This window comes from Salmo salar, unplaced genomic scaffold, assembly GCF_965601325.2.
Source record: "Salmo salar unplaced genomic scaffold, fSalSal1 ptg000691l, whole genome shotgun sequence".
Lineage (NCBI taxonomy): Eukaryota > Metazoa > Chordata > Actinopteri > Salmoniformes > Salmonidae > Salmo > Salmo salar.
This window is the reverse complement of record NW_027675466.1, coordinates 243165-315253: the sequence shown is the minus strand read 5'-3', so window position 1 is coordinate 315253 and position 72089 is coordinate 243165. Positions and strand designations below refer to the sequence as shown.

The 72089-nt window shown below is 40.6% G+C and overlaps 1 protein-coding gene and 2 long non-coding RNA genes across 4 annotated transcripts; 2 read left to right on the top strand and 1 right to left on the bottom strand.

Moving 5' to 3' along the window:
- Positions 1-12017: 12017 nt before the first annotated feature.
- Positions 12018-32540, top strand: LOC145877167 (NLR family CARD domain-containing protein 3-like). The gene is made up of 3 exons (XM_082972458.1): positions 12018-13771; positions 26716-26767; positions 28580-32540. The coding sequence occupies exons 1-3, from the start codon at positions 12422-12424 to the stop codon at positions 29101-29103; spliced, it is 1926 nt and encodes a 641-aa protein (XP_082828584.1). The 5' UTR covers positions 12018-12421; the 3' UTR covers positions 29104-32540.
- LOC145877153 (uncharacterized) lies at positions 18791-26572 on the top strand. The gene is made up of 3 exons (XR_014391584.1): positions 18791-18985; positions 24591-24764; positions 26238-26572. It is a non-coding gene; the product is annotated as an uncharacterized LOC145877153 (long non-coding RNA).
- Positions 32541-36180: 3640 nt separating the features above from the next.
- LOC145877178 (uncharacterized) lies at positions 36181-45394 on the bottom strand. 2 transcript variants are annotated; one of them, XR_014391600.1, is made up of 4 exons: positions 44927-45394; positions 36746-36864; positions 36435-36576; positions 36181-36298 (listed from the first exon to the last, which is right to left on the bottom strand). It is a non-coding gene; the product is annotated as an uncharacterized LOC145877178 (long non-coding RNA). The 2 variants fall into 2 exon arrangements; XR_014391599.1 differs by having other exon boundaries at positions 36435-36864.
- Between the last annotated feature and the right edge of the window lie 26695 nt (positions 45395-72089).

Below are 72089 nucleotides of genomic sequence, written 5' to 3'. Positions count from 1 at the left end.
AGATATATATTATTACTGTGTTAAACCTAGCAGTACTACTGATTTCTCTGAGAGTGAGACAGATATATATTATTACTGTATTAAACCTAGCAGTACTACTGATTTCTCTGAGAGGCAGATATATATTATTACTGTATTAAACCTAGCAGTACTACTGATTTCTCTGAGAGGCAGATATATATTATTACTGTATTAAACCTAGCAGTACTACTGATTTCTCTGAGAATGAGGCAGATATATATTATTACTGTGTTAAACCTAGCAGTACTACTGATTTCTCTGAGAGGCAGATATATATTATTACTTTGTTAAACCTAGCAGTACTACTGATTTCTCTGAGAGACAGATATATATTATTACTGTATTAAACCTAGCAGTGCTACTGATTTCTCTGAGAGTGAGGCAGATATATATTATTACTGTGTTAAACCTAGCAGTTCTACTGATTTCTCTGAGAGGCAGATATATATTATTACTGTGTTAAACCTAGCAGTACTACTGATTTCTCTGAGAGGCAGATATATATTATTACTGTGTTAAACCTAGCAGTACTACTGATTTCTCTTAGAGGCAGATATATATTATTACTGTGTTAAACCTAGCAGTACTACTGATTTCTCTGAGAGGCAGATATATATTATTACTGTGTTAAACCTAGCAGTACTACTGATTTCTCTGAGAGGCAGATATATATTATTACTGTGTTAAACCTAGCAGTACTACTGATTTCTCTGAGAGGCAGATATATATTATTACTGTGTTAAACCTAGCAGTACTACTGATTTCTCTGAGAGGCAGATATATATTATTACTGTATTAAACCTAGCAGTACTACTGATTTCTCTGAGAGTGAGACAGATATATATTATTACTGTATTAAACCTAGCAGTACTACTGATTTCTCTGAGAGTGAGGCAGATATATATTATTACTGTATTAAACCTAGCAGTACTACTGATTTCTCTGAGAGGCAGATATATATTATTACTGTGTTAAACCTAGCAGTACTACTGATTTCTCTGAGAGGCAGATATATATTATTACTGTATTAAACCTAGCAGTACTACTGATTTCTCTGAGAGTGAGACAGATATATATTATTACTGTATTAAACCTAGCAGTACTGCTGATTTCACTGAGAGTCAGATATATATTATTACTGTGTTAAACCTAGCAGTACTACTGATTTCTCTGAGAGGCAGATATATATTATTACTGTGTTAAACCTAGCAGTACTACTGATTTCTCTGAGAGGCAGATATATATTATTACTGTGTTAAACCTAGCAGTACTACTGATTTCTCTGAGAGGCAGATATATATTATTACTGTGTTAAACCTAGCAGTACTACTGATTTCTCTGAGAGGCAGATATATATTATTACTGTATTAAACCTAGCAGTACTACTGATTTATCTGAGAGTTAGACAGATATATATTATTACTGTATTAAACCTAGCAGTACTACTGATTTCTCTGAGAGGCAGATATATATTATTACTGTGTTAAACCTAGCAGTACTACTGATTTCTCTGAGAGGCAGATATATATTATTACTGTATTAAACCTAGCAGTACTGCTGATTTCTCTGAGAGTGAGGCAGATATATATTATTACTGTATTAAACCTAGCAGTACTAATGATTTCTCTGAGAGTGAGACAGATATATATTATTACTGTATAAAACCTAGCAGTACTACTGATTTCTCTGAGAGTGAGGCAGATATATATTATTACTGTGTTAAACCTAGCAGTACTACTGATTTCTCTGAGAGTGAGGCAGATATATATTATTACTGTGTTAAACCTAGCAGTACTACTGATTTCTCTGAGAGGCAGATATATATTATTACTGTGTTAAACCTAGCAGTACTACTGATTTCTCTGAGAGTGAGGCAGATATATATTATTACTGTGTTAAACCTAGCAGTACTACTGATTTCTCTGAGAGTGAGGCAGATATATATTATTACTGTATTAAACCTAGCAGTACTACTGATTTCTCTGAGAGGCAGATATATATTATTACTGTGTTAAACCTAGCAGTACTACTGATTTCTCTGAGAGGCAGATATATATTATTACTGTGTTAAACCTAGCAGTACTACTGATTTCTCTGAGAGGCAGATATATATTATTACTTTGTTAAACCTAGCAGTACTACTGATTTCTCTGAGAGGCAGATATATATTATTACTGTGTTAAACCTAGCAGTACTACTGATTTCTCTGAGAGTGAGGCAGATATATATTATTACTGTGTTAAACCTAGCAGTACTACTGATTTCTCTGAGAGTGAGGCAGATATATATTATTACTGTGTTAAACCTAGCAGTACTACTGATTTCTCTGAGAGTGAGGCAGATATATATTATTACTGTATTAAACCTAGCAGTACTACTGATTTCTCTGAGAGGCAGATATATATTATTACTGTGTTAAACCTAGCAGTACTACTGATTTCTCTGAGAGGCAGATATATATTATTACTGTGTTAAACCTAGCAGTACTACTGATTTCTCTGAGAGGCAGATATATATTATTACTGTGTTAAACCTAGCAGTACTACTGATTTCTCTGAGAGGCAGATATATATTATTACTGTGTTAAACCTAGCAGTACTACTGATTTCTCTGAGAGTGAGGCAGATATATATTATTACTGTGTTAAACCTAGCAGTACTACTGATTTCTCTGAGAGGCAGATATATATTATTACTGTGTTAAACCTAGCAGTACTACTGATTTCTCTGAGAGTGAGGCAGATATATATTATTACTGTGTTAAACCTAGCAGTACTACTGATTTCTCTGAGAGGCAGATATATATTATTACTGTGTTAAACCTAGCAGTACTACTGATTTCTCTGAGAGTGAGGCAGATATATATTATTACTGTATTAAACCTAGCAGTACTACTGATTTCTCTGAGAGGCAGATATATATTATTACTGTGTTAAACCTAGCAGTACTACTGATTTCTCTGAGAGGCAGATATATATTATTACTGTGTTAAACCTAGCAGTACTACTGATTTCTCTGAGAGGCAGATATATATTATTACTGTGTTAAACCTAGCAGTACTACTGATTTCTCTGAGAGGCAGATATATATTATTACTGTGTTAAACCTAGCAGTACTACTGATTTCTCTGAGAGGCAGATATATATTATTACTGTGTTAAACCTAGCAGTACTACTGATTTCTCTGAGAGGCAGATATATATTATTACTGTATTAAACCTAGCAGTACTACTGATTTCTCTGAGAGTGAGACAGATATATATTATTACTGTATTAAACCTAGCAGTACTGCTGATTTCACTGAGAGTCAGATATATATTATTACTGTGTTAAACCTAGCAGTACTACTGATTTCTCTGAGAGGCAGATATATATTATTACTGTGTTAAACCTAGCAGTACTACTGATTTCTCTGAGAGGCAGATATATATTATTACTGTGTTAAACCTAGCAGTACTACTGATTTCTCTGAGAGGCAGATATATATTATTACTGTGTTAAACCTAGCAGTACTACTGATTTCTCTGAGAGGCAGATATATATTATTACTGTATTAAACCTAGCAGTACTACTGATTTATCTGAGAGTTAGACAGATATATATTATTACTGTATTAAACCTAGCAGTACTACTGATTTCTCTGAGAGGCAGATATATATTATTACTGTGTTAAACCTAGCAGTACTACTGATTTCTCTGAGAGGCAGATATATATTATTACTGTATTAAACCTAGCAGTACTGCTGATTTCTCTGAGAGTGAGGCAGATATATATATTATTACTGTATTAAACCTAGCAGTACTACTGATTTCTCTGAGAGTGAGACAGATATATATTATTACTGTATAAAACCTAGCAGTACTACTGATTTCTCTGAGAGTGAGGCAGATATATATTATTACTGTGTTAAACCTAGCAGTACTACTGATTTCTCTGAGAGTGAGGCAGATATATATTATTACTGTGTTAAACCTAGCAGTACTACTGATTTCTCTGAGAGGCAGATATATATTATTACTGTGTTAAACCTAGCAGTACTACTGATTTCTCTGAGAGTGAGGCAGATATATATTATTACTGTGTTAAACCTAGCAGTACTACTGATTTCTCTGAGAGTGAGGCAGATATATATTATTACTGTATTAAACCTAGCAGTACTACTGATTTCTCTGAGAGGCAGATATATATTATTACTGTGTTAAACCTAGCAGTACTACTGATTTCTCTGAGAGGCAGATATATATTATTACTGTGTTAAACCTAGCAGTACTACTGATTTCTCTGAGAGGCAGATATATATTATTACTGTGTTAAACCTAGCAGTACTACTGATTTCTCTGAGAGGCAGATATATATTATTACTGTGTTAAACCTAGCAGTACTACTGATTTCTCTGAGAGTGAGGCAGATATATATTATTACTGTGTTAAACCTAGCAGTACTACTGATTTCTCTGAGAGTGAGGCAGATATATATTATTACTGTGTTAAACCTAGCAGTACTACTGATTTCTCTGAGAGTGAGGCAGATATATATTATTACTGTATTAAACCTAGCAGTACTACTGATTTCTCTGAGAGGCAGATATATATTATTACTGTGTTAAACCTAGCAGTACTACTGATTTCTCTGAGAGGCAGATATATATTATTACTGTGTTAAACCTAGCAGTACTACTGATTTCTCTGAGAGGCAGATATATATTATTACTGTGTTAAACCTAGCAGTACTACTGATTTCTCTGAGAGGCAGATATATATTATTACTGTGTTAAACCTAGCAGTACTACTGATTTCTCTGAGAGGCAGATATATATTATTACTGTGTTAAACCTAGCAGTACTACTGATTTCTCTGAGAGGCAGATATATATTATTACTGTGTTAAACCTAGCAGTACTACTGATTTCTCTGAGAGGCAGATATATATTATTACTGTATTAAACCTAGCAGTACTACTGATTTCTCTGAGAGTGAGACAGATATATATTATTACTGTATTAAACCTAGCAGTACTACTGATTTCTCTGAGAGTGAGGCAGATATATATTATTACTGTATTAAACCTAGCAGTACTACTGATTTCTCTGAGAGGCAGATATATATTATTACTGTGTTAAACCTAGCAGTACTACTGATTTCTCTGAGAGGCAGATATATATTATTACTGTATTAAACCTAGCAGTACTACTGATTTCTCTGAGAGTGAGACAGATATATATTATTACTGTATTAAACCTAGCAGTACTGCTGATTTCACTGAGAGTCAGATATATATTATTACTGTGTTAAACCTAGCAGTACTACTGATTTCTCTGAGAGGCAGATATATATTATTACTGTGTTAAACCTAGCAGTACTACTGATTTCTCTGAGAGGCAGATATATATTATTACTGTGTTAAACCTAGCAGTACTACTGATTTCTCTGAGAGGCAGATATATATTATTACTGTGTTAAACCTAGCAGTACTACTGATTTCTCTGAGAGGCAGATATATATTATTACTGTATTAAACCTAGCAGTACTACTGATTTATCTGAGAGTTAGACAGATATATATTATTACTGTGTTAAACCTAGCAGTACTACTGATTTCTCTGAGAGGCAGATATATATTATTACTGTATTAAACCTAGCAGTACTGCTGATTTCTCTGAGAGTGAGGCAGATATATATTATTACTGTATTAAACCTAGCAGTACTACTGATTTCTCTGAGAGTGAGACAGATATATATTATTACTGTATAAAACCTAGCAGTACTACTGATTTCTCTGAGAGTGAGGCAGATATATATTATTACTGTGTTAAACCTAGCAGTACTACTGATTTCTCTGAGAGTGAGGCAGATATATATTATTACTGTGTTAAACCTAGCAGTACTACTGATTTCTCTGAGAGGCAGATATATATTATTACTGTGTTAAACCTAGCAGTACTACTGATTTCTCTGAGAGTGAGGCAGATATATATTATTACTGTGTTAAACCTAGCAGTACTACTGATTTCTCTGAGAGTGAGGCAGATATATATTATTACTGTATTAAACCTAGCAGTACTACTGATTTCTCTGAGAGGCAGATATATATTATTACTGTGTTAAACCTAGCAGTACTACTGATTTCTCTGAGAGGCAGATATATATTATTACTGTGTTAAACCTAGCAGTACTTCTGATTTCTCTGAGAGGCAGATATATATTATTACTGTGTTAAACCTAGCAGTACTACTGATTTCTCTGAGAGTGAGGCAGATATATATTATTACTGTGTTAAACCTAGCAGTACTACTGATTTCTCTGAGAGTGAGGCAGATATATATTATTACTGTGTTAAACCTAGCAGTACTACTGATTTCTCTGAGAGTGAGGCAGATATATATTATTACTGTGTTAAACCTAGCAGTACTACTGATTTCTCTGAGAGTGAGGCAGATATATATTATTACTGTATTAAACCTAGCAGTACTACTGATTTCTCTGAGAGGCAGATATATATTATTACTGTGTTAAACCTAGCAGTACTACTGATTTCTCTGAGAGGCAGATATATATTATTACTGTGTTAAACCTAGCAGTACTACTGATTTCTCTGAGAGGCAGATATATATTATTACTGTGTTAAACCTAGCAGTACTACTGATTTCTCTGAGAGTGAGGCAGATATATATTATTACTGTGTTAAACCTAGCAGTACTACTGATTTCTCTGAGAGTGAGGCAGATATATATTATTACTGTGTTAAACCTAGCAGTACTACTGATTTCTCTGAGAGTGAGGCAGATATATATTATTACTGTGTTAAACCTAGCAGTACTACTGATTTCTCTGAGAGTGAGGCAGATATATATTATTACTGTATTAAACCTAGCAGTACTACTGATTTCTCTGAGAGGCAGATATATATTATTACTGTGTTAAACCTAGCAGTACTACTGATTTCTCTGAGAGGCAGATATATATTATTACTGTGTTAAACCTAGCAGTACTACTGATTTCTCTGAGAGGCAGATATATATTATTACTGTGTTAAACCTAGCAGTACTACTGATTTCTCTGAGAGGCAGATATATATTATTACTGTGTTAAACCTAGCAGTACTACTGATTTCTCTGAGAGGCAGATATATATTATTACTGTGTTAAACATAGCAGTACTACTGATTTCTCTGAGAGTGAGGCAGATATATATTATTACTGTATATAACCTAGTAGTACTACTGATTTCTCTGAGAGTGAGGCAGATATATATTATTACTGTATTAAACCTAGCAGTACTACTGATTTCTCTGAGAGGCAGATATATATTATTACTGTGTTAAACCTAGCAGTAATACTGATTTCTCTGAGAGTGAGGCAGATATATATTATTACTGTGTTAAACCTAGCAGTACTACTGATTTCTCTGAGAGTGAGGCAGATATACGTAAAGCATTTTGAAAAAAAAAACATTTGACTCTGAAATGAAAACATCAAATGATACATTATAAACATATACATGTCGGTCATTGAATTAGGGAGTTAAAAAACACCTATCTCATTTATAATTTCTTTAAACAATAAAAGTTAACTTATGAACGTTTCTGAAAGTGATATATAGCGTTTTGTAATGTAAGTCTTCTTATGTTTCCCCATCTGAGATCAGAGTAGATGAGAGATGTAATGTTTGTCTCTGTTGTGTTGAAGACCAATCAAGCAGGAGAGACCTGCCTCCCCTGTTCCCAGCTGTGTGTCCATGAAGAGTGACCAGTCTATTGATCGTCCTATAGTGTTTAGAGAGGGAGACTTTTCTACTGAACAAAGGTAAGAAGAACTCATGGGTCATGGTCAGTGAGTTAAACAACACTGTCTCTAGTCATTTCTCCTCTCCCATTTTCACATTTCTTTTTGTTGTTTTCATAATCCACAGACTAATCCTTTAGTCCATTTTCATAGTCCTAAAACAATATTAAACAAACACAACGTTCCCTCCACGTGTGTGTGTGTGTGTGTGTGTGTGTGTGTGTGTGTGTGTGTGTGTGTGTGTGTGTGTGTGTGTGTGTGTGTGTGTGTGTGTGTGTGTGTGTGTGTGTGTGTGTGTCCAGAGGTCTTAACCTAGAAGGACTATAGTATGTTTAGTCCCAGAGGTCTTAACCTATAGAAGGACTATAGTATGTTTAGTCCCCAGAGATCTTAACCTACAGAAGGACTATAGTATGTTTAGTCCCAGAGGTCTTAACCTACAGAAGAACTATAGTATGTTTAGTCCCCAGAGATCTTAACCTACAGAAGGACTATAGTATGTTTAGTCCCAGAGGTCTTAACCTATAGAATGACTATAGTATGTTATAGATACTTCAGTCCCCAGAGGTCTTAACCTATAGAAGGGCTATAGTATGTTTAGTCCCAGAGGTCTTAACCTATAGAAGGACTATAGTATGTTTAGTCCCAGAGGTCTTAACCTATAGAAGGACTATAGTATGTTTAGTCCCCAGAGGTCTTAACCTATAGAAGGACTATAGTATGTTTAGTCCCAGAGGTCTTAACCTATAGTAGGACTATAGTATGTTTAGTCCCAGAGGTCTTAACCTACAGAAGGACTATAGTGTGTTTAGTCACAGAGGTCTTAACCTATAGAAGGACTATAGTATGTTTATGTTATAGACATACTATATGACCTGAGTGTGTTAACTCCTGAGAGTCTAGGGGGGAACCATAAACCTGCCTCTCCATCTCTCCCTGACCTGAGTGTTTTAACTCCTGAGAGTCTAGGGGGGAACCATAAACCTGCCTCTCCAACTCTCCCTGACCTGAGTGTGTTAACTCCTGAGAGTCTAGGGGGGGAACCATAAACCTGCCTCTCCAACTCTCCCTGACCTGAGTGTGTTAACTCCTGAGAGTCTAGGGGGAACCATAAACCTGCCTCTCCATCTCTCCCTGACCTGAGTGTGTTAACTCCTGAGAGTCTAGGGGGGAACCATAAACCTGCCTCTCCAACTCTCCCTGACCTGAGTGTTTTAACTCCTGAGAGTCTAGGGGGGAACCATAAACCTGCCTCTCCAACTCTCCCTGACCTGAGTGTGTTAACTCCTGAGAGTCTAGGGGGGAACCATAAACCTGCCTCTCCAACTCTCCCTGACCTGAGTGTGTTAACTCCTGAGAGTCTAGGGGGGGAACCATAAACCTGCCTCTCCATCTCTCCCTGACCTGAGTGTGTTAACTCCTGAGAGTCTAGGGGGGAACCATAAACCTGCCTCTCCAACTCTCCCTGACCTGAGTGTGTTAACTCCTGAGAGTCTAGGGGGGGAACCATAAACCTGCCTCTCCATCTCTCCCTGACCTGAGTGTTTTAACTCCTGAGAGTCTAGGGGGGTGAACCATAAACCTGCCTCTCCAACTCTCCCTGACCTGAGTGTGTTAACTCCTGAGAGTCTAGGGGGGGAACCATAAACCTGCCTCTCCATCTCTCCCTGACCTGAGTGTTTTTACTCCTGAGAGTCTAGGGGGGTGAACCATAAACCTGCCTCTCCATCTCTCCCTGACCTGAGTGTGTTAACTCCTGAGAGTCTAGGGGGGGAACCATAAACCTGCCTCTCCATCTCTCCCTGACCTGAGTGTTTTAACTCCTGAGAGTCTAGGGGGGGAACCATAAACCTGCCTCTCCATCTCTCCCTGACCTGAGTGTTTTAACTCCTGAGAGTCTAGGGGGGAACCATAAACCTGCCTCTCCAACTCTCCCTGACCTGAGTGTGTTAACTCCTGAGAGTCTAGGGGGGGAACCATAAACCTGCCTCTCCATCTCTCCCTGACCTGAGTGTTTTTACTCCTGAGAGTCTAGGGGGGTGAACCATAAACCTGCCTCTCCATCTCTCCCTGACCTGAGTGTGTTAACTCCTGAGAGTCTAGGGGGGAACCATAAACCTGCCTCTCCAACTCTCCCTGACCTGAGTGTGTTAACTCCTGAGAGTCTAGGGGGGGAACCATAAACCTGCCTCTCCAACTCTCCCTGACCTGAGTGTGTTAACTCCTGAGAGTCTAGGGGGGGAACCATAAACCTGCCTCTCCATCTCTCCCTGACCTGAGTGTTTTAACTCCTGAGAGTCTAGGGGAACCATAAACCTGCCTCTCCAACTCTCCCTGACCTGAGTGTGTTAACTCCTGAGAGTCTAGGGGGGGAACCATAAACCTGCCTCTCCATCTCTCCCTGACCTGAGTGTGTTAACTCCTGAGAGTCTAGGGGGGAACCATAAACCTGCCTCTCCATCTCTCCCTGACCTGAGTGTGTTAACTCCTGAGAGTCTAGGGGGGGAACCATAAACCTGCCTCTCCAACTCTCCCTGACCTGAGTGTGTTAACTCCTGAGAGTCTAGGGGGGAACCATAAACCTGCCTCTCCAACTCTCCCTGACCTGAGTGTGTTAACTCCTGAGAGTCTAGGGGGGAACCATAAACCTGCCTCTCCAACTCTCCCTGACCTGAGTGTGTTAACTCCTGAGAGTCTAGGGGGGGAACCATAAACCTGCCTCTCCATCTCTCCCTGACCTGAGTGTTTTAACTCCTGAGAGACACCTTGCCATGATTAGATAGTGAAACAACACACCAATCTCTTTCATAATTTCTTTAAACAATAAAAGCTAATTTCTGTAAAGTGATATGTTGCGTTTTGGAACTCTTCTTATGTTTCCCATCTGAGCTCAGAGTAGATGAGAGATGTAATGTTTGTCTCTGTTGTGTTGAAGACCAATCAAGCAGGAGAGACCAGCCTCCTCTGTACCCAGCTGTGTGTCCATGAAGAGTGACCAGTCTATTGATCCTCTTATAGACTTTAGAGAGGGAGACTTTTCTACTGAACAAAGGTAAGAAGAACTCATGGGTCATGGTCAGTGAGTTAAACAACACTGTCTCTAGTCATTTCTCCTCTCCCATTTTCCCATATCTTTTTGTTGTTTTCATAATCCATAGGCTAATCCTTTAGTCCATTTTCATAGTCCTAAAACAGTGTGTGTGTGTGTGTGTGTGTGTGTGTGTGTGTGTGTGTGTGTGTGTGTGTGTGTGTGTGTGTGTGTGTGTGTGTGTGTGTGTGTGTGTGTGTGTGTGTGTGTGTGTGTGTGTGTGTGTGTGTGTGTGTGTGTGTGTGTGTACTCCCTGGATGAGGAGATGTAATCTCATGTTTTGTCCACAGAAACCAACAGGAGAGATCAGAGTCAGAGATTCTCAGTGGTCAGTCTTCCCAGAGTCATCAAACAGACCTGGACTCTATATTCAGTGTATGTGGTCCTGTTATGAACATTTTTTTTTTTGTTTACCTCAAGTAAAGTTGATCTGTCAATCATTCATTAATGTGTTAATGAGAAAGCATTTCTTCTCTTGATTAACTTATTTACTTGATTTATTTTAGTTGCTTGAAGAGAAAATTATGACATTTCTGAAGAACGAGCTGAAGATGTTCAAGAGGATTCTTAGTCCAGAACTCCCAGAAGGCTTTGAGAGTCAGAAGCAGGATGAGGAAGTGGTGGATGCTGAAGATGAGAAGCAGGAGAGCAGTGCCAGAGAGGGAGCTCTGAAGATCACACTGCACGTCCTGAGGAAAATGAACCAGAAGGAGCTTGCTGACACACTGGAGAAATGTAAGATCTGTCTGCCTCATGCTGAATGCTGTTTTATAACATTTAAAAGCTGTAGCTAAAGTACAGCTAAAGTAGCTGTGTAACTCAATGATATTGTAGCAGCCTTAACACAACACCTAGTGGCCTCATCAAGTAGCAGCAGGGATGTGTTGTGGTGATTCATTTAGAGAGAGAGACAGAGAGAGACAACATTAATAATACCATCAATAACACCAATAATAATATAATCAGTCACACCAGTCTGTAATGCATTATGAAAACATTTACACATTTATACAGTCAGATAAGAGAATAAATTATTATAATTTAAAATGTTATAACAGTCCTACAATACTGTAGGCATTAAATCAGACGTAATATTAATATCCTCTGTGTTATTTCTTCATTCAGATGAACTTGCTGTGATTTGCCAACGTGAACTCAAATCTAATCTAAAGAAGAAGTTTCAATGTGTATTTGAGGGGATCGCTAAACAAGGAAACCCAACACTTCTCAATAAGATCTACACAGAGCTCTACATCACAGAGGGTGGAACAGGACAGGTCAATAATGAACATGAGCTGAGACAGATTGAGACAACAACCAGGAAACAAGCAAGACCAGAGACTGCAATCAAATGTAACGACATCTTCAAACCCTTAACTGGACAAGACAAACTCATCAGAACTGTGCTGACAAAGGGAGTCGCTGGCATTGGAAAAACAGTCTCTGTGCAGAAGTTCATTCTGGACTGGGCTGAAGGAAAAGCCAATCAGGATGTTCAATTTGTGTTTTCATTCCCTTTTCGGGAGCTGAATTTGATGAAAGGGGACAAACACACTTTGATTGAACTTGTCAATCACTTCTCAATGGAAACCAAACAATCAAGAATCTCCAACTACGACAAGTACAAAGTTCTGTTCATCTTTGATGGTCTGGATGAGTGCCGACTGCCCCTAGACTTCCAGAAGAACAAGATCTGTTGGGACGTCACAGAGTCAACCTCAGTGGATGTTCTGCTGACAAATCTCATCAAGGGAAATCTGCTTCCCTCTGCTCTCATCTGGATAACTACCCGACCTGCAGCAGCCAATAAGATCCCTTCAGGGTGTGTTGACCAGGTGACAGAGGTACGAGGGTTCAATGACCCACAGAAGGAGGAGTACTTCAGAAAGAGATTCAGTGATGAGGAGCTGGGCAGCAGAATCATCTCACACATAAAGACATCAAGGAGCCTCCACATCATGTGCCACATTCCAGTCTTCTGTTGGATTTCTGCAACAGTCCTCGAACACATGCTGAAACATAAGAGAGAAGAGATGCCCAAGACTCTGACTGAGATGTACACACACCTTGTGGAGTTTTATACCAAACAGAAGGATGAAAAGTATCTTGGGGAAGAAGAGACAGGTCCACACTGGAATAAAGAGAGCATTCTGTCACTGGGAAAACTGGCTTTTCAACAGCTTGTGAATGGCAATCTGATTTTCTATGAAGAAGACCTGAAAGAGGCTGGCATTGATGTCAATGAAGCCTCGGTGTACTCAGGATTGTGCACACAGCTCTTTAAAGAGGAATGTGTTCTGTACCAAGACAAGGTGTACTGCTTTGTTCATCTGAGCATTCAGGAGTTTCTGGCTGCTGTATATGTGTTCCTCTCATTCATCAACAACAATGAGAATCTAATGGACAAACTGAAAACAAAAGACGAGCCTGAAGTTACTTTCTACAAGAGTGCTGTGGATAAAGCCTTACAAAGTGAGACAGGAAACCTGGACCTGTTCCTCCGCATCCTTCTGGGCCTCTCACTGGAGTCCAATCAGAAGCACTTACGAGGTCTACTGACAAAGACAAGAAGCACCTCACAGAGCCATGAAGAAACAGTCAAGTACATCAAGGAGAAGATCAGGGAGAATCCATCTCCAGAGAGGAGCATCAATCTGTTCCACTGTCTGAATGAACTGAATGACCATTCTCTAGTGGAGGAGATCCAAAGCTACCTGAGCTCAGGAAGTCTCTCAAAACCCAACCTGTCACCTGCACAGTGGTCAGCTCTGGTCTTTGTGTTGCTGACTTCAGAAAAGGAGCTGGATGTGTTTGACCTGAAGAAATACTCCAGATCAGAGGAAGGTCTTCTGAGGCTGCTGCCAGTGGTCAAAGCCTCCAGAGCTGCTCTGTGAGTAGATGAAATTACACATAATATCTAATCATCAGGAAGAAATATTCAGTTTAGAGAAAAATATGTATTATAATATGTATATCATTTTATATTGAATAACATATTGAATAAATGCGTTGATTTTCACATTCGTATAATTACAAAATGACCATACAATTCTAGGAGACGGAAGATGAATCTATATGTTGTTTGAGACAATAAACCAAATGCCATTGTCCTTCTACACTACTCGTTAAATGAACAGTGTGTTTGTGAAGTCATGATGATCTCTTTGCAGGCTGTCAGGCTGTGGAGTCACAGAGGAAGGCTGTGCTTCTCTGGTCTCAGCTCTGAGGTCAAACCCCTCACACCTGAGAGAGCTGGATCTGAGTAACAATGACCTGAAGGATTCAGGAGTGAAGCTGCTCTCTGCTGGACTGGAGGATCCCCACTGTAAACTGGAGACTCTGAGGTCAGTATTCCTGTAGTTGGTCAACAAGTGATAACTGTTCACTAGATTCACATGTGTTTACCAGGCACACATAGTACACACCATATGTGTTTGGACAGTGAAGCTTACAGTTTTAAATGTGGTGCTATGCTCCAGCATTTTGGATTTGAGATAGAATGTTTCATATTAGGTGACCTTACAGAATGTCACTTTTATTTGAGGGTATTTTCATACATAGCTGTGTTACTGTTAAGAAAGGAAAGCACTTTATGTATTTAGTTCTCCCATTTGAAAAAGTTGTACATATTCGGACAAATTCACTTATATTGTATTAAAGTAGTCATAAGTTTAGTATTTGGTCCCATATTCCATGCCTGCAGTGATTACATCAAGCTTGTGATTCTACAAACTTGTTGAATTCATTTGCAGTTTGTCTTGGTTGTGTTTTGGATGATGTTTTTCCTAATGGAAACTGATTGGTGAATAATGTCCTGTCATTTTGGAGTCACTTTACTTGTATTGTCAGTAAGAATAAGAATGAATCGAGAATGATGATGAATGAGAAAGTTACAGAGGCACAAGGATCATACCCCCACTGGTATTGGTAATGGTGAGAGGTTAGCATGTTTTGTTGTAGCCTCTGTTATTGGTAATGGTGAGAGGTTAGCATGTTTTGTTGTAGCCTCTGTTATTGGTAATGGTGAGAGGTTAGCATGTTTTGTTGTAGCCTCTGTTATTGGTAATGGTGAGAGGTTAGCATGTTTTGTTGTAGCCTCTGTTATTGGTAATGGTGAGAGGTTAGCATGTTTTGTTGTAGCCTCTCTTATTGGTAATGGTGAGAGGTTAGCATGTTTTGTTGTGGCCTCCGTAACTTTCTCACTCATTCTGATTCATTATTCATTCATGATTTTTCTTAATCATGGCATCATCAGAATTTAATTTTTAATCGTGAAACACATACAGTTGAAGTCGGAAGTGTACATACACTTAGGTTGGAGTCATTAAAACGTATTTTTGAACCTCTCCACAAATTTCTTGTTAACAAACTATAGTTTTGGCAAGTCGGTTAGGACATCTACTTTGTGCATGACAGATGTAATTTTTGAAACAATTGTTTACAGACAGATTATTTCACTTATAATTCACTGTATCACAATTCCAGTGGGTCAGAAGTTTACATACACTAAGTTGACTGTGCCTTTAAACAGCATGGAAAATTCCAGAAAATTATGTTATGGCTTTAGAAGCATCTGGTAGGCTAATTGACATCATTTGGATGTATTTCAAGGTCTACCTTCAAACTCAGTGCCTCTTTGCTTGACATCATGGGAAAATGAAAAGAAATCAGCCAAGATCTCAGAAAAAAAATTGTAGACCTCCACAAGTATGGTTCATCCTTGGGAACAATTTCCAAACGCCTGAATGTAACATGTTCATCTGTTCAAACAATAGTACGCAAGTCTAAACACCACGGGACCACACAGCCGCCATTCCGCTCAGGAAGGAGACGCGTTCTGTCTCCTAGAGATGAACTTACTTTGGTGCAAATCAATCCCAGAACAACAGCAAAGGACCTTGTGAAGATGTTGGAGGAAACAGGTACAAAAGTATCTATATCCACAGTAAAACGAGTCCTATATCGACATAATCTGAAAGGTTGCTCAGCAAGGAAGAAGCCACTGCTCCAAAACCACCATAAAAAAAGCCAGGCTACAGTTTGCAACTGCACATGGGGACAAAGATCGTACTTTTTGGAGAAATGTCCTCTGGTCAGATGAAACAATACAAGAACTGTTTGGCCATAATGACCATCGTTATGTTTGGAGGAAAACGGGGGAGGCTTGCATGCCAAAGAACACCATCCCAACCGTGAAGCCCGGGAGTGGCAGCATCATGTTGTGGGGGTGTTTTGCTGCAGGAGGGACTGGTGCACTTCACAAAATAGATGGCATCATGAGGGAGGAAAAGTAGGTGGATATATTGATGCAACATCTCAAGACATCAGTCAGGAAGTTAAAGCTTGGTCACAAATGGGTCTTCCAAATGGACAATGACCCCAACGATACTTCCAAAGTTGTGGCAAAATGGCTTAAGGACAACAAAGTCAAGGTATTGGAATGGCCATCACAAAGCCCTGACCTCAATCCTATAGAAAATTTGTGGGCAGAACTGAAAAAGCGTGTTTGAGCAAGAGGCCTACAAACCTGACTCAGTTACACCAGCTCTGTCAGGAGGAATGGGCCAAAATTCACCCAACTTATTGTGGGAAGCTTGTGGAAGGCTACCCGAAACGTTTAACCCAAGTTAAACCATTTAAAGGCAATGCTACCAAATACTAATTGAGTGTATGTAAACTTCTGACCCACTGGAAATGTGATGAAAGAAATAAAAGCTGAAATGAATCATTCTCTCTACTATTATTCTGACATTTCACATTCTTAAAATGAAGTGGTGATCCTAACTGACCTAAAACAAGGGATTTTTACGAGGATTAAATGTCAGGAATTGTAAAAATGTAGTTTAAATGTATTTGGCTAAGGTGTACAGTGGGGCAAAAAAGTATTTAGTCAGCCACCAATTGTGCAAGTTCTCCCACTTAAAAAGATGAGAGAGGCCTGTAATTTTCATCATAGGTATACGTCAACTATGACAGACAAAATGAGAAAAAAAATCCAGAAAATCACATTGTAGGATTTTTAATGAATTTATTTGCAAATTATGGTGGAAAATAAGTATTTGGTCACCTACAAACAAGCAAGATTTCTGGCTCTCACAGACCTGTAACTTCTTCTTTAAGAGGCTCCTCTGTCCTCCACTCGTTAACTGTATTAATGGCACCTGTTTGAACTTGTTATCAGTATAAAATACACCTGTCCACAACCTCAAACAGTCACACTCCAAACTCCACTATGGCCAAGACCAAAGAGCTGTCAAAGGACACCAGAAACAAAATTGTAGACCTGCACCAGGCTGGGAAGACTGAATCTGCAATAGGTAAGCAGCTTGGTTTGAAGAAATCAACTGTGGGAGCAATTATTAGGAAATGGAAGACATACAAGACCACTGATAATCTCCCTCGATCTGGGGCTCCACGCAAGATCTCACCCCGTGGGGTCAAAATGATCACAAGAACGGTGAGCAAAAATCCCAGAACCACACGGGGGGACCTAGTGAATGACCTGCAGAGAGCTGGGACCAAAGTAACAAAGCCTACCATCAGTAACACACTATGCCGCCAGGGACTCAAATCCTGCAGTGCCAGACATGTCCCCCTGCTTAAGCCAGTACATGTCCAGGCCCGTCTGAAGTTTGCTAGAGAGCATTTGGATGATCCAGAAGAGGATTGGGAGAATGTCATATGGTCAGATGAAACCAAAATAGAACTTTTTGGTAAAAACTCAACTTGTCGTGTTTGGAGGACAAAGAATGCTGAGTTGCATCCAAAGAACACCATACCTACTGTGAAGCATGGGGGTGGAAACATCATGCTTTGGGGCTGTTTTTCTGCAAAGGGACCAGGACGACTGATCCGTGTAAAGGAAAGAATGAATGGGGCCATGTATCGTGAGATTTTGAGTGAAAACCTCCTTCCATCAGCAAGGGCATTGAAGATGAAACGTGGCTGGGTCTTTCAGCATGACAATGATCCCAAACACACCGCCCGGGCAACGAAGGAGTGGCTTCGTAAGAAGCATTTCAAGGTCCTGGAGTGGCCTAGCCAGTCTCCAGATCTCAACCCCATAGAAAATCTTTGGAGGGTGTTGAAAGTCCGTGTTGCCCAGCGACAGCCCCAAAACATCACTGCTCTAGAGGAGATCTGCATGGAGGAATGGGCCAAAATACCAGCAACAGTGTGCGAAAACCTTGTGAAGACTTACAGAAAACAGTTGACCTGTGTCATTGCCAACAAAGGGTGTATAACAAAGTATTGAGATAAACTTTTGTTATTGACCAAATACTTATTTTCCACCATAATTTGCAAATAAATTCATAAAAAAATCCTACAATGTGATTTTCTGGAGAAAAAAAATCTCATTTTGTCTATCATAGTTGAAGTGTACCTATGATGAAACTTACAGGCCTCTCTCATCTTTTTAAGTGGGAGAACTTGCACAATTGGTGGCTGACTAAATACTTTTTTGCCGCACTGTATGTAAACTTCTGACTTCAACTGTATGTATTAAAATACCCTCAAATAAAAGGTGACATTATATACTCTCACCTCATATGAAACATTTGATCTAAAATCCAAAATGTTGGAGTATAGAGCCACATTTAAAATGTTTGCTTCACTGTCAAAATAGATATGATGTGGACTGTATACTCAATACAATCTAAATCTGATACCTCACTGTCTGTCTTTTGACTGATACTGCTTTTTAAACTGGTCTGGTGAGTGTACTCAAATTTGTACTATATATGTTTCTATCTGAAAGGCAATACTTTGATCATTTGTCATTTTTAATGATGATACATTAATTTACGAATAGATATGGAAGGTTTCAGGACACTGATATCTGAATATGTTGAAAAAATATACTGCCACTATTTTCACCACCAAAGCATAGCAGTGTGATTTTAATATGATTTGACTCTTTGCAGGCTGCCAGGCTGTGGAGTCACAGAGGAAGGCTGTGATTCTCTGGTCTCAGCTCTGAGGTCAAACCCCTCACACCTGAGAGAGCTGGATCTGAGTAACAATGACCTGAAGGATTCAGGAGTGAAGCTGCTCTCTACTGGACTGGAGGATCCCCACTGTAAACTGGAGACTCTGAGGTCAGTATTCCTGTAGTTGGTCAACAAGTGATAACTGTTCACCAGATCCACATGTGTTTACCAGGCACACATAGTCCACACCATATGTGTTTGGACAGTGAAGCTTACAGTTTTACATTTGGTGCTATGCTCCAGCATTTTGGATTTGAGATGTTTCATATTAGGTGACCTTACAGAATGTCAACTTTTATTTGAGGGTATTTTCATACATATCTGTTTTACCATTTAGAAATTAAAGCACTTTCTGTACGTCGTTCTCCCATTTGAAGAAGTCTTAATTATTTGGACAAATTGACTTATATTGTATTAAAGTAGTCATAAGTTTAGTATTTAGTCCCATATTCCATGCCTGCAGTGATTACATCAAGCTTGTGATTCTACAAACTTGTTGAATTCATTTTTCAGTTTGTTTTGGTTGTGTTTTGGATGATGTTTTTCCTAATAGAAACTGAATGGTGAATAATGTCCTGTCATTTTGGAGTCACTTCACTTGTATTGTCAGTAAGAATAGAAGATGTTTCTGAACACTTCTACATTCATGTGGATGCTACCATGATTATGAATAATCATGAATGAATCGTGAATGATGATGAATGAGAAAGTTACAGAGGCACAAAGATCAGACCCCCTTTGTTATTGGTGTTATTCTGTATACTTCTGGCCCTTCTTTGGACACTGTGTTAACTAACCTCCAGACGAGCTTCAATGCCATACAGCTCTCCTTCCGTGGCCTCCAACTGCTCTTAAATACAAGTAAAACTAAATGCATGCTCTTCAACCGATCGCTGCCTGCACCTGCCCTCCCATCCAGCATCACTACTCTGGACAGTTCTGACTTAGAATATGTGGACAACTACAAATACCTAGGTATCTCGTTAGACTGTAAACTCTCCTTCCAGACTCACTATAAGCATCTCCACTCCAAAGTTAAATCTAGAATTGGCTTCCTATTTCGCAACATAGCATCCTTCACTCATGCTGCCAAACATACCCTTATAAAACTGACCATCCTACCGATCCTCGACTTCGGCGATGTCATTTACAAAATAGCCTCCAATACCCTACTCAATAAATTGGATGCAGTCTATCACAGTGCCATCCGTTTTGTCACCAAAGCCCCATATACAGTGGGGGAAAAAAGTATTTGATCCCCTGCTGATTTTGTACGTTTGCCCACTGACAAAGAAAGGATCAGTCTATAATTTTAATGGTTTATTTGAACAGTGAGAGACAGAATAACAACAAAAACATCCAGAAAAACTCATGTCAGAAATGTTATAAATTGATTTGCATTTTAATGAGGGAAATAGGTATTTGACCCCCTCTCAATCAGAAAGATTTCTGGCTCCCAGGTGTCTTTTATACAGGTAACGAGCTGAGATTAGGAGCACACTCTTAAAGGGAGTGCTCCTAACCGCAACTTGTTACCTGTAAAAAAGACACCTGTCCACAGAAGCAATCAATCAATCAGATTCCAAACTCTCCACCATGGCCAAGACCAAAGAGCTCTCCAAGGATGTCAGGGACAAGATTGTAGACCTACACAAGGCTGGAATGGGCTACACGACCATCGCCAAGCAGCTTGGTGAGGAGGTGACAACATTTGGTGCGATTATTCGCAAATGGAAGAAACACAAAAGAACTGTCAATATCTCTCGGCCTGGGGCTCCATGCAAGATCTCACCTCGTGGAGTTGCAATGATCATGAGAACGGTGAGGAATCAGCCCAGAACTACACGGGAAGATCTTGTCAATGATCTCAAGGCAGCTGGGACCATAGTCACCAAGAAAACAATTGGTAACACACTACACCGTGAAGGACTGAAATCCTGCAGCGCCCGCAAGGTCCCCCTGTTCAAGAATAAATATACATGCCCGTCTGAAGTTTGCCAATGAACATCTGAATGACTCAGAGGACAACTGGTGAAAGTGTTGTGGTCAGATGAGACCAAAATGGAGCTCTTTGACATCAACTCAACTCGCCGTGTTTTAGAGGAGGAGGAATGCTGCCTATGACCCCAAGAACACCATCTCCACCGTCAAACATGGAGGTGGAAACATTATGCTTTGGGGGTGTTTTTCTGCTAAGGGTACAGGACAACTTCACTGCATCAAAGGGACGAAGGACGGGGCCATGTACGTCAAATCTTGGGTGAGAACCTCCTTCCCTCAGCCAGGGCATTGAAAATGGGTTGTGGATGGGTATTCCAGCATGACAATGACCCAAAACAAACGGCCAAGGCAACAAAGGAGTGGCTCAAGAAGAAGCACATTAAGGTCCTGGAGTGGCCTAGCCAGTCTCCAGACCTTAATCCCATAGAAAATCTGTGGAGGGAGATGAAGGTTCAAGTTGCCAAACGTCAGCCTTGAAACCTTAATGACTTGGAGAAGATCTGCAAAGAGGAGTGGGACAAAATCCCTCCTGAGATGTGTGCAAACCTGGTGGCCAACTACAAGAAACGTCTGATCTCTGTGATTGCCAACAAGGGTTTTGCCACCAAGTACTAAGTCATGTTTTGCAGAGGGGTCAAATACTTATTTCCCTCATTAAAATGCAAATAATTGTATAACATTTTTGACATGTGTTTTTCTGGATTTTTTTGCTGTTATTCTGTCTCTCACTGTTCAAATAAACCTACCATTAAAATTATAGTCTGATCATTTCTTTGTAAGTGGGCAAACGTACAAAATCAGCAGGGGATGAAATACTTTTTCTCCCCACTGTACTACCCACCACTGCGACCTGTACGGTCTCGTGGTCTGGCCCTCGCTTCATACTCGTCGCCAAACCCCCTGGCTCCAGGTCATCTACAAGACCCTGCTAGGTAAAGTCCCCCCTTATCTCAGCTCGCTGGTCACCATAGCAGCACCCACCTGTAGCACGCGCTCCAGCAGGTATATCTCCCTGGTCACCCCCAAAGCCAATTCCTCCTTCGGCCGCCTCTTCTTCCTGTTCTCTGCTGCCAATGACTGGAACGAACTACAAAAATCTCTAAAACTGGAAACACTTATCTCCCTCACTAGCTTTAAGCACCAGCTGTAGGAGCAGCTCACAGATCACTGCACCTGTACATTGCCCATCTATAATTTACCCCAACTACCTCTTCCCCTACTGTATTTATTTATTTAGCTCCTTTTCTCCCCATTATTTCTACTTTGCACTTTCTTCCACTGCATATCTACCATTCCAGTGTTTTACTTGCTATATTGTATTTACTTTGCCACCATGGCCTTTTTTTGCCTTTACCTCCCTTATCTCACCTCATTTGCTCACATTGTATATAGACTTATTTTTCTACTGTATTATTGACTGTATGTTTGTGTAATACCCTTGTTTGAACCAAGTATTGAGTTTATTTGTTATAATTAATTGGTATTATATTTAAAAGATGATTGAATTGCTCCTAAACTGTAATGTTGTTAATGCATTATGCTTTTTGAAGAAATATTTATTTAAATGTATAAGTGAATAGTTTGTTTTACTTTGAAGTTTACGTTTTGACCAATAAGGTCGCTTGTTAAGTTGTGGCCAATGTGAGTTGACCTGGTTAACAGGAGGGAAAAAGACGTTGATGAAAGGATGGACGTTTTACCTCAGGACGGTTGGTGAAGAAAAATTATAAAAGAAGACGACAGAACTACAACAAAACCCATAGCTACTAAGACATGAAGGGAAATACATGTTTTATTTAATAAAATAGTTGTTAAAATTTAGTTAAAACTTAGTAAAGACTGAAGCTACCGTCTCGTTGTGGAGGTATTAGCCAGCTAGAGGTTAGCCTAGCATCGTGTGACACCGGGAGATAATTGCTTGGGAAGTTAACGAGTTCGTGTTGCCATGGGGATATCGGTTATGGCTAAGGAGTACTGTCTGCATGGGTAGCTGTGTTGCCATGGGGATATCGGTTACTAAGGAGTACTGTCTGCATGGGTAGCTGTGTTGCCATGGGGATATCGGTTACTAAGGAGTACTGTCTGCATGGGTAGCTGTGCTGCCTTGGACTTGGTGAGGAAACCTGCATGGAACTGACATACTTCGCTGAGGGAATATCTACCATGTAGTGAGTAACCACAATGTGAGGTGCTTAATTTGGACACGGGTTGTGCACGACTCATTGGGGTTTATTCTTTTTTTAATTTCTTTTAAAATAAAGGTGAAATAAATAAATAGGTGATGGTGAGAGGTTAGCGTGTTTTGTTGTAGCCTCTGTTATTGGTAATGGTGAGAGGTTAGCATGTTTTGTTGTAGCCTCTGTTATTGGTAATGGTGAGAGGTTAGCATGTTTTGTTGTAGCCTCTGTTATTGGTAATGGTGAGAGGTTAGCATGTTTTGTTGTAGCCTCTGTTATTGGTAATGGTGAGAGGTTAGCATGTTTTGTTGTAGCCTCTGTTATTGGTAATGGTGAGAGGTTAGCATGTTTTGTTGTAGCCTCTGTTATTGGTAATGGTGAGAGGTTAGCATGTTTTGTTGTAGCCTCTGTTATTGGTAATGGTGAGAGGTTAGCATGTTTTGTTGTAGCATCTGTTATTGGTAATGGTGAGAGGTTAGCATGTTTTGTTGTATCCTCTGTTATTGGTAATGGTGAGAGGTTAGCATGTTTTGTTGTAGCCTCTGTTATTGGTAATGGTGAGAGGTTAGCATGTTTTGTTGTAGCCTCTGTTATTGGTAATGGTGAGAGGTTAGCATATTTTGTTGTAGCTTCTGTAACTTTCTCACTATTATTCATGATTCATTCATGATTTTTCTTAATCATGGCATCATCAGGATGCTTTTAGTAGTGTTTAGAAACATGTTATCTACTCACTTGTAAATAAAATGACTCCAGTCACCATCTGTAATGAACACGATGGGAGACAGAGAGCTGGTTTCAAGCGCAGGGCTCAGCAGGTGTTTATTGTAAAGGACCACAGGAGGAGGCAGGTAGCTGGGTCCAGGGGCAGGCAGAAGGTCATACACAGGGGGTCCAAAAAGGCAATAGTACAGGCAGGGAAACGGCAAAAGGCATCATTAGTGAGGCAGGCAAAAACTATCATTCACAGGAGGATTATATACTGTCACCTCATATGAAACATTTGATCTGAAATCCAAAATGTTGGAGTTTAGAGCCACATTTAAAATGTTATCTTCACTGTCAAAATAGATATGGTGTGGACTGTATACTCAATACAATCTAAATCTGATACCTCACTGTCTGTCTTTTGACTGATACTGCTTTTAAACTGGTCTGGTCAGTCTACTCAAATATTTGTACTATACATGTTTCTATCTGCAGGCAAAACTTTGATAATTTGTAATTTATAATATGATACTTTAATTTATGAGTAGATATGGCAGGTTTCATGACACTGATGTATCTGAATATGTTGAAGAAATATACCGCCACTATTTTCACCACCAAAGAATAGCAGTGTGGTTTTAATATGATTTGACTCTTTGCAGGCTGTCAGGCTGTCTAGTCACAGAGGAAGGCTGTGCTTCTCTGGTCTCAGCTCTGTGGTCAAACCCAACACATTATTTATAAACGGGTAACAGCGTAAACACAGAAAGCTAAGCGTATCATTTTAATACAAAATGTCTGTCATTGTATTTCTTCTGTGTTGGCAGACTCACTGGCTGTAAACTCACAGACACATCCTGTAAAGTGTTGGCCTCAGTTCTCAGTTCAAACCCCTCACACCTGAGAGAGCTGGACCTGAGTAGCAATGACCTGAAGGATTCAGGAGTGAAGCTGCTCTCTGCTGGACTGGAGGATCCACACTGCAGACTGGAGACTCTTAGGTCAGTATTCCTGTAATTGGTCAACAAGTGTTTTGTTGTAGGCTCTGTTATTGGTAATGGTGAGAGGTTAGCATGTTTTGTTGTAGCCTCTGTTATTGGTAATGGTGAGAGGTTAGCATGTTTTGTTGTATCCTCTGTTATTGGTAATGGTGAGAGGTTAGCATGTTTTGTTGTAACCTCTGTTATTGGTAATGGTGAGAGGTTAGCATGTTTTGTTGTAGCCTCTGTTATTGGTAATGGTGAGAGGTTAGCATGTTTTGTTGTAGCCTCTGTTATTGGTAATGGTGAGAGGTTAGCATGTGTTGTTGTAGCCTCTGTTATTGGTAATGGTGAGAGGTTAGCATGTTTTGTTGTAGCCTCTGTTATTGGTAATGGTGAGAGGTTGGCATGTTTTGTTGTAGCCTCTGTTATTGGTAATGGTGAGAGGTTAGCATGTTTTGTTGTAGCCTCTGTTATTGGTAATGGTGAGAGGTTAGCATGTTTTGTTGTATCCTCTGTTATTGGTAATGGTGAGAGGTTAGCATGTTTTGTTGTATCCTCTGTTATTGGTAATGGTGAGAGGTGAGCATGTTTTGTTGTAACCTCTGTTATTGGTAATGGTGAGAGGTTAGCATGTTTTGTTGTAGTCTCTGTTATTGGTAATGGTGAGAGGTTAGCATGTTTTGTTGTAGCCTCTGTTATTGGTAATGGTGAGAGGTCAGCATGTTTTGTTGTAGCCTCTGTTATTGGTAATGGTGAGAGGTTAGCATGTTTTGTTGTAGCTTCTGTAACTTTCTCACACATTATTATTCATGATTCATTCATGATTTGTATTAATCATGTTATCAGGATTCATTTAGTAGTGTTTAGAAACATGTTATCTACTCACTTAGACAGAAAATTATCCAGTCATCATCCACCATTTTATTATTGGGCAAAACACAACCAAAACAAACTGCAAATGCGTCAATGTTACCTCCATTTTTACTAGGATTAAATGTCAGGAATTGTAAAAATTGAGTTTAAATGCATTTGGCTAAGGTATATGTAAACTTCTGACTTCAACTGTATGTAAAATATCCTCAAATAAAAGGTGACATTATATACTGTCACCTCATATGAAACATTTGATCTGAAATCCAAAATGTTGGAGTTTAGAGCCACATTTAAAATGTTATCTTCACTGTCAAAATAGATATGGTGTGGACTGTATACTCAATACAATCTAAATCTGATACCTCACTGTCTGTCTTCTGACTGATACTGCATTTAAACTGGTCTGGTCAGTCTACTCAAATATTTGTATTATACATGTTTCTATCTGCAGGCAAAACTTTGATAATTTGTAATTTATAATATGATACATTAATTTATGAATAGATATGGCAGGTTTCATGACACTGATGTATCTGAATATGTTGAAGAAATATACTGCCACTATTTTCACCACCAAAGAATAGCAGTGTGGTTTTAATATGATTTGACTCTTTGCAGGCTGTCAGGCTGTCTAGTCACAGAGGAAGGCTGTGCTTCTCTGGTCTCAGCTCTGAGGTCAAACCCCTCACACCTGAGAGAGCTGGACCTGAGCTACAATCACCCAGGAGACTCAGGAGTCAGACTGCTCTCTGCTGGACTGGAGGATCCACACTGCAGACTGGAGAAACTCAAGTATGTGGAGGGTTTATGTCAATGTTCATATCAGACATGTTTGACTTTTCAGGCTAGTTAAGACAAACACCCACACTGGACACACACACACAGACAAACATTTGCTTGAAGTTATATGCTGACCGTGTGTGTGTGTGTGTGTGTGTGTGTGTGTGTGTGTGTGTGTGTGTGTGTGTGTGTGTGTGTGTGTGTGTGTGTGTGTGTGTGTGTGTGTGTGTGTGTGTGTGTGTGTGTGTGTGTGTGTGTGTGTGTGTGTGGAGTTCAGGTGTATCCCTCAATGACTGTCTGTTTTTCTGCTTACCGCTACAGTGTGGAACATGGTGGAGAGAACAGAATGAAACCTGGACTTAGAAAATGTGAGTGTTGACTGCTGTGAAGAATATGACTAAGAATAAGTCTTAATTCAAGTTAAGTCAAAGACCACCATCATTACTGACTTGGTCATATTAAACATCATCTGTAGTTCTACAGAAGCAGAAATCAGGGACACCAAAGTTTACAAAGAGTTGCTTTGACAATGTGTGTGTGTGTGTGTGTGTAATTAATGTGAATAGGTGTGTTTTATATTACCATTCAGTATAACATATGATCATTCAACAAGTCTCAAGTTACCTTAACTTCTCCTTTTGATACCTAGAAACATCTACATTAACCTCTATGGGCTAGGTGGGACGCTAGCGTGCCACCCGTGGTGCACTCCATCAACAGCAGGTGCATTTCAAGAGCGGCAAATTTGAATCCAAATAAATGTCAAAATTCAAATTTTTCAAACATACAACTATTTTACACCCTTTGAAAGATAAACATCTCCTTAATCTAACCACGTTTTACGATTTCAAAAAGGTTTTACGGCGAAATCATAAATTTAGAGTATGTTAGGACAGTACATTTACAAGAGTTGTGTGTAATGTTTTGTCAATTCAAAGACAGGGTCACCAAAACCATAAAACCAGCTAAAATGATGCACTAACCTTTTACAATCTCCATCAGATGACACTCCTAGGACATTATGTTAGACAATGCATGCATTTTTAGTTCTATCAAGTTCATATTTATATCCAAAAACAGCGTTTTACTATGGCATTGATGTTGAGGAAATCGTTTCCCTCCAATAACCGGCAGTCAAGTCAGCGTCACAAATTAAATAATTAAAATTAGAAAACATTGGTAAAATATTATATTGTCATTTAAAGAATTATAGATTTACATCTCTTGAACGCAATCAACTTGCCAGATTTAAAAATAACCTTACTGGGAAATCACACTTTGCAATAATCTGAGCACTGCGCCCAGAAAAATACGCGTTGCGATACAGACTAGACGTCATGTTGGGGAGATCTAAAATCGAAAATACTATGTAAATAATCCATTACCTTTGATTCTCTTCATCAGATGTCACTTCCAGGTATCACAGGTCCATAACGAATGTAGTTTTGTTCAAAAAAGCTCATCATTTATGTCCAAAAATCTCCGTCTTGTTAGCACATGATCTAAGCCAGCCGGACTTCTCGTCATGAACGAGGGGAAAAAATATATTTACGTTCGTTCAAACATGTCAAACGTTGTATAGCATAAATCATTAGGGCCTTTTTTAACCAGAACATGAATAATATTCAAGGTGGACGAATGCATACTCTTTTATAACGTATTGGAACGAGGGTACCCAACATGAACTCGCGCGCCAGGTGTCTAATGGGCCATCATCGTTCCATGGCTCTTGTTCGGTCAGATCTCCCTCCAGAAGACTCAAAACACTTTGTAAAGGCTGGTGACATCTAGTGGAAGCAATAGGAAGTGCCAAAATATTCCTCAGCCCCTGTGTTTTTCAATGGGATAGGTTTAAAGGTAATACAACACATCAGGTATCCACTTCCTGTCAGAAAATGTCTCAGGGTTTTGCCTGCCAAATGAGTTCTGTTATACTCACAGACACCATTCAAACAGTTTTAGAAAATTTAGGGTGTTTTCTATCCATATGTAATAAGAATATGCATATTCTAGTTACTGGGTAGGAGTGGTAACCAGATTAAATCGGGTATGTTTTTTTATCCAGCCGTGTCAATACTGCCCCCTAGCCCTAACAGGTTAAATGAATTAGTGAAAAGTGAGTTAACATTCTAATGTGAATGATGATGATTTCTAATATTGTGTCTGGTTTCATCCATCAGATGTCTGTGATCTCACACTGGACCCAAACACAGTACACAGACGCCTCTCTCTGTCTGAGGAGAACAGAAAGGTGACATGGAGGACAGAGGAGCAGCCGTATCCTGATCACCCAGAGAGATTTGAGGACTGCAGACAGGTGCTGTGTAGAGAGGGTCTGACTGGGCGCTGTTACTGGGAGGCAGAGTGGAGTGGGGGGGCTGATATAGGAGTGACATATAAAGGAATCAGCAGGAGAGGAAGGGATAATGACTGTTGGCTTGGATACAATGACAAGTCCTGGAGTCTGTTCTGCTCTGACAACAGATACTCTGTCAGGCATAATAATCATCTCACTACCATAGACGTCCCCTCCTCCAGCCCCCACAGAGTAGGAGTGTATCTGGACTGGTCAGCCGGCACTCTGTCCTTCTATAGAGCCTCCTCTGACACACTGACCCACCTGATCACATTCACCTCCACATTCACTGAGCCACTCTATCCAGGATTTAGAGTTCATGTTGACTCCTCAGTGTCCCTGAAATAATAACTGGACACACACACACACACACACACACACACACACACACACACACACACACACACACACACACACACACACACACACACACACACACACTGGACACACACTGGACACACACACACTGGACACACACATAAATACACACTGGACACACACACTCAACACACACACACACTGGACACACACACACACATACACACTGGACACACACACACACACACACACACACACACTGAACACACACACACACACACACACACACACACTGAAACACACACACACACACACTCACTGGACACACATACACACACACACTCACTGGACACACATACACACACACACTCACTGGACACACACACACACACTCACTGGACACACACACACACACACACTGAAACACACACACACTGGCCACCCACTTAAACTGGACAAACACAAACACTGGAATGACATACACACACTCACTCAAACGGACATACAAACGCACTGGAAACACACTGGACACACACACACACTGGACACACACAAACACACTGGACACACACACACACACACACACACTGGACCCACTGGATAAACACACACACACTGGATAAACACACACACACTGGACACACACACTCACTGGACACACACACACTCACTGGACACACACACACACACTGGACACACACGCTTGACACACACACTGGATACACACACACAAACACACTGGATACACACACACACACACACACACACACACTGGATACACACACACACACACACACTGGATACACACACACACAAACACACTGGATACACACACACACACACACTGGACACACACACACACACACACACAAACACACTGGATACACACACACACACACACACACACACAAACACACTGGATACACACACACAAACACACTGAACACACACACACTGACACACATAAACACTGAAACACACACAATTGACAAACACACACTGGACACTCACACGTGTTAAATCAGTTTCTGGACCACAGGTTCTAGAACAGCTTCTATCCCAGTTCTATCTGCCTGTTAAATCAGGTTCTGGACCACAGGTTCTAGAACAGCTTCTATCCCAGTTCTATCTGCCTGTTAAATCAGTTTCTGGACCACAGGTTCTAGAACAGCTTCTATCCCAGTTCTATCTGCCTGTTAAATCAGTTTCTGGACCACAGGTTCTAGAACAGCTTCTATCCCAGTTCTATCTGCCTGTTAAATCAGTTTCTGGACCACAGGTTCTAGAACAGCTTCTATCCCAGTTCTATCTGCCTGTTAAATCAGTTTCTGGACCACAGGTTCTAGAACAGCTTCTATCCCAGTTCTATCTGCCTGTTAAATCAGTTTCTGGACCACAGGTTCTAGAACAGCTTCTATCCCAGTTCTATCTGCCTGTTAAATCAGTTTCTGGACCACAGGTTCTAGAACAGCTTCTATCCCAGTTCTATCTGCCTGTTAAATCAGTTTGTGGACCACAGGTTCTAGAACAGCTTCTATCCCAGTTCTATCTGCCTGTTAAATCAGTTTCTGGACCACAGGTTCTAGAACAGCTTCTATCCCAGTTCTATCTGCCTGTTAAATCAGTTTCTGGACCACAGGTTCTAGAACAGCTTCTATCCCAGCTCTATCTGCATGTTAAATCAGTTTCTGGACCACAGGTTCTAGAACAGCTTCTATCCCAGTTCTATCTGCCTGTTAAATCAGTTTCTGGACCACAGGTTCTAGAACAGCTTCTATCCCAGTTCTATCTGCCTGTTAAATCAGTTTCTGGACCACAGGTTCTAGAACAGCTTCTATCCCAGTTCTATCTGCCTGTTAAATCAGTTTCTGGACCACAGGTTCTAGAACAGCTTCTATCCCAGTTCTATCTGCCTGTTAAATCAGTTTCTGGACCACAGGTTCTAGAACAGCTTCTATCCCAGTTCTATCTGCCTGTTAAATCAGTTTCTGGACCACAGGTTCTAGAACAGCTTCTATCCCAGTTCTATCTGCCTGTTAAATCAGTTTCTGGACCACAGGTTCTAGAACAGCTTCTATCCCAGTTCTATCTTCCTGTTAAATCAGTTTCTGGACCACAGGTTCTAGAACAGCTTCTATCCCAGTTCTATCTGCCTGTTAAATCAGTTTCTGGACCACAGGTTCTAGAACAGCTTCTATCCCAGTTCTATCTGCCTGTTAAATCAGTTTCTGGACCACAGGTTCTAGAACAGCTTCTATCCCAGTTCTATCTGCCTGTTAAATCAGTTTCTGGACCACAGGTTCTAGAACAGCTTCTATCCCAGTTCTATCTGCCTGTTAAATCAGTTTCTGGACCACAGGTTCTAGAACAGCTTCTATCCCAGTTCTATCTGCCTGTTAAATCAGTTTCTGGACCACAGGTTCTAGAACAGCTTCTATCCCAGTTCTATCTGCCTGTTAAATCAGTTTCTGGACCACAGGTTCTAGAACAGCTTCTATCCCAGTTCTATCTGCCTGTTAAATCAGTTTCTGGACCACAGGTTCTAGAACAGCTTCTATCCCAGTTCTATCTGCCTGTTAAATCAGTTTGTGGACCACAGGTTCTAGAACAGCTTCTATCCCAGTTCTATCTGCCTGTTAAATCAGTTTCTGGACCACAGGTTCTAGAACAGCTTCTATCCCAGTTCTATCTGCCTGTTAAATCATCAACCTAAACTGTTGTCATCAGACTATTACAACATGACTGAACCTTTTGGGTTCCTTTTCTGATCTTTTACCACTTTGCATTTTTTATGATATATTTTACTGTTTGTGTTTGTACCACTGGAGGTTGGTGGGACCTTATTTAGGGAGGACAGGCTTGTAATGGCTGGAGTGGAATAAGTGGAATGGTATCAAACACGTGGTTTCCATGTGTTCCATTTCATTCACTCTGTTCCAGACATTATTATGAGCCGTCCTCCCCTCAGCAGCCTCCTCTGGTATTTACTGTCCTGTATGTGAGAGAGATCCAACAAGGAATTACAGTGTATGTATTACTTTTAATACCTGCAAATGGCAAATAAACTACTGGAACTCCTTATGAATGTCTGCAGCCAACAAGAGGTGAAAATACTACCGGAATATTCTGCAAAATGTTGATGAAGACGTCACTCAATCCACCCAAAACAACATGCAGTCTTTCCACAAGACTCCCATGAAGTTATAGTGTGACGTTATGAGTCGACGTTAAAGTAACATTCTCACAACATACTGCACTTGTTTTATCCTGTTTTAGATGTATCCTCTGTTTAAACATTTAAACTCTTACAATAACACTGTTAAAATACCAATGTGATCATTTCTTGTCTTTTATGTTGGAAAAACCAATTGTACAATTATATGTGGACATACGCTTCATAGTTGTACAAGTATACATGGTTATATTGTACTTTTCATAATAAAACATACTTGAAACAAGAAAAAGCATGTTAATTGTGAAAACAATTTCGTTATTGATTTTTACATTGCTTCTCCCTGTCTCATGTTGACGTTTGGCATGAATCTTGACCTGGAGGCAGAACTGTGAGATTTTTCTTCTAGATATGTCAGCTGCAAAGTCAGAAATGGCTGTTGAAAATAATGTTGTTTTATGGTCTTAATTTAAGGGAAGGATTAGCAGTGTGGTTAGGGTTGAGGTTAGGATTAAAATCTGATTGTATTACTTTGTGCCTGTGCCAGCTAGGGAATACTTTGCTGAACTGCCTCCAGGGCAAGATTCATGACAATAAATGCTAACCTGCCTCCAGGGCAAGATTCATGACAATAAATGCCAACCTGCCTCCAGGGCAAGATTCATGACAATAAATGCCAACCTGCCTCCAGGGCAAGATTCATGACAATACATGCCAACCTGCCTCCCAGTCGTCCCCTCCTTATCTTTACAAGGCTGCAGAACATGCAAGATAGTGATGTGGGGGTTCTCTCATAACCCTCAGTCCCCAGGTGGGTAGATGGCAGGTTGAATAAAGAGAAGCTAGTGATGTGGGGGTTCTCTCATAACCCTCAGTCCCCAGGTGGGTAGATGGCAGGTTGAATAAAGAGAAGCTAGTGATGTGGGGGTTCTCTCATAACCCTCAGTCCCCAGGTGGGTAGATGGCAGGTTGAATAAAGAGAAGCTAGTGATGTGGGGGTTCTCTCATAACCCTCAGTCCCCAGGTGGGTAGATGGCAGGTTGAATAAAGAGAAGCTAGTGATGTGGGGGTTCTCTCATAACACTCAGTCCCCAGGTGGGTAGATGGCAGGTTGAATAAAGAGAAGCTAGTGATGTGGGGGTTCTCTCATAACCCTCAGTCCCCAGGTGGGTAGATGGCAGGTTGAATAAAGAGAAGCTAGTGATGTGGGGGTTCTCTCATAACCCTCAGTCCCCAGGTGGGTAGATGGCAGGTTGTATAAAGAGAAGCTAGTGATGTGGGGGTTCTCTCATAACCCTCAGTCCCCAGGTGGGTAGATGGCAGGTTGAATAAAGAGAAGCTAGTGAGGTGGGGGTTCTCTCATAACCCTCAGTCCCCAGGTGGGTAGATGGCAGGTTGAATAAAGAGAAAACAAAAGGCAACATAAAACAATCCATAAATGTATAATTATTATGTAATTTACACAAAACATTAAGGACACCTTTCTTTCCATGACAAACTGACCAGGCGTACCTCAATATTAGGAAGGTATCCTTAATATTTTGTCCACTCAGTGGCTCTGACCGTTTACGTAACAGTCAAACCTCTTTTCCAGGAAACCTTCTTTAAATTTCCCCAAATGCTTCAACACTGATGCTCTCTCACAGATTCTCCAGGGCCTCTTGGGTTGAGGAGTCATTCTCTTCTAACCTGATCACAGCTGCTCCAGGGCCTCTTGGGTTGAGGAGTCATTCTCGTCTAACCTGATCACAAACAAAGACAAGATTCAAACAAATAAACATGATAATGCAACATAATAGGGGAGGGGGGGGTATAGGGAAGGTAGGGGAGAGGAGGGGGTATAGGGAAGGTAGGGGAGAGGAGGGGGTATAGGGAAGGTGATATAGGATCAGGTCCCCCCCTTTCCATGTAATCTGATTCATTATGATCTAGGATCAGATCCACCCTCTCCATGTAATCTGATTCATTATGATATAGGATCAGGTCCCCCCTCTCCATGTAATCTGATTCATTATCATCTAGGATCAGGTCCCCCCTCTCCATGTAATCTGATTCATTATGATCTAGGATCAGGTCCCCCCTCTCCATGTAATCTGATTCATTATGATATAGGATCAGGTCCCCCCCCTCTCCATGTAATCTGATTCATTATGATCTAGGGTCAGGTCCCTCCTCTCCATGTAATCTGATTCATTATGATCTAGGATCAGGTCCCCCTCTCCATGTAATCTGAGTCATTATGATCTAGGATCAGGTCTCCCCTCTCCATGTAATCTGATTCACTATGATCTAGGATCAGGTCCCCCCTCTCCATGTAATCTGATTCATTATGATCTAGGATCAGGTCCCCTTTGTCCATGTAATCTGATTCATTATGATATAGGATCAGGTCCCCCCCTCTCCATGTAATCTGATTCATTATGATCTAGGATTAGGTCCCCCCCTCTCCATGTAATCTGATTCATTATGATCTAGGATCAGGTCCCCCCTCTCCATGTAATCTGATTCATTATGATATAGGATTAGGTCCCCCCCTCTCCATGTAATCTGACTCATTATAATATAGGATCAGGTCCCCCCTCTCCATGTAATCTGATTCATTATGATCTAGGATCAGGTCCCCCCTCTCCATGTAATCTGATTCATTATGATCTAGGATCAGGTCCCCCCTCTCCATGTAATCTGATTCATTACGATCTAGGATCAGGTCCCCCCTCTCCATGCAATCTGATTCATTATGATATAGGATCTTTTTATTTTTATTATTTCACCTTTATTTAACCAGGTAGGCTAGTTGAGAACAAGTCCTTTATTTAACTAGGTAGGCCAGTTGAGAACAAGTTCTCATTTACAACTGCGACCTGGCCAAGAATAAAGCAAAGCAGTGCGACAGAAACAACAACACAGAGTTACATGGAATAAACAAGCGTACAGTCAACACAAAAGAAAAAAGAAAGTCTATATACAGTGTGTGGAAATGGAGTGAGGAGGTAAGGCAATAAATAGGCCGTAGTAGCAAAGTAATGACAATTTAGCAGATTAACACTGGAGTGATAGATGAGCAGATGATGATGTGTAAGTAGTGATACTGGTGTGCAGAAGAGCAGAAAAGTAAATAAAAACAATATGGGGATGAGGTAGGTAGATTGGATGGGCTATTTACAGATGGGCTGTGTACAGCTGCAGCGATCGGTTAGCTGCTCAGATAGCTGATGTTTAAAGTTAGTGAGGGAGCAATAAGTCTCCGGCTTCAGCGATTTTTGCAATTCGTTCCAGTCACTGGCAGCAGAAAACTGGAAGGAAAGGCGGCCAATGGAGGTGTTGGCTTTGGGGATGACCAGTGAGATGTACCTGCTGGAGCGCGTGCTACGGTTGGGTGTTGTTATCGTGACCAGTGAGCTGAGATAAGGCGGAGCTTTACCTAGCATAGACTTGTAGATGACCTGGAGCCAGTGGGTCTGGCGACGAATATTTAGCGAGGGCCAGCCGACTAAAACGACCTGGGTTGCAATCATGAAAAAAAACTACCCGGCCTTCATGGTTTGACATTGAGAACATTGGGAGAGATGAGAGCTGACGTTTTAGTAAATGTGCAGATTACGTATCTCAGTCACAGACAAGAAGCTCAATTAAGACATTATCTTCACCACTGGAACTGGGGACAACAGGACCACAGGTCAAATAATACAGCTCAACACTTCCACACTACCACAGTGAGTAGAATCAGGCTTCTGAACACAGAAAACTTGCAGAATTATTAATGATGAATTGTATTAGACGTTATTAGACATTTCTGTTGTTGAGGAGGATGGGAGACCCACAGAGACGTCAAAATGTGTTTCTAAAATTGTCAAAGAGTAATTATTTTAACCTAAAGCATTTAATAAAGACACTTATAGTACAATATTATGGGGAATAGGAATGAGAGGGCTACTTACACCATTTTGGGAAGGGATCACAGCAGTGATTGAATGAGGGTATGAGGCATGAGTTGAGGTGTTCAGAGGCTTGACCAGTGCAGGACAGGATTGGGAAGACAATAACACAAAAACACTACACAGTGAGACAAAAGAGCTAAGAATGATTTAGTCCAAGCAAGGAGTAAAATCATAGACGTGTAATAATGTGATTGTGTTTGTGATTGACTCTACATAAAGTAATGAGAGAAAATTGACAGGGGTTCCCTCACAGTGCTTGGAGAGGAAACATTCAATGTGCCAGTGGATGAGTGGGCCACATGAGACGTGGCTTCCAGTTCATGTGAGGAGGTAGTTGACAATGGTAGTGGAGTGGTCATCGCTTGTTAAATCATGGAACAGGAGAGGACTCAGCTGGAAATACAAACAGCAGATACGTTCCCTTGAAGCTGAGCCATCGTAGGTTTGAACAACAAGTTTGTCCATGAAGATAAACACGGAATTCAAATCTCGCCCACTTGGCAAATCAAGGTAGCCCAAGAAACTTTTTCTGAATAAAGCCCTGATCATCCACATACAGTACCTGACGATAACTGAGAACGGCAAGCAGACTGGTGGCAACCATAGGTCCCAGAGTGGGGGGGGGCAATAATTTTGCCCTGGGGCCCAGAGCCCAGGCGCCGTGACTTCAGAAATCCACTCCTTCAACATGCAGACAAAGAAGTTCTAAAAGCTACCAGTAAATTTCGTCCAAACAAGTCAAATAATGTGTCTATATCATCCTCAGGTTGTCTAAAATGTAAATAAACTATAATATTTCATACGGAAAGTACTGTGTTCAATAGGAATGACAAATACGCAAGTGTGCACCCTCTCCATCGCGCACAAAAACACTGATGTGACCCAAGCAGTCAGCTCACTGAAAGTGTAAATATTTATTTATTTTTAAAAATAGAAGCCTCAAAACCATGAATAAATACTGTTGACATCTAGTGGAAGCTATTATGAATTGCAATCTGGGTGACGGACATAGGAGTTTTCAATAGCTTTACAAACTATGAGCCTGTGATTTTATTTATTTATTTTCTGGTCGGATTTTCTTCGGGTTTTCGCCTGCCATATCTGTTCTGTTATACTCACAGACATTATTTGAACAATTTTGGAAACGTCAGAGTGTTTTCTTTCCAAATCTACCAATTCTATGCATAGCTTCTGGGCCTGAGTAACAGGCATTTTACTTTGGGCTCGCCAGAATCTCTGAACTTCCGAAAACTGCCCCCTAGCCCTAAGACGTTTTAACGGTCCTCACACTGTTCATGCTCTCATTTCATAGACGCGTACTGCTCACCTGTTCATCTCGTAATGAATAATGTGGAAATTGAGCAAGTTGAGGTGACTAAACTGCTTGGAGTAACCCTGGATTGTAAACTGCCATGGTCAAAACATATTGATACGACAGTAGCTAAGATGGGGAGAAGTCTGTCCATAATAAAGCCCTGCTCTACCTTCTTAACCTGTTATGGCTAGGGGGCAGTATTTTCACGGCTGGATAAAAAACATATCTGATTTAATCTGGTTACTACTCCTGCCCATTAACTAGAATATGCATATAATTATTGTCTTTGGATAGAAAACACTCCAAAGTTTCTAAAACTGTTTGAATGGTGTCTGTGAGTATAACAGAACTCAAATGGCAGGTCAAAACCTGAGAGATTCCTTTACAGGAAGTGGCCTGTCTGACCATTTCTTGAACTTCTTTTCCATCTCTATCTTTTACTAAGGATCTCTGCTCTAACGTGACACTTCCTACGTCGTCCATAGGCGCTCAGAGCCCGGGAAAAAACAGAATGTCGTCATCCCAGCCCCAGGCTGAAACACATTATCGCCTTTCTCAAGTGGCCGATCAAGGGACTGTGGGTTTAGGCGCGTGACCTGGCCGCCCCCGTCTTTGTGATTTTTCCTCTGTTTGCCGAAAAGGAGATTCCCGGTCGGAATATTATCGCTTTTTTACGAGATAAATTGCATAAAAATTGATTTTAAACAGCGGTTGACATGCTTCGAAGTACGGTAATGGAATATTTAGACATTTTTTGTCACGAATTGCGCCATGCGCGCAACCCTGATTTACCATTTCGGATAGTGTCTGGGACGCACGAACAAAACGCCGCTATTCGGATATAACGATGGATTATTTTGGACCAAACCAACATTTGTTATTGAAGTAGCAGTCCTGGGAGTGCATTCTGACGAAGACAACAAAAGGTAATCAAAGTTTTATGATAGTAAATCTGATTTTGGTGAAGGCTAAACTTGCCGGGTGTCTAAATAGCTAGCCCGTGATGGCTGGGCTATGTACTTAGAATATTGCAAAAAGTGCTTTCACCAAAAAGCTATTTTAAAATCGGACATATCGAGTGCATAGAGGAGTTCTGTATCTATAATTCTTAAAATAATTGTTATGATTTTTGTGAACGTTTATCGTGAGTAATTTAGTAAAATGTTAGCAAATTCCTCCGGAAGTTTGTATGCTAGTTCTGAACGTCACATGCTAATGTAAAAAGCTGTTTTTTGATATAAATATGAACTTGATTGAACAAAACATGCATGTATTGTATAACATAATGTCCTAGGTGTGTCATCTGATGAAGATCATCAAAGGTTAGTGCTGCATTTAGCTGTCTTCTGGGTTTTTGTGACATTATATGCTATCTTGAAAAATGGGTGTCTGATTATTTCTGGCTTGGTACTCTGCTGACATAATCTAATGTTTTGCTTTCGCTGTAAAGCCTTTTTGAAATCGGACAGTGTGGTTAGATAAAGGAGAGTCTTATCTTTAAAATGCTGTGAAATAGTCATATGTTTGAAAAATTGAAGTTTTTGTATTTTTGAGGAATTTGTAATTCGCGCCACGCCTATCATTGGATATTGGAGCAGGTGTTCCGCTAGCGGAACGTCTAGATGTAAGAGGTTAACCTAAGTCTACCGTTATTACGCTTATTCTGGCTAAATATAATAATAATATTATGGCAATTTCACAACCTTGTTGTGTTAAATTCCTTACACTGCTTCCAACCACAGATAAACGTAGCTTTATAATGTATAAAAATACCACTACTGGTCAAAAGATATTCAAATAACATAATCAGATCAAATTCACTAATCTGAACTACTCCACAAAGAAAAATTATTGTACCCTTATCGTCATTCTGTCTTCTCATTGGTTCAAATTACCAATGTGTCTAAGAACTTTAAACTCCATCATCATTATCAATTATACAAATTTCCTTAAAACCAATATTACAAATGACCTTAAATTCATCATCCAAATGGCCCTCCCATGAGGCTGATCAGACCACAAAGGGGTGCCATGAAAGAGGTCAAAAGTCATACCACCCTTTCAAAATGGTGTTTCTTATTATATTAGACAAATTAAAGAAAAACCATCAGACATTTTATACATGTTGGATCCCAGGTTCCCAGACATTCCCTTATCACATATTTAATTAAAACTCAGAAAATAAAACTTCAACGATTCCATGTGTGTGTATAACCAAAAAGTTCACTACAAACAAAACCTAATAATGATGATAATTTCACTGTACTTCAAATCTATGAACCTCCCCTTCTTAACCTCTATGGGCTAGGTGGGACGCTAGCGTGCCACCCGTGGTGCACTCCATCAACAGCAGGTGCATTTCAAGAGCGGCACATTTGAATCCAAATAAATGTCAAAATTCAAATTTTTCAAACATACAACTATTTTACACCCTTTGAAAGATAAACATCTCCTTAATCTAACCACGTTTTACGATTTCAAAAAGGTTTTACGGCGAAAGCATAAATTTAGAGTATGTTAGGACAGTACATTTACAATAGTTGTGTGTAATGTTTTGTCAATTCAAAGACAGGGTCACCAAAACCATAAAACCAGCTAAAATGATGCACTAACCTTTTACAATCTCCATCAGATGACACTCCTAGGACATTATGTTAGACAATGCATGCATTTTTAGTTCTATCAAGTTCATATTTATATCCAAAAACAGCGTTTTACTATGGCATTGATGTTGAGGAAATCGTTTCCCTCCAATAACCGGCAGTCAAGTCAGCGTCACAAATTAAATAATTAAAATTAGAAAACATTGGTAAAATATTATATTGTCATTTAAAGAATTATAGATTTACATCTCTTGAACGCAATCAACTTGCCAGATTTAAAAATAACCTTACTGGGAAATCACACTTTGCAATAATCTGAGCACTGCGCCCAGAAAAATACGCGTTGCGATACAGACTAGACGTCATGTTGGGGAGATCTAAAATCAAAAATACTATGTAAATAATCCATTACCTTTGATTCTCTTCATCAGATGTCACTTCCAGGTATCACAGGTCCATAACGAATGTAGTTTTGTTCAAAAAAGCTCATCATTTATGTCCAAAAATCTCCGTCTTGTTAGCACATGATCTAAGCCAGCCGGACTTCTCGTCATGAACGAGGGGAAAAAATATATTTACGTTCGTTCAAACATGTCAAACGTTGTATAGCATAAATCATTAGGGCCTTTTTTAACCAGAACATGAATAATATTCAAGGTGGACGAATGCATACTCTTTTATAACGTATTGGAACGAGGGTACCCAACATGAACTCGCGCGCCAGGTGTCTAATGGGACATCATCGTTCCATGGCTCTTGTTCGGTCAGATCTCCCTCCAGAAGACTCAAAACACTTTGTAAAGGCTGGTGACATCTAGTGGAAGCAATAGGAAGTGCCAAAATATTCCTCAGCCCCTGTGTTTTTCAATGGGATAGGTTTAAAGGTAATACAACACATCAGGTATCCACTTCCTGTCAGAAAATGTCTCAGGGTTTTGCCTGCCAAATGAGTTCTGTTATACTCACAGACACCATTCAAACAGTTTTAGAAAATTTAGGGTGTTTTCTATCCATATGTAATAAGTATATGCATATTCTAGTTACTGGGTAGGAGTGGTAACCAGATTAAATCGGGTATGTTTTTTATCCAGCCGTGTCAATACTGCCCCCTATCCTAAACAGGTTAACTAAACAATCTAAAAAATATATAACCTCTACTCCAACAACGTTCTGCCTTTCCTCTATCGTAAGAGTAAAACCAACTTCTCAACTTTCTCTTCTCTTTCGACTTCACAATTATGAAATGTCCAAGACTTAAAAGTAACATGTAAATTGCCAAACCAACTTTTCAACTTTCTTAGTAACTTCCTTTTTCTTTTCACCCTCTGCTCTCTTCCTCGTTGTTTCTGTCTCTTTTTCCCCTTCTCAGAATTTAGGAATAATTACTATTGTGACTTTTGATAAGTTATTAGGTCTCACACATACACAAGTTACTTTTAACTGGTCAGTAAACCTATCTCAAACGGACATAATTTTTTCGCTGCTGATATCCTTCTTCAACTTTCTCTCTCTCTTTCTCTAGACTTGCCTTCTCACCTTCTTCTCCAGGCTTCAGACAGCCACACCCTGGCTATGTCTAACCCTCGACCTGCTGTTTCCCTGTCTTGTCCCCACATACCTTATGTATCTTTCTTATCATTAGTCCCGACTTTTCTATGTCCAAACTTCCATCAAATTCATACTTCCTTCTCCACATTAAACTGAAATAAATATTTATTTTATAACATTTAACTCCATATACTGCTCATCTCCAGTTAATTCCTGCACCTCCTTTGAGGGTTTGCCACCCATGGTTATTCAATAACTATTTATTATTAGGCTGCACAATCTATGCGTGTGTTTCTATAATCTGTTATTATCTTTAATCTATGTATATATACTTTTACTCTGTTTCCATTTAAACCTTCTATGTGTATCACAATCTATGTGTTTATCACTCCTCTCTGTGTGGGTGCTCACACTCTATGCACACGATCTCTGTGTATGTGCTTTTCACAATCTATGTGTGTGTGCTTCCTCCTTCCATAGAATAGTCAGACCAATTTTTGCGCCCTGTTAGATCTCGACTACCCTCCCCGCTAATATACTCTAGATCAGTTATCCTTTAGATCTAAGCGCATTAGCTTGCCTAATGTATATCGACCAGTTTAACCTTTAGGTCTCAACATTAGATAGTTTACATTGGTAGTGGCCACAGATACCTAGGGTCATCACGGACCCCCCCACACCTTGCCTAGGATGGCTCTACACCCAATTCCTCTCTTCCAATTGCATAGAATACTACCTATATCAGGGTTCTCCACACAATATTCTAAAGACAGGTCACCAGGTTAGTATGCCCCAACGGATATTTTGGCGTTTAACACCTAGACTACACTAACTCCCTTATCCACTACATGCAATCATACAGGTATTATTCCCCCAAATCCGCGTAAATAAAGATTTACTGACCTTTGTCTTGTAGGCTGGGAAAGGCAATGTAGGTTGGATTCCGTCACCGTCCCTGTCGACCTTAGATATTTACCGGCCTGATATGGAACCCCAATTTCAGGGGACAGGACAATTTACGAGTCAATCACCCGCCCGTACACGGTTTTCGGCGTGTTACCTTAGGAAGACAGGGACAGATGTTGGAATCCGGCTCGAAGGACCAAATTGTCATGGGAATTCTGTTCCCAATGTTCATAAACCGAACTTCAATTAAACTACTCAGTCTGCCCCCCAGAGGGTGTAAGATTCTGGTTGGATGAAGCAGACGGAGAGCCAGCCTACAATTGGTCAGAATGTTTATTTATGAGAGCTCTGAATATCATACAATGTACACAGCCTTTTATACCTGACATTTGGTCATACCATATGTCATACCCCTTACAAATGCCCCTCCTCTTCTTTAACCTGTTGGGTCTAGGGGGCAGCATTTGCACGTCTGGATAAAAAAAATGTACCCGATTTAATCTGGTTACTAATCCTACCCAGTAACTAGAATATGCATATACTTATTATATATGGATAGAAAACACTCTAAAGTTTCCAAAACTGTTTGAATGGTGTCTGTGAGTATAACAGAACTCATTTGGCAGGCAAAACCCTGAGACATTTTCTGACAGGAAGTGGATACCTGATGTGTTGTATTGACTTTAAAGCTATCCCATTGAAAAACACAGGGGTTTAGGAATATTTTGGCACTTCCTATTGCTTCCACTAGATGTCACCAGCCTTTACAAAGTGTTTTGAGTCTTCTGGAGGGAGATCTGACCGAACAAGAGCCATGGAACGGTGATGTCCCATTAGACACCTGGCGCGCTACTTCATGTTGGGTACCCTCGTTCCAATACGTTATAAAAGGCTATGCATTCGTCCACCTTGAATATTATTCATGTTCTGGTTAAAAAAGGCCCTAATGATTTATGCTATACAACGTTTGACATGTTTGAACGAACGGAAATATATTTTTTCCCCTCGTTCATGACGAGAAGTCCGGCTGGCTTACATCATGTGCTAACGAGACGGAGATTTTTGGACATAAATGATGAGCTTTTTTGAACAAAACTACATTCGTTATGGACCTGTGATACCTGGAAGTGACATCTGATGAAGAGAATCAAAGGTAATGGATTATTTACATAGTATTTTCGATTTTAGATCTCCCCAACATGACGTCTAGTCTGTATCGCAACGCGTATTTTTCTGGGCACAGTGCTCAGATTATTGCAAAGTGTGATTTCCCAGTAAGGTTATTTTTAAATCTGGCAAGTTGATTGCGTTCAAAAGATGTAAATCTATAATTCTTTAAATGACAATATAATATTTTACCAATGTTTTCTAATTTTAATTATTTAATTTGTGACGCTGACTTGACTGCCGGTTATTGGAGGGAAACGATTTCCTCAACATCAATGCCATAGTAAAACGCTGTTTTTGTATATAAATATGAACTTGATAGAACTAAAAATGCATGCATTGTCTAACATAATGTCCTAGGAGTGTCATCTGATGGAGATTGTAAAAGGTTAGTGTATCATTTTAGCTGGTTTTATGGTTTTGGTGACCCTGTCTTTGACTTGACAAAACATTACACACAACTCTTGTAAATGTACTGTCCTAACATACTCTAAATTTATGCTTTCGCCGTAAAACCTTTTTGAAATCGTAAAACGTGGTTAGATTAAGGAGATGTTTATCTTTCAAATGGTGTAACATAGTTGTATTTTTGAAAAATTTGAATTTTGACATTTATTTGGATTCAAATTTGCCGCTCTTGAAATGCACCTGCTGTTGATGGAGTGCACCACAGGTGGCACGCTAGCGTCCCACCTAGCCCCAAGAGGTTAACACTGTCAATGCTTATTTACAAGTCTTCTCCATCTCATACATTGCTTATCATATCCTGCCCCATGTTACATAATCTACTGCAAGCCTAAAGGTTTCTCCCCTCCCTGGGTGGGGAGACCTTCTTCCTGTTATCAGTTTCACAGTGGTCACAAGTTGTCTGCTGTCTGGTTGCTTACATTGCTAAATCATTAAGCTTCAACTTTTCCGACACACACACATTAGTACATTCATCTTATAATCACTCGGTTATACCTTTTCAGGGTGAAATCCTTTAGTCAAACCTTTAATCATATTATTTCCACTACAATCCACCCTATTGGCTAAATATTTCACATACACTATAACACATCTAATTTTATTGGATTCAGAAATGTCACACAAAATCAAACTAAATAAAAAAAAACAAATACATGTATTTCATTACATACTTATCAATGACTGTTCTAAGCCTATGTCCAGTCATAACTCTTCGGATTAGGATTTTTGCTATGACCTTCATTTAGAGAAACAGTCTTCCTAAACATTAAAGATGGTCTCGTCTAACATGGGCTCCTCGTAATTGAATGAATCCTCCACCAGGCTCGGCGTTAGGTATTTGTCATCCCACTGGTCTGAACTTGGAATCGGTCCGTATCTCACCATCTGCTCCGTCATCGATCTCTCCAGAGCCCTGGAAATGAGACCTCTCGCACAAGGGACCAAACAACAACCACATAATATCAACACAGTCATACAGGTGAAAGCAGCCCACAACACAGTGATTACAACCTTTTTCCATTTTCCGAACGTACTATCAAACCATCCCGTGAGTGCCGTGTCCACCCCGGAATATTCTGCTAACTCCTGAGCTAAATTGTTTAGACCGGCCAGGGCCTTGGTCACTGATCCATCTGGAGCTGTGTTCTCAGGAATGAAAGTACAGCATTCAGATCCGAACATCACACACACACCACCCTTTTCAGCCAGAAGCATATCCGAAGCTATTCTATTCTGCAATACCATCAAAGTGGTCACAGCTGTCTGTTCTGCTAACCCTTTAATTGCCTTTCTGGTATAGTTGATGAAACGCTGTTGGTTATAATAAATGTAATTTATCCAATCCACATTTTTATTGAGAGTCGACCACCAAAAAAGACTTGATACCAATCCAGCCCATATCTGATTCCTAGCTTTAAACTCATCAGGCACCCCCCTTGGAACCCCAATCCTATCAATGTAAATTATATCATCAAAGGACCCTGACGGAGCACTCCTCCCCTCTCTTTCACCTGGCACTAGGTCTTTGTGTTGTATAAGGGTGAAGGGCATGCCTAACTGTACCAATGCACAAATACCAGTCCAATTTGCAGGCAGGTTTGGCCACAGCTTCATACCTCCACACAACCACCAGACATTCGCTCTCTGCCTTTTTATCTTACTAAAGTCCTCGGAACTCAACCACCCAGTCAGGTCCCTCATTGTCTCGTCAGTTGTAACATTCTCTGTCCTATTGCATGTTCTTACTTCCCCTACGTTCCATCCGTGTGTGTTGTGTCGAGCCACACAATAATAGTCTCCTCCTGCGACTGTGAAAGGGGGAAGTCTGGATCTAATGGGCGCATAGGATACAGATAATGCAGATCAGTGCAACTGTCTGGCTTCCTTGCCTTCATGAACAGCTTTACCATTCAGGCCATTCCCCTTGGTAAATTAATTCCATCGAGTAGAAAGGGGATGGTTGTCAACTGAAGTTTGGCTGTTGCGCAGGCATAACCTTCTTCTTTAGCTACTGATCTAGCTGTATACTGAATCCATTCCAGCCATAGGTTGGAATCCCCAAACCAAGTCTCCACCTCAATCACTTCCTTAAGATCTTTTGTCTGAACTATCCTCACCGGTCCTTGGCTCTGGATGACTACACGGGTAATGTCCGTTTTATCAGGGGTACTACTGGTATTCTGGCTGGCGGTAGAACTATCTCCTGTCCTAACCTCTACTACTCGGAATGGTACTGCAGTGTCGACTATGATCTGGTCAAGGCCAACATACCCTAACCCTAAATCCTCTTTCTTTATGCTTTTAATGGTCATTCCTATCTTCAAGCAATACTTCCCTTGCTCTGGATTACAGTCAAAAACCCTGGCCTTCATTATACTCCATCTGTTTCTATATATATATCTATATCCCAACTACCCTAATCGTGTCCACCCAGTAAGTTGGGACCGCTTCTTCCCATTTAATATACTTATCTATTATAAAAAAATGTTTTTTTTAAGTAGTTTGTTATCCAATAGGCTACAAAGTTTTTCCGAACCTGCTATACTATCCCCCTGTTGACACATGGCTCTGCCCTTGTGTCAATCTTGCCGCATTTCTAAACAATGACTTAGGTAGTATTGGTAACTTATCATGATACCAAATACCGTCCTTATATAAATTGCTCCTAACTTCTCCCATTTTGAAATCCCTTTCACTGGTGCTCTAGACTGACAATTTTAATATAGCTTTGTCTATGTTTACTTCCAATTTTAAGAACTGCTGTGTCGACGGCTGCGGTTTAAGACCTGCCTTTTTCGTTTCCGCATCTGCTTTTCTGTTGTTGCCACGATTCAGATTTTTGCCGCCTTCTGAGAGCCTATGGGAGCCGTAGGAAGTGTCACGTTATAGCAGAGATCCTCAGTCTTCAATAAACAGAGGCAAGATGAACGACACCTTGTCAGACAGGCCACTTCCTGCATGAAATCTTCTCAGGTTTTTGCCTGCCATATGAGTTCTGTTATACTCACAGACACCATTCAAACAGTTTTAGAAACTTTAGGGTGTTTTCTATCCAAAGCAGGCAAAAACCTGAGAAGATTCTGTACAGACAGTGCCCTCTCTGACCATTCCTTGGGCTTCTTGACTCTCTTTATTGAAAACTTAGGATCTTTGCTGTAACGTGACACTTCCTACGGCTCCCATAGGCTCTCAGAACTCGGGAAAAAGCTGAATGATGTCTTTGCAGCCCCTGGCTGAAAAACATTAGCGCCTTTGGTAAGTGGTCTATCAGAGGACAATGAGACTGAGGCGCGTGCACGAGGCGACCCCATGTTTTTATTTTCTCTGTCTTTGAACTAAAACACGGTTTCCCGGTCGGAATATTATCGCTTTTTTACGAGAAAAATGGCATCAAAATTGATTTTAAACAGCGGTTGACATGCTTCGAAGTACGGTAATGGAATATTTAGAAATGTTTTGTCACGAAACGCGTCGGGCGCGTCACCCTTATTTACCCTTCGGATAGTGTCTTGAACGCACGAACAAAACAGAGGATATTTGAACATAACTATGGATTATTTTGAACCAAACCAACATTTGTTATTGAAGTAGAAGTCCTGGGAGTGTATTCTGACGAAGAACAGCAAAGGTAATAACATTTTTTGTATAGTAAATCTGACTTTGGTGAGGGCTAAACTTGGTGGGTGTCTAAATAGCTAGCCCTGTGATGCTGGGCTATCTACTCAAAATATTGCAAAATGTGCTTTCACCGAAAAGCTACCAAGACATACCTAGATTCAATTACATTCATGAATTGGTTTGAAACCTTTGTTTTAAACCCTTCTCAAAATTGGTGCCTTGCCGGATTTGTAAAAAATGGTTTGTCATGAAACTCTATTTTTTAAATGTATTTAAATGTAACCTTTCTTTAACTAGGCAAGTCAGTTAACCTCTTGGGGCTAGGTGGGACGCTAGCGTGCCACCTGTGGTGCACTCCATCAACAGCAGGTGCATTTCAAGAGCGGCAAATTTGAATCCAAATAAATGTCAAAATTCAAATTTTTCAAAAATACAACTATGTTACACCATTTGAAAGATAAACATCTCCTTAATCTAACCACGTTTTACGATTTCAAAAAGGTTTTACGGCGAAAGCATAAATTTAGAGTATGTTAGGACAGTACATTTACAAGAGTTGTGTGTAATGTTTTGTCAAGTCAAAGACAGGGTCACCAAAACCATAAAACCAGCTAAAATGATACACTAACCTTTTACAATCTCCATCAGATGACACTCCTAGGACATTATGTTAGACAATGCATGCATTTTTAGTTCTATCAAGTTCATATTTATATACAAAAACAGCGTTTTACTATGGCATTGATGTTGAGGAAATCGTTTCCCTCCAATAACCGGCAGTCAAGTCAGCGTCACAAATTAAATAATTAAAATTAGAAAACATTGGTAAAATATTATATTGTCATTTAAAGAATTATAGATTTACATCTTTTGAACGCAATCAACTTGCCAGATTTAAAAATAACCTTACTGGGAAATCACACTTTGCAATAATCTGAGCACTGTGCCCAGAAAAATACGCGTTGCGATACAGACTAGACGTCATGTTGGGGAGATCTAAAATCGAAAATACTATGTAAATAATCCATTACCTTTGATTCTCTTCATCAGATGTCACTTCCAGGTATCACAGGTCCATAACGAATGTAGTTTTGTTCAAAAAAGCTCATCATTTATGTCCAAAAATCTCCGTCTCGTTAGCACATGATGTAAGCCAGCCGGACTTCTCGTCATGAACGAGGGGAAAAAATATATTTCCGTTCGTTCAAACATGTCAAACGTTGTATAGCATAAATCATTAGGGCCTTTTTTAACCAGAACATGAATAATATTCAAGGTGGACGAATGCATAGCCTTTTATAACGTATTGGAACGAGGGTACCCAACATGAAGTAGCGCGCCAGGTGTCTAATGGGACATCACCGTTCCATGGCTCTTGTTCGGTCAGATCTCCCTCCAGAAGACTCAAAACACTTTGTAAAGGCTGGTGACATCTAGTGGAAGCAATAGGAAGTGCCAAAATATTCCTAAACCCCTGTGTGTTTCAATGGGATAGGTTTAAAGTCAATACAACACATCAGGTATCCACTTCCTGTCAGAAAATGTCTCAGGGTTTTGCCTGCCAAATGAGTTCTGTTATACTCACAGACACCATTCAAACAGTTTTGGAAACTTTAGAGTGTTTTCTATCCATATATAATAAGTATATGCATATTCTAGTTACTGGGTAGGATTAGTAACCAGATTAAATCGGGTACATTTTTTTTATCCAGACGTGCAAATGCTGCCCCCTAGACCCAACAGGATAAGAACAAATTCTTATTTACTATGACTGCCTACCCCGGAAAACGCTGGGCCAATTGTGCGCCGCCCTATGGGACTCCAAATCACGGCCGGTTGTGATACAGCCTGGATTTGAACCAGGGTGTCTGTAGTGAAGCCTCAAGCACTGAGATGCAGTGTCCGCTGCGCCACTCTGGAGCCCCAACATCATGTTCTAGTGCTGTCCCCAACTAAAATAAATCTTGGTCAACCAAGAGTCATCTGTTCTTTCTACCAATCACCCCATGTGTTTTAATAAAATCAACTATATGTACTGAACTTGTCTGATGCTTTAAGCACGCTGTTTGATTAAATAATTAAAACACACAAATGACTGGAGGGAGCCAGTCGTCAACATAACCTGACTAGAGGGAGCCAGTCGTCACTATAACCTGACTAGAGGGAGGGAGGGAGCCAGTCATCACTATAACCTGACTAGAGGGAGGGAGCCAGTCATCACTATAACCTGACTAGAGGGAGGGAGCCAGTCATCACTATAACCTGACTAGAGGGAGGGCGCCAGTCATCACTATAACCTGACTAGAGGGAGGGAGCCAGTCATCACTATAACCTGACTAGAGGGAGGGAGCCAGTCATCACTATAACCTGACTAGAGGGAGGGAGCCAGTCATCACTATAACCTGACTAGAGGGAGGGAGCCAGTCATCACTATAACCTGACTGGAGGGAGCCAGTCATCACTATAACCTGACTAGAGGGAGGGAGCCAGTCATCACTATAACCTGACTAGAGGGAGGGAGCCAGTCATCAACATAACCTGACTAGAGGGAGCCAGTCATCACTATAACCTGACTAGAGGGAGGGAGCCAGTCATCACTATAACCTGACCTAGAGGGAGGGAGCCAGTCATCACTATAACCTGACTAGAGGGAGGGAGCCAGTCATCACTATAACCTGACTAGAGGGAGGGAGCCAGTCGTCAACATAACCTGACTAGAGGGAGCCAGTCATCACTATAACCTGACTAGAGGGAGCCAGTCATCACTATAACCTGACTAGAGGGAGGGAGCCAGTCATCACTATAACCTGACCTAGAGGGAGGGAGCCAGTCATCACTATAACCTGACTAGAGGGAGGGAGCCAGTCATCACTATAACCTGACTAGAGGGAGGGAGCCAGTCGTCAACATAACCTGACTAGAGGGAGCCAGTCATCACTATAACCTGACTAGAGGGAGCCAGTCATCACTATAACCTGACTAGAGGGAGGGAGCCAGTCATCACTATAACCTGACTAGAGGGAGGGAGCCAGTCATCACTATAACCTGACTAGAGGGAGGGAGCCAGTCGTCACTATAACCTGACTAGATGGAGGGAGCCAGTCGTCACTATAACCTGACTAGAGGGAGTGAGCCAGTCGTCACTATAACCTGACTAGAGGGAGGGAGCCAGTCGTCACTATAACCTGACTAGAGGGAGGGAGCCAGTCGTCACTATAACCTGACTAGAGGGAGGGAGCCAGTCGTCACTATAACCTGACTAGAGGGAGGGAGCCAGTCGTCACTATAACCTGACTAGAGGGAGGGAGCCAGTCATCACTATAACCTGACTAGAGGGAGCCAGTCATCACTATAACCTGACTAGAGGGAGCCAGTCATCAATATAACCTGACTAGAGGGAGGGAGCCAGTCATCACTATAACCTGACTAGAGGGAGCCAGTCATCACTATAACCTGACTAGAGGGAGGGAGCCAGTCATCACTATAACCTGACTAGAGGGAGGGAGGCAGTCATCACTATAACCTGACTAGAGGGAGGGAGCCAGTCATCACTATAACCTGACTAGAGGGAGCCAGTCATCACTATAACCTGACTAGAGGGAGGGAGCCAGTCATCACTATAACCTGACTAGAGGGAGGGAGCCAGTCGTCACTATAACCTGACTAGAGGGAGGGAGCCAGTCGTCACTATAACCTGACTAGAGGGAGCCAGTCATCACTATAACCTGACTAGAGGGAGGGAGCCAGTCATCACTATAACCTGACTAGAGGGAGGGAGCCAGTCATCACTATAACCTGACTAGAGGGAGGGAGCCAGTCATCACTATAACCTGACTAGAGGGAGGGAGCCAGTCATCACTATAACCTGACTAGAGGGAGGGAGCCAGTCATCAATATAACCTGACTAGAGGGAGGGAGCCAGTCATCACTATAACCTGACTAGAGGGAGGGAGCCAGTCATCACTATAACCTGACTAGAGGGAGGGAGCCAGTCATCAATATAACCTGACTAGAGGGAGGGAGCCAGTCATCAATATAACCTGACTAGAGGGAGGGAGCCAGTCATCACTATAACCTGACTAGAGGGAGCCCGTATCACTATAACCTGACTAGAGGGAGGGAGCCAGTCATCACTATAACCTGACTAGAGGGAGGGAGCCAGTCATCACTATAACCTGACTAGAGGGAGGGAGCCAGTCATCACTATAACCTGACTAGAGGGAGCCAGTCATCACTATAACCTGACTAGAGGGAGGGAGCCAGTCATCACTATAACCTGACTAGAGGGAGCCAGTCATCACTATAACCTGACTAGAGGGAGGGAGCCAGTCATCACTATAACCTGACTAGAGGGAGGGAGCCAGTCATCACTATAACCTGACTAGAGGGAGGGAGCCAGTCATCAATATAACCTGACTAGAGGGAGCCAGTCGTCACTATAACCTGACTAGAGGGAGGGAGCCAGTCGTCACTATAACCTGACTAGAGGGAGGGAGCCAGTCATCACTATAACCTGACTAGAGGGAGGGAGTCGTCACTATAACCTGACTAGAGGGAGGGAGCCAGTCATCACTATAACCTGACTAGAGGGAGGGAGCCAGTCGTCACTATAACCTGACTAGAGGGAGGGAGCCAGTCGTCACTATAACCTGACTAGAGGGAGGGAGCCAGTCATCACTATAACCTGACTAGAGGGAGGGAGCCAGTCATCACTATAACCTGACTAGAGGGAGGGCGCCAGTCATCACTATAACCTGACTAGAGGGAGGGAGCCAGTCATCACTATAACCTGACTAGAGGGAGGGAGCCAGTCATCACTATAACCTGACTAGAGGGAGGGAGCCAGTCATCACTATAACCTGACTAGAGGGAGGGAGCCAGTCATCACTATAACCTGACTAGAGGGAGCCAGTCATCACTATAACCTGACTAGAGGGAGCCAGTCATCACTATAACCTGACTAGAGGGAGGGAGCCAGTCATCACTATAACCTGACTAGAGGGAGCCAGTCATCACTATAACCTGACTAGAGGGAGGGAGCCAGTCATCACTATAACCTGACTAGAGGGAGGGAGCCAGTCATCACTATAACCTGACTAGAGGGAGCCAGTCATCACTATAACCTGACTAGAGGGAGCCAGTCATCACTATAACCTGACTAGAGGGAGGGAGCCAGTCATCACTATAACCTGACTAGAGGGAGCCAGTCATCACTATAACCTGACTAGAGGGAGGGAGCCAGTCATCACTATAACCTGACTAGAGGGAGGGATTTTTTTTTTATTGCCATTGTCAACTATGTAAAAATATCACGGTACTCCATTTTGTTTGTTTTGTTTATCTGTCGGCCACAGCCTCGAACTCAGGCCCCGTATGTAGTTAACTGACCCTCTCTGCTCATTCATCGCCACTTTACCAGTTATTATCTTAGCTGATTAACTGTTGTTGTCTTACCCGTTGTTGTCTTAGCTAGCTATCCCAATCAACACCTGTGATTGCTTTATGCCTCGCTTTATGTCTCTCTCTAATGTCAATATGCCTTGTATACTGTTGTTTAGGGTAGTTATCATTGTTTTATTTTACTGCGGAGCCCCTAGTCCCACTGAACATGCCTCAGAGAACTCTTTTGTCCCACCTCCCACACATGCGGTGACCTCATAACTGGTGCCTCCAGAGATCCAACCTCTCTTATCATCACTCAATGCCTAGGTTTACCTCCATTGTACCCGCACCCTACCATACCCCTGTCTGTACATTATGCCTTGAATCTATCCTACCACGCCCAGAAATCTGCTCCTTTTATTCTCTGTTCCCAACGCACTATTCGACCAGTTCTGATAGCCTTTAGCCTTACTCTCATCATTCTCCTCTGTTCCTAGGGTAATGTAGAGGTTAACCCAGGCCCTGTGTGTCTCCAGGCGCTCTCATTTGTTAACTTCTGTAACCGTAAAAGCCTTGGTTTCATGCATGTTAACATCAGAAGCCTCCTCCCTAAGTTTATTTTATTCACTGCTTTAGCACACTCCGCCAACCCTGATGTCCTAGCCATGTCTGAATCCTGGCTTTGGAAGGCCACCAAAAATTCTGAAATTTCCGTTCCCAACTACAACATTATCTGTCAAGATAGAACTGCCAAAGGGGGAGGAGTTGCTATCTACTGCAGAGATGGCCTGCAAAGTTCTGTCATACTTTCCAGGTCCATGCCCAAACAGTTCAAGCTTCTAATTAAAAAAAAGAATCTCTCCAGAAATAAGTCTCTCACTGTTGCCGCCTGTTACAGACCCCCCTCAGCTCCCAGCTGTGCCCTGGACACCATATGTGAATCGATTGCCCCCATATATCTTCAGAGTTTGTTCTGTTAGGTGACCTAAACTGGGATATGCTTAACCTCTATGGGCTAGGTGGGACGCTAGCGTCCCCCCCGTGGTGCACTCCATCAACAGCAGGTGCATTTCAAGAGCGGCAAATTTGAAAACAAATAAATGTCAAAATTCAAATTTTTCAAACATACAACTATCTTACACCCTTTGAAAGATAAACATCTCCTTAATCTAACCACGTTGTCCGATTTCAAAAAGGTTTTACGGCGAAAGCATAAAGTTAGATTATGTTAGGAGAGTACATTGACAATAGCTGTGTGTAATGTTTTGTCAATTCAAAGACAGGGTCACCAAAACCATAAAACCAGCTAAAATGATGCACTAACCTTTTACAATCTCCATCAGATGACACTCCTAGGACATTATGTTAGACAATGCATGCATTTTTAGTTCTATCAAGTTCATATTTATATCCAAAAACAGCGTTTTACTATGGCATTGATGTTGAGGAAATCGTTTCCCTCCAATAACCGGCAGTCAAGTCAGCACCACAAATTAAATAATTAAAATTAGAAAACATTGGTAAAATATTATATTGTCATTTAAAGAATTATAGATTTACATCTCTTGAACGCAATCAACTTGCCAGATTTAAAAATAACCTTACTGGGAAATCACACTTTGCAATAATCTGAGCACTGCGCCCAGAAAAATACGCGTTGCGATACAGACTAGCCGCCATGTTGGGGAGATCTAAAATCGAAAATACTATGTAAATAATCCATTACCTTTGATTCTCTTCATCAGATGTCACTTCCAGGTATCACAGGTCCATAACGAATGTAGTTTTGTTCAAAAAAGCTCATCATTTATGTCCAAAAATCTCCGTCTTGTTAGCACATGATCTAAGCCCGCCGGACTTCACTTCATGAACGAGGGGAAAAAATATATTTACGTTCGTTCAAACATGTCAAACGTTGTATAGCATAAATCATTAGGGCCTTTTTTAACCAGAACATGAATAATATTCAAGGTGGACGAATGCATTCTCTTTTATAACGTATTGGAACGAGGGTACCCAACATGAACTCGCGCGCCAGAGTCTAATCGGCCATCACCGTTCCATGGCACTTGTTCGGTCAGATCTCACAGTAAAAGACTCAAAACACTTTGTAAAGGCTGGTGACATCTAGTGGAAGCAATAGGAAGTGCCAAAACATTAATCAACCCCTGTGTGTTTCAATGGCATAGGCTTAAAGGTAATTCAACACATCAGGTATCCACTTCCTGTCAGAAAATGTCTCAGGGTTTTGCCTGCCAAATGAGTTCTGTTATACTCACAGACACCATTCAAACAGTTTTAGAAACTTTAGGGTGTTTTCTATCCATATATAATAAGTATATGCATATTCTAGTTACTGGGTAGGATTAGTAACCAGATTAAATCGGGTACGTTTTTTTATCCAGCCGTGAAAATACTGCCCCCTAGCCCCAACAGGTTAACACCCCGGCCGTCCTACAATCCAAGCTAGATGCCCTCAATCTCACACAAATTATCAAGGAACCCACCAGGTACAACCCTAAATCCGTAAACATTGGCACCCTCATAGATATTATCCTGACCAACTTGCCCTCCAAATACACCTCTGCTGTTTTCAATCAGAATCTCAGCAATCTCTGCCTCATTGCCTGCATCTGTTATGGGTTCTCGGTCGAACGATCACCCCTCATCACTGTCAAACGCTCCCTAAAACACTTCTGCAAGCACGACTTTCTAATCGACCTGGCCCGGGTCTCCTGGAAGGATATTGACCTCATCCCGTCAGTAGAGGATGCCTGGTTGTTTTTTTAATTATAATTTCCTCACCACCTTAAATAAGCATGCCCCTTTCAAAAAATATAGATCTAAGAACAGATATAGCCCTTGGTTCACTCCAGACCTGACTGCCCTCAACCAGCACAAAAACATCCTGTGGCGTACTGCACTAACAGCTCCCCACCCCCCGCAGCTACTTCCCCAAGCCTCCACAAAATCTCCTTCTTCTTCCATCTTCTCGAGATTCCTAAAGATTGGAAAGCTTCCGTGGTCATCCCCCTCTTTAAAGGGGGTGACACTCTAGACCCAAACTGTTACAGACCTATATCCATCCTGCCCTGCCTTTCTAAAGTCTTTGAAAGTCAAGTTAACAAACAGATCACTGACCATTTTGAATCCCACCATACCTTCTCCGCTGTGCAATCCAGTTTCCGAGCTGGTCACGGGTGCACCTCAGCCACGCTCAAGGTACTAAACGATATCATAACCGCCATCAATAAAAGACAGTACTGTGCAGCCGTCTTCATCAACCTGGCCAAGGCTTTCGACTCTGTCAATCACTGTATTCTTATCGGCAGACTCAATAGCCTTGGTTTCTCAAATGACTGACTCGCCTGGTTCACCAACTACTTCTCAGACAGAGTTCATTGTGTCAAATCGGAGGGCCTGTTGTCCGGACCTTTGGCAGTCTCTATGGGGGTACCACAGGGTTCAATTCTCAGACCGACTCTTTTCTCTGTATATACCAACGATGTTGCTCTTGCTGCGGGTGATTCCTTGATCCACCTCTACGCAGACGACACCATTTTGTATACATCTGGCCCTTCATTGGACACTGTGTTAACCTCTCTGGGCTAGGTGGGACGCTTGCGTCCCACCTACTCAACAGCCAGTTGAATCCCGTGGCACGTTTTTCAAATACCTTAGAAATGCTATTACTTCAATTTCTCAAACATATGACTATTTTACACCATTTTAAAGACAAGACTCTCGTTAATCTAACCACACTGTCCGATTTCAAAAAGGCTTTACAACGAAAGCAAAACATTAGATTATGTCAGCAGAGTACCCAGCCAGAAATAATCAGACACCCATTTTTCAAGCTAGCATATAATGTCACATAAACCCAAACCACAGCAAAATGCAGCACTAACCTTTGATGATCTTCATCAGATGACAATCTTAGGACATTATGTTATACAATACATGCATGTCTGTTCAATCAAGTTCATATTTATATCAAAAACCAGCTTTTTACATTAGCAGGTGACTAGCATGTGACTAGCCTTCCCACCGAACACTTCCAGTGAATTTACTAAATTACTCACGATAAACGTTCACAAAAAACATAACAATTATTTTAAGAATTATAGATACAGAACTCCTCTATGCACTCGATTTTAAAATAGCTTTTCGGTGAAAGCACATTTTGCAATATTCTAAGTAGATAGCCCGGCATCACAGGGCTAGCTATTTAGACACCCAGCAAGTTTAGCATTCACCAAACTCCGATTTACTATTAGAAAAGTTTGATTACCTTGGGTGTTCTTCGTCAGAATGCACTCCCAGGACTTCTACTTCAATAACAAATGTTGGTTTGGTCCCAAATAATCCATAGTTATGTTCAAACAGCGGCGTTTTGTTCGTGCGTTCAAGACACTATCTGAAGTGTAAATAAGGGTCACGAGCATGGCGCATTTCGTGACAAAAAAATTCTAAATATTCCATTACCGTACTTCGAAGCATGTCAACCGCTGTTTAAAATCAATTTTTATGCCACTTTTCTCATAAAAAAGCGATAATATTCCGACCGGCAAAGTCTGTTTACATTCAACGAGAGAGAAAGTAAAAGCATGCTATCCCCTCATGCACGAGCCTCGTCTAATGGCCCTCTGATAGAGCACTTGCCCAATTCGATAATGTGATTCAGCCTGGGCCTTGAATTACGTCATTCAGCTTTTTCCCGGGTTCTGAGAGCCTATGGGAGCCATAGGAAGTGTCACGTTACAGCAGAGATCCTCAGTCTTCAATAAACAGAGGCAAGATGGACAACAACTTGTCAGACAGGCCACTTCCTGGTAAGAATCTTCTCAGATTTTTGCCTGCCATATGAGTTCTGTTATACTCACAGACACCATTCAAACAGTTTTAGAAACTTTAGGGTGTTTTCTATCCAAAGCCAATAATTATATGCATATTCTAGTTACTGGGCAGGAGTAGTAACCAGATTAAATTGGGTACGTTTTTTTATCCGGCCGTGTAAATACTGCCCCCTATCCCCAACAGTTTAAAACAGGGACATTGATCTGATTAACACCAGTAAATACAGTGAGTACTATCTAATAAAACAGGGACATTGATCTGATTAACACCAGTAAATACAGTGAGTAATATCTTATAAAACAGGGACATTGATCTGATTAACACCAGTAAATACAGTGAGTACTATCTAATAAAACAGGGACATTGATCTGATTAACACCAGTAAATACAGTGAGTACTATCTAATAAAACAGGGACATTGATCTGATTAACACAAGTAAATACAGTGAGTACTATCTAATAAAACAGGGACATTGATCTGATTAACACCAGTAAATACAGTGAGTAATATCTTATATAACAGGGACACAAACTCTGCAGTTGTTGAACTAATGTGTGATTTTTAAAAGGGCATTCTACACTCAAATATGTTTTTGTACTGTATGAATTGTTCATGACGTCCTCCAGGGATTTTTTAACTTTTCCTGTTGAAAAGTGATATATAAATACAGTAAAGTATAAACACACTAATGGGAAACAAATAAATGTTTTGAGCAAAATAGTGATTTTTTAGACAACTGCAAACTAGAAGGAGTGAGTGATGTCATAGTAAGGTCTCCAAGGAGTTGGCTTGATGGGAAGTCGTGATGTCATCCAATAGGAGACTGATCTTCATGTGAATATTCATTATTCTTTTTAAAATCCTTCCTGTTCTGTCAAGTTGGTTGTTGATCATTGCTAGAAAGCCGTTTTCAAGTCTTGCTATAGACTTTCAAGATGATTTAAGTCCAAACTGTAACTAGGCCACTCAGGAACATTCAATGTCATCTTGGTAAGCTCCTCCAGTGTAGATTTTGCCTTGTGGTTTAGGTTATTGTCCTGTTAGGACAGTTTTTTTGTATTCAGATCTCTGAAATGCTCTCTACCTACGTAACATTTAGTGTCTCCTTATGTTACGCTGGGAAAACAGTTTTCATGGGAACAGAAATCCTAAATCATTTCAGAGTTTACTAAATCCAATGGTTCTAACCGAGAGTCACCTTAACTTTATTGACAACACCCAAATGGATACTGTCATTAACGCAGTTCTTCAATAATTACACATCATTCTTAATACTGTAGCTGTTTAGTTACAGTCACATGTTCAACTATCATCAGCTGATCCAGGAAATCATTTTCTGAATGACAGTCACATGACAGAAGCCACAACATGCAACAACAACCAAAGTGCTTCTTCATTCATTACTCTGGTAAAGACAGTTATGCCGTTCTCCATGTTGGATCCAACATCCCTAACAAATGGATGTTTATAATGTGTTATTGTCTGGTTGATTTACAGTAGGGTCTCGTTAGTCTGTTTGGACACAGAGATACGCTCCACGTTGGATCCAACATCCCTACTTTGCTCATAATGTGTAGAGAACTGTTCCTTGATGGATAGGCTATTGTTCAACACACAGAGCTATTTTCCTATATTTGTTGTTATGGGCCCTACAGTAGGTCTATGTTGTTGTTAGGTGAAGTTATGGGTCCTACAGTAGGTCTATGTTGTTGTTAGGTGAAGTTATGGGTCCTACAGTAGGTCTATGTTGTTGTTAGGTGAAGTTATGGGTCCTACAGTAGGTCTATGTTGTTGTTAGGTGAAGTTATGGGTCCTACAGTAGGTCTATGTTGTTGTTAGGTGAAGTTATGGGTCCTACAGCAGGTCTATGTTATTGTTATGGGTCCTAGAGGACACTATGTATGTCATGCAACAACAACCAAAGTGCTTCTTCGTTCATTACATAGGTATGATTGTTGTTAGGTGAAGTTATGGGCCAATTTGGCAAACAGTGTACAAACCCTCATTGTCAGGCTGATGGAAAAGCCAAAGAGCATTTTACTGGTTGAAGTGTTTTTTAAGTACAAAGTGGTTGATTTGCGATGACGACACAAACATTATATTAAGCAGGAAATTCAAACAAGCCTTACAATTATAATCCAAAGTAGTGTGAAATGAACTCATAAGCAACCTGGTAATGGAGGTTACTCCCCTGAGTTTCCCCCATTCACATTCAGAATACATTGTGAAAAACTAAAATCTTTGCTCACCATTTCAGATATACTACATCCATAACTAGTGGTTTCCTCATTACCAGATATATTACATCCATAACTAGTTGTTTCCTCATTACCAGATATACTACATCCATAACCAGTGGTTTCCTCATTACCAGATATACTACATCCATAACTAGTGGTTTCCTCATTACCAGATATACTACATCCATAACTAGTGGTTTCCTCATTACCAGATATACTACATCCATAACTAGTGGTTTCCTCATTACCAGATATACTACATCCATAACTAGTGGTTTCCTCATTACCAGATATACTACATCCATAACTAGTGGTTTCCTCATTACCAGACATACTACATCCATAACTAGTGGTTTCCTCATTAGCAGGGAGGAGTTTCTACAACCAAATTGCATGTGCATCGCCCTCATGCCGCAATTTTAGCTAACACAGAAAGGGGCCTATATTGGAGACCAAAAGTCGTCTGGCACACTGCTTCGAGTTTCAACAACATGAATAACTTATTTCTAGCCTACAATCTTAGATGTTACTACTAATGTGAAAACAAGACAAAATATGACTATTCTTGCTCATTTTAAGACAATTGTTAAATCATGTTAACATTCATTACAGATATCAATTGTTGTATAACATCATGGCTATGCTGTTGGCATCACCTTTTACAGTGGATTACCGCTGTTGTGGGCCTTTAAATCATCTGTCTGACTTTGTTGTTCACACAGGAGAGATATGGGACTATCGTGGATCCTCTGGGGAGCCTCAACAACCTCATGATGCTGACGAGGAAGAGAAGAGTCTCTCCAGATCAGAACACCTCAAGAAACACCTGCAGAGATCCACAGGGAAGAGAACTCACTGCTGCTCTGACTGTGGGAAGAGATTCACCTCCTCATCAGGCATTAAAATTCATCAGATAATTCACACAGGAGAGAAACCTTATAGCTGTACTCAATGTGGGAAGAGTTTTGTTTCATCTACTGGTCTGACAGTACACCAGAGAACACACACAGGAGAGAAGTTTTTTAGCTGTGATCAATGTGGGAAGAGTGTTACTACGTATAGAAATCTTACTCTACACCAGAGAACACACACAGGAGAGAAACCTTATAGCTGTGGTCAATGTGGGAAGCGTTTTGGTCAATCTGGAGATCTGAGTGCACCAGAGAACACACACAGGAGAGAAACCTTATAGCTGTGATCAATGTGGGAAGAGTTTTGCTGCACCTAGCACACTGACTCGACACCAGAGAATACACACAGGAGAGAAATCTTATAGCTGTGATCAATGTGGGAAGAGTTTTAGTAGGTCTGGCTCTCTGACAGTGCACCAGAGAATACACACAGGAGAGAAACCTTATAACTGTAATCAATGTGGGAAGAGTTTTGGTCGATCTGGAGAGCTGACAGTACACAAGAGAACACAGACAGGAGAGAAACCTTATAGCTGTGACCAGAGATAATCTGATAAAAGACCTCTGATCAAATATCAGAAAATACATGAAGGAGTTGTTAAATGATATCAATATATTTTAATGATGTCACAATGTAGAAGCCGAAACGTTTGTCCCCTGTTCTATTGATTTCAACATGATATGGATATTAGCCTCAGGGGGGAAATCCAGGCTCTGAATTGGAGGAGTACTATTTATGTGATTTAACAAAAAGTGACTAACAAAAAAAGAGCTGTGTTACATTTACAGCATTGGTGACCCACTTGAATCAAAATGTAGATAGCTGTTTTCTACAAATTGTCCTCTAACCAGTGATGTACACATTATTCCCAGATTCCGTGTGGTTTTGGAGCTGTTAGTTTTTACAGGACGTGCAACCTCATCTCCCTCCTCTCGCGCAATTGATTTCAACATGATATCGATGAGTTATGACATCGATGAGTTATGACAAGTAAGTGTTCCTTTGTTTAGCGACCCCTAAATGTAAATGTATCATTCCAAAATGTAGCTGACTGTCTTCTGCAGGTTGTCCTCTAACCAGTGAGGTGAAATATATCTCCCATTTCCATGTGTGTTTTTTAGTTGTGTTAGTTTCAACAGCACGTACAACCTGATTTCCCCCCTAATGGATATCAGTGATTTATTGCTACTTGTCAAAACAAGGTGCTTGTTTAAAAAAATTACAAGTAATATGATTATTGTGGCAGATGTTTTGTGTATATAGCACATTTTATGTTTAGGTTTTCAATTCATCCCAAACTGTTTCTGCATATTGGTTATTGATTTGGACACGTTAAAACTGTGTTTTGACATTGGGGCTATTTCATATTTTCATTTCATGTAACATTTAGTAATCCTAATTATTTATGCAACCAACTGACAATTTTTTGGTACAATTATATTGACATTGTTGCCCTGTTTTTAGAATATCAGAGTTCATTCTCAGATGTGCCAACCCAAATGTACTAGAGCATGACATTGGGGACTGGGCCCCGATCCAACAACATGCCTATCTAGTGAACCCTGAAAAGAGAGAGAAGCTCCACAGTGAGGTGGAAAGTTACTACGGATATTGCAGGAGTTTCCTCTTGAAATCAGACATGTCTGTGTCCTATTGGAGATGAGTTTTGTTTGGGCTCGTTCCAAGAGGACGAGAGTTCTAGAAGCTAAGGAAGGATTGTATAGAACGAAAGATGAAGGAGAAAAGATGCTGTATATAATTTAGACATTTTTTTTCTTGTTTTTAATTGTTGAAAGCCAGTAGACACCATGTTTATATTGTAGAAGGTAATCATTTTAGTTGATTATAATGTGAAATGGAAGTTGTTTTCTGTTGGTGGTGAGCAAACTTGTCCAAAAGAAATGTAGGATATATTTGTTGTCTTAAGGGGGAAGGTGTTACAGGCTTTGGTTTTTCCATTTATGTTTTGAGGTTGGACTTTAGCACGTCTAGCTCGTTAGCACGTCTAGCTCGTTAGCACGTCTAGCTCGTTAGCAGGTCTAGCTCGTTAGCACGTCTAGCTCGTTAGCACGTCTAGCTCGTTAGCACGTAGGACGCACTGATTGGTGTCACCTCGTTAGTCAGTATGTGTTACACCTGTGCTGGCTTGTCCATCTCGTTAGTGGGAAGGTGTTTCACCTGAGCTGGTCCAGGTTCTATTTAAGAGTGTCTGGCCCAGTGCTCCAGTTGTCTTGATACATGTGGAGAGTCAACACCTTTAGTTGCTCCACCTTTTTGGTTTGCTTCCTGTCTTTAAGTTTGGTGTGGGTTTTTCTTTTGTTTTCCTCTTCTTGGGCAGATTTAGTGGGTCTCATGGTGGGTGTCTTTTAGGTCCCAGTTGTTGTTGCTAGTCAACTTTCAGTGTCCCAAGCTTATATTTTGGGTTGGATATTGCATCCAATTAACATTTTAATCATAGGGTGCTCATTAGTTTTTCAGTTTAGTCTTCTGTTTTTTATCGTCTTATGTTTGTTGTGTACTAAATATTTCTGTTTATTTTCAATGTTTTTTAAATCTTTTTCCTGTGAAGCCATTTTGTTGCATCCATGTCTGAAATGTGCTGTATGAATCAAGCTTGATTTTATTTGACCATATAATAAAACAAATTAACCCAATGACCGACCAACCACTTTTCCAGCCTGCGGAAGGCGTGGTGGAGTGGTAAACACCACCCCCGGCTCTACCAGGGGCTTGAGGTGGTCTCCCACAGCTCTGCTTATATCATGTTCTGTTGCCTTGCTGTTCCATTTATTGACTGTCCCTGCAACACAGAAACACATTTAGTCATATTATATAAAACACTCAAAGTAATGGATATGGAGCATCTATGGCCTCAGTTACACCTGGCACCTAAATGTGACTTCTGTCATCTGATCACTCCAAGCTGCATTAGGTTCAGATCTACCAGGATGGGCTTTTGATATAGTATGGATACAGTCAGGCCACCAAATATGCATCAGCAATGTAAAGAGATGTTGGGGAAAAGTACATTATACACAAATGACCTTCGTAATATCAAAGAACAAATGTGTGTGCCTGAGGGGAAATTAACTTCATACAGCCAAGAGGGGTGAGAAATTACACCAATATCAGTGGACAATTTGTACTAATGTAAATAAACATAGATGGAACATATTCCCTTTAGCTGACGTGATGAACCGCTAAGGGGACATAAATATTTACCATATAAACCATGTGTGACCTCTCACCTCTCTGGCTGTAGAAGTGTTCTTCCTAACCAGTCCCTCAACAGCTCTCTGACTGAGCTCCACCCTCACTGGGTCTTCAGAGGAGAGGAAGGCTGAGGAGGGATGGAAGGATGAATGGATCAGTCAGTCAATAATGTGTAGAGCTGCTGTCTATGCTGTCTGACTAAATCACTATTTTAGTAGTTCATTAAAGTAAATAAGGCTTTATGACTGCTGAATACCAACTATCAATCACTTAGATCATGTATTTTCAGGTAGAGATACATCCTTGGGACGTCCATAGCCCATTGAAGTTGACATTTAAAATGGTTAAGGTTAGGGGTTAAGGTTAGGGTTTAGAGTAGGGATGTCCCAAGGATCCCAGATAGCATTGACCATTGTGCATTATTCTGTCTCTTTTACATAGCAGGTGATGAGTTCTGACTTCTGAACTTGAAAATATTAAATATCCTCATTATGTGAAATTGAATGAAACAATAATGTATGTTGATGCTAATATGATGTACAATATTCCATTATGTTTCTATATGATAACAATAGAGTAATATATTTAATATGATGTATAATATTCCATGATGTTTCTATATGATAACAATAGAGTAATATATTTAATATGATGTACAATATTCCATCATGTTTCTATATGATAACAATAGAGTAATATATTTAATATGATGTATAATATTCCATGATGTTTCTATATGATAACAATAGAGTAATATATTTAATATGATGTATAATATTCCATGATGTTTCTATATGATAACAATAGAGTAATATATTTAATATGATGTACAATATTCCATGATGTTTCTATATGATAACAATAGAGTAATATATTTAATATGATGTATACTATTCCATGATGTTTCTATATGATAACAATAGAGTAATATATTTAATATGACAAATACTATTTTTTAATAGTTTCACTAATTCATTTTAATTAACTTAATCATTATGATTCAACATCAGTTCACCGTCTCACCTCATACTGTATTGGAGCAGCAGCAGCTGACTGCCCAGTTCAACATCAGTTCACCGTCTCACCTCATACTGTATTGGAGCAGCAGCAGCTGACTGCCCAGTTCAACATCAGTTCACCGTCTCACCTCATACTGTATTGGAGCAGCAGCAGCTGACTGCCCAGTTCAACATCAGTTCACCGTCTCACCTCATACTGTATTGGAGCAGCAGCAGCTGACTGCCCAGTTCAACATCAGTTCACCATCTCACCTCATACTGTATTGGAGCAGCAGCAGCTGACTTGACAGTTGATACTAATCATCATGTTTGAATCTGAGAGTAAATAGAGCCGACTACACTCTAAAAATGAAGGGTTCAACTGGAGTTGTTCTCAGATCCCCTAAGAACCGTAGGGTTCTTGGTCAATGAAAAACAGCCCCAAAAGGTTCTTCAAAGAACTTGTTAGAAGGTGGGTTCATCGAGGAACCTCCGTTGTTGCTGGACTTCTTCCGGGAACTTCGCAATTACAACTGAAAACGATGGTGACAAGTTTGGATGCGACAACAGTTAAAAAGGTTAAGTTGTGTTGATGTTTGGCTCTGAATATGTCTCGAAATAATGTATTATAATAATATAACATACTAATAATGAATAACGAAGACAATGATGGTTTCTGTGAATATCTTCCATAACGTTACTATAGTTAATTATCGTAAATATTAGAAAGCCGGGTTTGACCGTCGGCGTTGTATGAGCTACAGTACAGTACCGTTAGCTAGCTAGCTAACGTTATGTCCTAACTAGGCACAACTAGGTTTGGATTATTCCCTCAACTATATTCATTCCCATATATTGTATATCGTTTCCATAAAGCCAACATGGCTTTACACTCATTAACGTAAGTTTCCAATCTAGAGCAGTTCTCACTTTTGTGATAATGAACTAGCTAATGTTAGCTTCGTTAATTAACTAACTAACTAACTAAACTCCCCCCCAACTCCTCTCATACCAGGAAGAACCCCCCCCCCCATTTCAAATGTAGATTTACATGTATTTGAAATATAGTACCCGGACGGAGAAAATCCAATAAGCGTTTTATAGTTACATCGTTAGGGTAACTTACCCTAAAGTGGACACACTCCCATCAGTTTCTGAGACAACTGGCCAGACTTTGTAGAGTGTTTAATAATGCTTAAACCTCATCTTTATCAAATGATCCATTAAAGATACCAACTCAAAGCCTATGTTCGTCTACATATGGGTTGTTTAAATTGTATCTAATTATATTCCCAGTATTACTTCATCAAATCTCTAGTAATCATTATACACACATACAATTCATCATATGTTCATATATTCACAGAATCCATATAAAACGTAAGAAATTCTCAGGTAGTCACGACAACCATTCCATTTGCTTTTTCAGGGACTCTCCATAGCAACGAAGCATCTCTCCAAACATCCTCCCAGCAGAACCAAAAATAAACTTTAGTTTCCCAGACAATGACCATGGGATCCTCAACGGTTCTCTAACCTCCCAGAGACCACGGCAAAATCAAGCCTCCCAGAAACTATAGACCTTCCTCTGCTTTCTAAAATATCATTCCCCCCTCAATACCACCCCGTGATCTTCTATGTTGGCAGTGAAGGAACGGATCCCCAAGATAACGTTAGTTGGTAGAGCATGGTGTTTGCAACGCCAGCATGGTGTGTGCAACGCCAGGGTTGTGGGTTCGATTCCCACGGAGGGGTGGTACAAAAAAAAAAATGTATGAAATGTATGCATTCACTACTGTAAGTCACTCTGGATAATAACATCTGCTAAATGACTAAAATGTATTCACATGTCAGTCATCTGATTAAGCATATTTCTATATGAGGAACTACAGATCTGTTACTATCCAAACATCAGATTAAGACTCAGTCACACAACTCTCATATCACAGTCACACAATGCTATTCCCAAACGTACCTAATCAAGTAGTTGTTTTTCCAGGAATATTTTCACATTTCTATCTCATGCTCATCTATACTCGGCTCGCTGCCTCTCAGATCAAATGTGGGTCCATCTGCTCTGTTCCCGAAGTGTGGTTTCCCTGAGATCCCAAGTTAGAGGGATCCCTCGTGCACCATTTACCCAGGTCATCAGGAGCGGTTACCAAGTCTAGATTCACATCCCCGTCGTCAAATGTGGTTAATTTCTTTAATATCAAATGAGGAGAGACAAACTTACCACACAAGTCAGAGTTAATCTTAAACTAAATCTTTATTCACTTATTAATAAGGGAGCAGGTCAATACAACACGCAAATATAGGGTGAATCAATTGAGTGCTCTACGATAATGATGGCTGGTCGACGAATCACTCCCAGATGATTCATTGAGAGATGAATCACCCCCAGATGATTCGTTGAGAGATGAATCACCCCCAGATGATTCGTTGAGAGCCACGATACAAAAGTACCAAGGTCTTTTACAGCCAAGATACACCCCTTTCAACCTACATGACCAACAACAGATGTATAGAACGGGTCACAAGGTTAAGATTTGTATGAAAGATACTTATAATTCTCAGCAGACAGTATCTGCTGTAAAAACACTACTCTTTGTGTAGAGACCAGGGTCTGGCCCTGAGGTCATCTCTCACTGGTACCATATAGAACAGAAACATTAACTCATGCTCTGGAATGCAGTCTCTTTAGGTTTTATCACCCAAAAGACATTGTAAATCTCCTGACAGTGTTTTCTCCCAGAGGCCCATCCTCAGTAGAACACAGACACAATAGTTCTAAGAACCCTCTATTCTGTTGCATCAAACAACCATTGATGCAATAAAAGTATTATAACAATCTTGCAGTTTTGCTCTCAGTGTCCACTGAAAGTTGACTAGTAACAACAACTGGGACATAAAAGACACCCACCATGAGACCCACTAAATCTGCCCAAGAAGAGGAAAACAAAAGAAAAACCCACACCAAACTTAAAGACAGGAAGTAAACCAAAAAGGTGGAGCAACTAAAGGTGTTGACTCTCCACATGTATCAAGACAACTGGAGCACTGGGCCAGACACTCTTAAATAGAACCTGGACCAGCTCAGGTGAAACACCTTCCCACTAACGAGATGGACAAGCCAGCACAGGTGTAACACATACTGACTAACGAGGTGACACCAATCAGTGCGTCCTACGTGCTAACGAGCTGTACGTGCTAACGAGCCAGACGTGCTAACGAGCTAGACGTGCTGACGTGCTAGACGGGCTAACGAGCTAGACGTGCTAACGGAGCTAGACGTGCTAACGGGCTAGACGTGCTAACGAGCTAGACGTGCTAAAGTCCAACTTCAAAACATAAATGGAAAAACCAAAGCCTGTAACACCTTAAGACAACAAATATATCCTACATTTCTTTTGGACAAGTTTGCTTACCACCAAACAATGTAGGGGTCGCTAAACAAAGGAACACAACACTTATTCATCGATATCATGCTAAAATCATTTGTGTGACAGGAGGGAGATGAAGTTGCATGTCCTGTTAAAACGAACAGCTCAAAAACCACACGGAATCTGGGAATAATGTGTACATCACTGGTTAGAGGACAATTTGTAGAAAACAGCAAGCTACATTTTGAAGTGATGCATTTTGATTCAAGTGGGTCACCAACATGGTAAGTGTAACACAACTCTTTTTTTGTTAGTCACTTTTTGTTAAATCACATAAATAGTAACTCTTCCAATTCAGAGTCTGGATTTTCCCCCTGAGGCTAATATCCATATCATGTTGAAATCAATAGAACAGGGGACAAACATTTAGGGTTCTACATTGTGACATCATTAAAATACTCCTACTACAATGTTAAAACATTCTACATTGTGACATTAATTCATTGATATCATGAAACAACTCCATGTATTTTCTGATGTTTGATCAGAGATCTTTTATCAGAGTATCTCTTGTCACATTGACCACAGCTATAAGGTTTCTCTCCTGTGTGTGTTCTCTTGTGTTGAGTCAGATGTCCAGATTGACCAAAACTCTTCCCACATTTACCACAGCTATAAGGTTTCTCTCCTGTGTGTGTTCTCTGGTGCACTGTCAGATGTCCAGATTGACCAAAACTCTTCCAACATTTACCACAGCTATAAGGTTTCTCTACTGTGTGTATTCTCTGGTGTACTGTCAGATTATCAGATGTAGTAAAACTCTTCCCACATTGATCACAGCTAAAAGGTTTCTCTCCTGTGTGTATTCTCTGGTGTAAAGTCAGTTCTCCAAATTGACCAAAACTCTTCCCACATTGACCACAGCTATAAGGTTTCTCTCCTGTGTGTCTTCTCTGGTGTACAGTCAGAATGCTTGATGTAGTGAAACTCTTCCCACATTGATCACAGCTATAAGGTTTCTCTCCTGTGTGTATTCTCTGGTGTACTGTCAGATGATCAGATGTAGTAAAACTCTTCCCACATTGATCACAGCTAAAAGGTTTCTCTCCAGTGTGTGTTCTCTGGTGTAAAGTCAGTTCTCCAGATTGACCAAAACTCTTCCCACATTGACCACATATATAAGGTTTCTCTCCTGTGTGTCTTCTCTGGTGTACAGTCAGAATGCTTGATGTAGTGAAACTCTTCCCACATTGATCACAGCTAAAAGGTTTCTCTCCTGTGTGTATTCTCTGGTGTTAAGTCAGTTCTCCAGATTGACCAAAACTCTTCCCATATTGACCACATATATAAGGTTTCTCTCCTGTGTGTCTTCTCTGGTGTACAGTCAAAATGCTTGATGTAGTGAAACTCTTCCCACATTGATCACAGCTATAAGATTTCTCTCCTGTGTGTATTCTCTGGTGTACTGTCAGATGATTAGATGAAGTAAAACTCTTCCCACATTGATCACAGCTAAAAGGTTTCTCTCCAGTGTGTGTTCTCTGGTGTAAAATCAGCTTTCCAGACTGACCAAAACTCTTCCCACATTGATTACAGCTATAAGATTTCTCTCCTGTGTGGATTCTCTGATGCATTTTAATGCCTGATGGGGAGGTGAATCTCTTCCCACAGTCAGAGCAGCAGTGAGTTCTCTTCCCTGTGGGTCTCTGCAGGTGTTTATTGAGGTGTTCTGATGTGGAGAGACTCTTCTCTGCCTCGTCAGCATCATGAGGTTGTTGAGGCTCCCCAGAGGATCCACGATAGTCCCATATCTCTCCTGTGTGAACAACAAAGTCAGACAGATGATATAAAGGCCCACAACAGCAGAAATCCACTGTAAAAGGTGATGCCAACAGCGGAGCCATGATGTTGGACAACAATTGACATCTGTAATGAATGTTCAAATTATTTGATATTTGCCTTAAAATGAGCAAGAATAGTCATATTTTGTCTTGTTTTCACATTAGTAGTGACATTGATGATTGTAGGCTAGAAATAAGTTATTCATGTTGTTGAAACTCTAAGCAGTGTGCCAGACGACTTTTGGTCTCCAATAAGACCCCTTTCTGTGTTTTCTAAAATTGCGGCACGAGGGCAATTTGATTGCAGAAACTCCTCCCTGCTAATGAGGAAACCGATAGTTATGGATGTACTATATCTGCCTGGATATCACACTACCTTGGATTATAATTGTAAGGATATTTTTGAATGTCCTGTTTAATAAAATGTTTGCTAAAGCATTAAGAATTATGTGTAATTATTGAAGAACTGCGTTAATGACAGTATCCATTTGGGTGTTGTCAATAAAGTTCAGATTTTATTTATTTATTTAACCAGGTAGGCCAGTTGAGAACAAGTTCTCATTTACAACTGCGACCTGGCCAAGATAAAGCAAAGCAGTGCGACACAAACAACGACAGAGTTACAAGTGGGAAAAACAAACGTACAGTCAATAACACGACAGAAAAATCTATATACAGTGTGTGCAAATGGATTACGGAGGTAAGGCAATAAATAGGCCATAGTAGCTAAGTAATTACAATTTAGCAAATTAACACTAGAGAGATAGATGTGCAGATGATGATGTGCAAGTAGAAATACTGGGCAAGAAAAGTAAATAAAAACATGTGGATCAGGTAGGCTGTTGGATGGGCTATTTACAGATGGGCTGTGTACAGCTGCAGCGATCGGTAAGCTGATCAGATAGCTGATGCTTAAAGTTAGTGAGGGAGATATATGTCTCCAACTTCAGCGATTGTTGCAATTCCTTCAATTTTTTTTACATTTTAGTCATTTAGAAGACGCTCTTATCCAGAGCGACTTACAGTAGTGAATGCATACATTTCATACATTTTTTTCCTGTTCCAGTGATTGGCAGCAGAGAACTGGAAGGAAATGCGGCCAAAGTAGGTGTTGGCTTTGGGGATGACCAGTGAGATATACCTCCTGGAGCGCGTGCTATGGGTGGGTGTTGCTATGGTGACCAGTGAGCTGAGTTAAGGCGGCCTAGCAAAGACTTGTAGATGACCTGGAGCCAGTGGGTTTGGCGACGAATATGTAGCGAGGGCCAGCCGACGAGAGCATACAGTTCGCAGTGGTGGGTGCTATATGGGGATTGGTGACAAAACGGATGGCACTGTGATAGACTGCATCCAGTTTGCTGAGTAGAGTGTTGGAGGCTATTTTGAAAATGACATCGCCGAAGTCAAGGATTTATAAGATAGTCAGTTTTACGAGGGTATGTTTGGCAGTGTGA

Coding starts and splice junctions, on each gene's coding strand:
- LOC145877167 (XM_082972458.1), top strand. CDS start 12,422: ATGAAAGGGGACAAACACACTTTGATTGAACTTGTCAATCACTTCTCA. Junction 13,772..26,715: donor TGGTCAAAGCCTCCAGAGCT/GCTCTGTGAGTA, acceptor TCTGCTTACCGC/TACAGTGTGGAACATGGTGG. Junction 26,768..28,579: donor GAAACCTGGACTTAGAAAAT/GTGAGTGTTGAC, acceptor TTCATCCATCAG/ATGTCTGTGATCTCACACTG.